Source organism: Glycine soja, chromosome 17, assembly GCF_004193775.1.
Source record: "Glycine soja cultivar W05 chromosome 17, ASM419377v2, whole genome shotgun sequence".
Classification (NCBI taxonomy): Eukaryota; Viridiplantae; Streptophyta; class Magnoliopsida; order Fabales; family Fabaceae; genus Glycine; species Glycine soja.
In genome coordinates this window covers 27,647,581-27,719,669 of record NC_041018.1, presented here as the reverse complement: position 1 = coordinate 27,719,669, position 72,089 = coordinate 27,647,581, and the positions used below count along the sequence as shown (strand labels likewise).

General features: G+C 35.6%; 3 protein-coding genes across 3 annotated transcripts; 1 reads left to right on the top strand and 2 right to left on the bottom strand.

The window, feature by feature from the left end:
* Positions 1-14,510: 14,510 nt before the first annotated feature.
* On the bottom strand, positions 14,511-15,569 carry LOC114391613 (protein MAIN-LIKE 1-like). The gene is made up of 3 exons (XM_028352598.1): positions 15,399-15,569; positions 14,667-15,236; positions 14,511-14,570 (listed from the first exon to the last, which is right to left on the bottom strand). The coding sequence occupies exons 1-3, from the start codon at positions 15,567-15,569 to the stop codon at positions 14,511-14,513; spliced, it is 801 nt and encodes a 266-aa protein (XP_028208399.1).
* A 3,198-nt stretch (positions 15,570-18,767) lies between these two features.
* Positions 18,768-22,049, top strand: LOC114392402 (early nodulin-93-like). Its single transcript, XM_028353527.1, has 4 exons — positions 18,768-18,994; positions 19,748-19,809; positions 20,946-21,021; positions 21,583-22,049. The coding sequence occupies exons 1-4, from the start codon at positions 18,883-18,885 to the stop codon at positions 21,681-21,683; spliced, it is 351 nt and encodes a 116-aa protein (XP_028209328.1). The 5' UTR covers positions 18,768-18,882; the 3' UTR covers positions 21,684-22,049.
* Positions 22,050-41,994: 19,945 nt separating this feature from the next.
* LOC114393965 (amino acid permease 6-like) lies at positions 41,995-49,080 on the bottom strand. Its single transcript, XM_028355487.1, has 7 exons — positions 48,777-49,080; positions 48,061-48,294; positions 46,594-46,687; positions 46,270-46,484; positions 45,745-45,875; positions 43,258-43,485; positions 41,995-42,582 (listed from the first exon to the last, which is right to left on the bottom strand). The coding sequence occupies exons 1-7, from the start codon at positions 48,859-48,861 to the stop codon at positions 42,157-42,159; spliced, it is 1,413 nt and encodes a 470-aa protein (XP_028211288.1). The 5' UTR covers positions 48,862-49,080; the 3' UTR covers positions 41,995-42,156.
* Between the last annotated feature and the right edge of the window lie 23,009 nt (positions 49,081-72,089).

Sequence of the window (72,089 nt, the reverse complement as noted above, 5' to 3'; positions counted from 1 at the left end):
TGTATGTTCAAGCTGCCAGCACCAGCGATTTCAACCTAGAAATCAAGAGTAGTGTTTATGTTGCTTAAGGCTTGGATAGTTACAATTTGTGTTTGCTTATGCTCAATTATATTGAATAACAAAATTCAAGAGAGCTTAAGACTTATTTTGATTCACAAATCCAGCCACAACTCAGCACCACAACTCAACTTCATCATAGGCATCATGTAGGAAACTTAGAAAAAAAAAAAAAAAAAGAGTTCAACAACAAGACTACTTCTAGGAATTGATTTAGAACATGTTATGAACTAAATAACATGCATGAATTAGACTCAAAATTCAAAAGATAAGCTAAGAATGACAAGAATACATGAACAAATGTATCTAGAATTCAATCAACAAAATAAAAATTCAACACAAGCTTATAAGATAATGTGACAATTACTATGACTAAACATGACTCTAAGACAACATGGATTAAGTGATTTACACTTAGATTTTTGTGTTTTTTTTTCTAATCAATATTTTGGAAGAAAATTTAGATCTAAGGTTTAGCACAAGAATATTATGAATGAAAAATGATAGAACCTAAAATCAACACAAAAACATGATTCAAGAGTAGATCTACAAAATTTGAACCATAGAAATGCAAGAACAAGTGTAGATCTAAGATTTAATCGGTTTATTTTTTTTTAATCTACTCTAAAGAGCACCAAACCACAAGACAATGGAGGATATACATGGAGAATAAGATGAAGAACAAGGAATTGAAGAGAATTCACCGAACAAAAAGATAGAGGAAGCAAAAAAACATCACCTAGATGAAGATGCTCTTGATACCACATGATGCAAGCTCCATTGGAGCTTGTAGGCCTAGGATCTTCTTCATCAATGGATTCCTTTGCTTCTTGGAAGATAAATGGCAGCGGAATGGAGAAGGAAGAGAGAGAGGAGACGCCACTTCAAGGAGAAGATGAGTCTAGAAGAAGTTCACCACCATAGGAGGCCACGGATAAGAGCTTGGAGGAAGAAGGAGATGAATGAAGGGAGAGGGAGAGAAGAACACGAAATTTTGTGCTCAAAAGGAGCTCTGAAATCTGAAGTTAATATTCAAATGATCAAAGTTGAAAAAAATGCACACACATGACCTCTATTTATAGCCTAAGTGTCACACAAAATTGGAGGGAAATTCAAATTTCACTTGAATTTGAAATTGAATTTGTGGAGCCAAACTTTGGAGCCAAAATTTCACTAATTATGATTAGTGAATTTTAGTTATGGTTCAGCCCACTAATCCAAGATTAATTCCAAGATTCTCCACTAAGTGTGCTTAGGTATCATGAGGCATGAAAAGCATGAAGGACATGCACAAAGTGTGACTATATGATGTGGCAATGGGGTGTAGTAAGCAAATGCTCACCTCCCCCTCTAAAATTTAATTGGATTGGGCTTCTACCAATTCAATTAAATTTATTTCCAACCACACACATCAAATATCCACTTAGTGTATGTGAAATTACAAAACTACCCCTAATACAAAAACTAGTCTAGGTGCCCTAAAATACAAGGGCTGAAAAATCCTATATTTCTAGGGTACCCTACCTACATTATGGAGCCCTAAATACAAGGCCCAAAAATAATGAAACCTTAATCTAATATTTACAAAGATAAGTGGGCTCGTACTTAGCCCATGGGCCCGAAATCTACCCTAAGGCTCATAAGAACCCTAGGGCCTTCTCTTGCATCTCTGGCCCAATCTACTTGGAGTTTTCTATCCAATGCCCTTGCGGGGTAGGATTGCATCATTTCCATTGCTTGAGAAATCTCAGGCAGTAAGTAGACATAACCATAACGTGAATATTCATCAATAATGGTGATAAAGTATCTTTTCTTTTCAAAAGAACTAACTTCAAAAGGTCCACAAATATCAATATGCACAATTTCAAGAAGCTGAGTGTTTCTTGTAGCTCCTTTGTTTGTATGTTTTGCTTGTTTCCCTTTAATAAAACCCACACAAATATTTAGATCCATAAAATCTAGATAAGGAAGAATTTCATTCTTTATTAATCTTTCCATCCTTTCTCTAGAAATGTGACCTAAACGTTTATGCCACAAGAAAGCAGATTGTTCATTCACTAAACTAGGTTTAGTGCCAACATTATGATGCAGAGTTAAAACAGTTCCAGCATACAAATTGTCTAATTTCAATTTATATAAACCATCACAAGAATACTAGTACCAATGAGATGATTATGCTTAAATAAATTGAAATATCCATTACCAAAATTAAAAGAGTATCCAGTAACATCAAGTTTAAATAATGAAAATAAATTCCTAGATGAACTAGGTACATAAGGAGTTTCCAGTAAATCTAAACGATGTCCAGTGTCGAGTTTTAAACAATAAGTCTCAACTGTTTCCACTGGAGTTTTCACTCCATTCCCCATGAAAATGAACTTATCGTTTGGGCTTATGGTTTGGATTATAAGGAATTTCTGCATAATGTTAGAAATATGAGTCATACATCCAGAATTAATCCACCATGTATTATGGGGAACTTCAGTTAAGTTTGATTCAAAACATACATGAGCATTATGCTCACCATTCTTTTCGAACCAAGACTTATACTTTAGGCAATCCTTCTGGAAATGTCCAGATTTCCTATAAAATTGGCAATTATTGTCCTTTGATACCTTCTTCTGGATTTGCAAAGAGTATTGATCTTTAATGACCTTTTGCCTTTATCATGTTTCTTCATAAATTTCATTCCAGCTCCTTGATTCCCTTGGTGGCTTACATAATGGATTGGGTGACTTCCTTGATTCTTAAGGCTCGCTTCTTCCTAAACTAACATATTGTGCAATTCATGCACGTTCCATTTATCTTTCATGGTATTATAGTTCATTTGAAACAGGCCATACTCGGATGGTAATGACTTTAGAATAAACTGAATAAGAAAGTTCTCATTCATAGCCATTCCTAAGGTCTTAAGTCTTGCTGCAATGTTTGTCATCTCAATGACATGTTCATACATAGTACGTGAACCACCAAAGTTCATGGTGGTCAATGTAGTCATTAATGTCCCAGAAACAGACTTATCAGCTGTTTGAGAGTGCTCTCCCACTAACCCCATAAACCTTTTAGCACTTTCAATTTTAGGGAGAGTTGTCTTAATACTGTTTGCAATAGTCATTCTCATCAACATTAGGTTGAGTCTGTTAGATCTTTCCCAAGCTTTATAATGAACTTTCTCTTCATTGCTACTAGTATCAATAATAGTAACAAACTTTTCTTCCAACATAACAAGATCATGATCTAAAACACCGAGGTGAAATTGGATTTGCTCATTTCAGTCAGAGAAGTTAAGCCCATTAAAATTGGCACATATGATACATAAGAATTCAGTGAATTGAGAACATGTATTACATAATAAAATTCACATAAGTGTTTCGAGACATAAAATACATGTCATACACTTGATTCATTCAGATAACGGTCAATGTATATTAATGTTCTCCTTTGGGTGATACACCAACACATAACATACAAACATAATGATGCTAATAAAAATTCTTAACATTATTTGGCAATTAAATATGCACCAATTAGTAGTATCTATTTCCTTTGGGCTTATAAATAAAACTAATGATACACACAAATTGCCTACAATTATATTCATTAATTATAAGAACAACTAATCAACCTTTGGGCGATCCATAAATGCCTTATAACAATGAATTTCAATTACCCATAAACCAATAACCATATAATTTAGCATCCATTATTCTATGAGTAATTGAAATAATCATTAATTTGAAATTAAATAACCTTACCAATTTGGCCACTTTGGTGACTAACAAATTCATCATACATTTAATTCCAACCAAATATAATTGAAATAATCATTAATATAGAATTAAATAACATTACAAATTTGGCCACTTTGGTGACTAACAAATTCAACATACATTTAATTCCAACCAAGTATAATTGAAATAATCATTAATTTGGAATTAAATAACCTTACAAATTTGGCCACTTTGGTGACTAACAAATTCAACACACATTTAATTCCAACCAAATATATATGGCCTGCGCATACTTATTGCTATTAACAATTCATAGCCATTCTATTAATTTCATTCCAGACCATAAAATAATATTTGCATTTATTTGTGTTTTGCATTCAAACACATTCAAAGGAATATGTAGCATATACATATTTACTGCTATCAATAATTTCAAAACATTAACATTAATTTAATTCTAAGACAAACTTTCAATCCTTCAATAACATTCAACAATAATATTCGGAAAAAAAAAAACAAGTGGGATTCGAAATAGCAAACATAAGATTGCAAATAGCAATTTCCAAAATTTCCTACTTCCCTGCAACAAACCTGCAAAGCTTTTCAAAATTGGAATTAGGGACATGCTACGTGCACCCAGCAATATTGCTGGTGCACCCAACAAATAGTGAATGGCCGAAATTGCCCTTATGCAATCCCGTCTTCCAGAAGAACCTTCTTCCGGAATACGTTCCAGAAGAACCTTCTTCCGGAAGTTCTTTTTTATATGATTTTTTTGTAAATGAAATATTTTTCTAATAATTTCTTTTCTAATAAATCAATTACATTATAAAATAAATAATATTATTATACATAAATTATTAGTATACATAATTATGACTAATATTTGTAATTCCTTTTTTACGTGCATGTAAATTTAAATTATAAATTGTGTAACAATTGAGTATAATTTGAATCATACAAATTACTTAATTCGTATAATTTTTAAAAAAATATAAAATATTTACTATGATAACATTTTTTTTTTAATCAAGGGACTTATATTAATTCAAAAAACCAATATTACAAGGCGGTCAAATGATCCTGCCATCAACAAGGACAAAAGGACAAAAAGAGGAAAAAACTCAAAACATCATGAAATGAGCTATGTGAGATTTCAGTTTATTGTTATACCACCCTCTATAAACTATATTATCTATAATATAATCAACTATGTTCGTATTATCTACAGTTTCTTCAAAAATCTTAGCATTGCGGTATTTCCAGATTCCATAGACAGTTTCAGTCACCGCCAACTTCAGAATAGAGGCCTTATGTCCCTTTCCTTTACTGTGCCTAATAATCCATTTTTGCTTTTCATTCCATTCCTGAGGATGATGCTTTACCTGAATCCACTCAAGGACTTGTTTCCACACATCACCAAGGACACTACATCCAAAGAAAAGGTGATCATGGAATTCTAGTCCCTCACAAAAGCAACAAATCTTATCACCTAGCATTCCAAATCTTAGCAAACGATCTTTTGTGGGTAGCCTACCGTGGCAGACTTGCCATAGAGTCATCAAAGCGCGAGGTCTAGCAGGGTTACCACAAAAAAGTCTATTCCACACAACCTCATTCGAGCCTTCACATCGCATCTTCAGATACAGTGTCTTCATACTGAATTTTCCCCTATCCTTCTGCCCCAAATCACTCTGCATATTATTAATATGAACTCTTTGATTGAGAATGGATCTCATAATCCAAGACCGAGTTGTCTTCTGTGGAATCTCCATTATACTTTGATTTTTTAAATAGTAGGTATGTACCCACTTTACCCACAAATTATCTGCCTTCTCACTAAGACTCCGAAGTAGTTTCATCATAGTGACATGATTCCATGTTTGGAGGTGAATAACATTCAAACCCCCGTATTTCCTAGGCCTACAAACATTAGTCCAGGCTACAGGACTTTTAGGACTTTTGTCAACACCACCTGTTCAAAGGAAAGTCCTACAAGCAGTATTAATTTTATGGATAACAAACTTAGGCAACGGAAAACATTGCATCCAGTAAATTGCTATGGAAAAGGTAACACTCTTAATGAGTTGTAGCCAACCTGCATAACTCAACAACTTATTACTCCAGTGATTAATCTTTCCAGTTATTCTATCAATTAGACTGAGATAATGAGAAATAGACAACTTCTTACTAGTCAAGGGTACACCTAAGTATTTGAAAGGGAGGAGCCCCTCTTTAAAACCTGTCAGCTTCATAATATCAGTATTCGTAGGATCATCAACCCCCCCAAAGTAAATATTGCATTTACTCGGGTTTACCACTAAACCAGTTGTTTCAGAGAAGGTATTCAAGGTCTGCATCAACATCTCTACTGATCTGCAATCTCCTATAGCAAAAAGCAAGACATCGTCAGCAAAGGCCAAATTAGTAATATTTAGCTTTTCGCATTTGGAATGATGATTGAAATCAGGATTCCTTTGCATCTTGTGGAGGAGTCTATTGAGATATTCCATGATAATAACGAACAACATCGTGGATAAGGGGTCCCCTTGCCGTATGCCCCTATTAGCTTTCATACATTTGGTGTAATTACCATTGATATTAAACCTGTAGGTGACGGAAGTGACAGTAAGCATAATCCACTTAACAAACTGTTTAGGAATACCTGTTTCCAGCAGAATAGTTTCCAGAGCAAACCAGTCCACCATGTGATACGCTTTCTGAAGGTCTAATTGAATCATGCATCGGGGGGTTCCATTCTTCCTAGCATACCCTCTTATAAGCTCATAGGCCAACAGAATGTGATTATGGATCTGCTGTCTAGGAACAAAGGCCGCTTGACATGGACTTACAATACTATTCAAAACTTTTCCAAGCCTAGCTGTAAGTATTTTTGAGATAATCTTATATAAGATAGTGCATCTTGCAATCGGTCTATAGTCTTTCACAGAGACAGCCTTCTCATGCTTGGGAATAAGAGTTACAATAGTGCAGTTAAATGCCTTAAGCAATCTATCATTATTGAAAAAGTCATATATTGCATTATTGATATCATCTTTGATAATATCCCAACTGGATTTAAAGAATTTTGCCCCGTATCCATCGATACCGGGAGACTTCAAATCGCCTATACCATTTAGCGCTTTTAGGATTTCCTGATCATTGACTGGGGCAACAAGAAACTTTCGTTGCTCCATTGAAAGTTGCCCACCTCTTCGCATAGCATCTGCATCTATATGCTTCAGATTGGTAGATTTTTCCCCATCAGCTCACCATAAAACTCCAGGACCAGATTCTCAATATCTTCCTGAGTTGCACAAATTGTACCATCAATCTTCCTTAGCATGTTCATCCCTTTAGCATTAGCCCTCGATTTAACGGTTGCGTAGAAAAATGAATTGTTGCCATCACCTAATTTTAGCCAATCAATCTTGGCCTTCTGCCTAAGAACATTTTCCTCAAGTTCCTGAAAGTAAATAAGTATATCAGTGCACTTTTTTACCTTAGCAATATTGGTACTGTTCATCAGGTCGATGGAGAGATCAAGTTGAGCCTGCTGCAGGTTCCCCCTGGCTTGGAGAATATTCTGTTTGAGATGCATCAGTGGTTTACTTAAATTTCTCAGAACTGGCTGTAGACACATTAATTTTTCCCAGACCACGAACATAGGTCTGCCTGTGATTGGCTCTCTCCAGCTGGCCGAGACTGCATCATTGTAACCATCCAGATCGACACTACCATTAATGAATTTGAAGTGGGATTTTTTCAGAATTACCCTATCGCGGTGTTGCAGCCATAGAAGAGTGTGGTCCGAGACATTTGGGGGCATGATGTGAAGGTTCACATCCAGATTGTTCTGAAACCACGAAACATTTGCCAGAACTCTATCAATTCTCGAGTAAATGGTGCCTTCTACATGCTTATTTGACCAAGTAAAATAGTCTCCTTGACTATCCATTTCAGCCAGACCAATCTGCTCAAGCATATCAGAAAAATCAGTATATTCAGCTTCCGTCACCATTTTACCTCCTATGCGATCTTGAGCTTTTGCAACATTATTATAGTCACCTATCAGACACCAATTGTGATAACATTTAATTTGTATTACAAAACTTAATATATAATAAAAAAATAATTTTAATTTTATAACAACGTGAAGTAAAAATAGATTTCATTTTATAATAATAACTAGAAATAAAATAATATTTAATGCATATTTAATGACGATTTTGTCCCTATGTTGTTTTCTTTAAATTTATTGTGCTGCTTTTCCGTTTTACACCTTTTTGGTTTCACCTTCATCCCAATGTTCTTCGTATTCTTTTTCCGTAAAAAGCTTTTGAAGTTTTGGTGGTCCCGTTTGTGTGTTTGAAGTAGCTGTTCAGTGAAGGTTAAATATTGGGGGTACGCATTTCGTCGTTGTTGTTCCTATTTCGTTGGAGGTACGCATTTATCGGTTTTTTTTGCGTTTTCGTGTGTAGATTTGTTAGAGAAGGTGAACAGTAAAATAGTAAAAACTTTTTCCGGAAGAACTGTGAACTACTGGAAGAAGTTGTTTCGGAAGAACAACTGTGAAACTCCGGAACAACTTCTTCCGGAATAAGTTGTTCCGGAAGCAAAACTATGAACTTCCGAAAGAACTTCTTCCGGAAGTTGATCTATGAACTTCCGGAAGAAGTTGTTCCAGAAGAAACTTCCGAAACAACTTCTTCCGGAATTTCAACATTGTTCTTCCGGAAGAAGTTCTTCCGGAATGTTAGTTTTTTTAATTTTTTTGGAATTTTGTTTTAAAATTAATGAAAAAAATTATATATACATATATATATATATATATATGAATATTATAATTTATAATATCTGTATTTGAAATTGTGGATAATTGGTTTAATTAGGTATAATGATTTTGGTATAATATTAAATGATTTAGGTAAAATAATTGTATTTTGTTGTAGTAGAAAAATGTTTTATTAGTTGTTAATTATAGTGTTAAGTTTAGTTTAAGTAAATAATGTAGTTATAAATTTTGAATGTATTTGTATTAGTTGTTAATATGTTTGTTAGTTAATATGTAGTCAATTTTTGGATGTGGTTATATGATAATTTGAATGTACTTGTGTATGATGCATAATTTAATATGTCGTTAAGATGAACTAAGATCAATGGACGTATGACTATACGATGTCACAAGAAGTTCATATGGATTACGATTATGATAATGAAGAAGAATGTGGTGTGAATGAACCACATGTTGATTGTTCAAATGCTTTTAATACGTCTCAGGTAATCATGTTGATTAGTTTGAGTCATTTGGTTGAATTGATGTTTTGTATAAAAATTAATATGTTGGGGTTGCGTTGTAGGTATTTGGTACTCGAGATGATGTTTTGCAGTGGGCTCGAACAGTTGCCCATGAAAATGGATTTGTTGCAGTGATTATGAGGTCTGACACAGATACCGGTAGCAGAGGAAGAAGTTCATTTGCCTTAATTGGGTGTGAAAGGAGTGGTATGTACAAGTGTAGGAATAAAGAATTCGTTAGAAGAGACACTGGGAATAGGAAATGTGGTTGTCCCTTCAGGCTTCGTGGGAAACCAGTGCATGGAGGGGATGGTTGGATGGTGAAGTTGATCTGTGGGATTCACAATCATGAATTGGCCAAGTCCTTAGTTGGACATCCATACGTTGGGCGATTGACTAAGGATGAAAAGAAAATTATTGCTGATATGACAAAGTCGATGGTGAAATCGAAAAACATCTTGCTAACGTTGAAGGAACACAATGCCAACAGTTGCACCACGATAAATCAAATTTACAATGCAAGAAGTGCATATCGTTCTTCAATAAGAGGAGCTAATATCGAAATGCAACATCTGATGAAGCTTCTCGAACGTGATCAATACATTCATTGACATAGATTGAAGGATGAAGTTGTGGTACGTGATCTGTTTTGGTGTCACCCAGATGCAGTAAAGTTATGTAATGCATGTCATCTGCTGTGTTTTATAGACAGTACCTACAAAACAAACAGGTACAGACTCCCACTACTTGACTTTGTTGGGGTGACACCAACAGCGATGACATTCTTTGTTGGGTTTGCATATTTGGAAGCTGAGCGTGTTAATAATATTGTATGGGCTTTGAAACGATTTCGAGGTCTATTTTTAATAAATGATCGCCTCCCTGTTGTTATTGTCACTGACAGAGACCTAGCACTGATGAATGCAGTGAAAACTGTGTTCCCAGAGTGTACAAATTTGTTGTGCAGGTTTCATATCGATAAGAATGTGAAAGCGAAGTGCAAATCTTTAATCGGTCAAAAAAATGCTTGGGACTATCTAATGGATAACTGGGGTACTTTGGTTGATTGTCCATCCAAACACCAGTTCGCTGAGTCACTTCAGAAGTTTCAAATTGCTTGTTCGCCTTGGCCGATGTTCGTTGACTATGTTAACGACACATGGATTATCTCCCACAAGGAAAAATTTATTACAGCATGGACGTATAAGGTCATGCACCTAGGCAACACAACAACAAACAGGTATTAAGAACTGATTTTATTTGTTAGTAAGGACTATTAATAAATGGTATTTAATTGTTGTATATTTTTCATGTTTGTTGTGTATTTTAAATGTAGGGTTGAATCAGCTCATTGGGCTCTAAAAAGAGTATTACAAAATAGCCTTGGAGACCTGTGTAGTGTTTGGAATGCCATGAACAACATGATCACGCTGCAACACGTTGAAATTAAAGCATCCTTTGAAACCAATATGCATGTGGTTGGACATGTCTTTAAAAAAACCTTATACAAGAGGCTTCTTAGGATGGTTTCAAGGGACGCTTTAAATGAGATTGCTTCTGAGGTTGAGCGTTTATGTTATCTCGGCAACAATCCCTCTTCTTGTGGTTGTGTGATGAGAAGCACGCACGGTCTTCCTTGTGCATGTGAACTTTCTAGGTATACTGCTGGCAGCATCCCATTGGAGTCAGTCCATATTTTCTGGAGGAGACTTTGCTTTTCAGACCAAGGGTTATGTGAGGCCGAAGTCAGCATCAAGGAAGAGATTGAGACCATATCTAAAAGGTTTGAGGAACTTGATGTGTCTGGCAAAGTAACTCTAAAGAGTAAACTTCGAGAAATTGCATACCTTGATCATAACTTTATGTGCCCTCCTCCGTCAAAGGTCAATAATAAAGGTGCACCGAAGAAACCGATGAAAAGAAGTCAAAGATCCACAAAGCGTGATCCGTCTTATTGGGAGTATGTTGATGTTTTTCATTATGTTCAAAGCAGCAACTCTTCAGTCAAACGTAGTGCATCATGTTCTGAACCGCCTCAGCCAACAAGGATCATCCCGATGTTGGATCAATTTGCGCAATTCATTCAAGGTTTCATTCGTGACGTTGTGGATGTGAAAGCGGACGGTAACTGTGGATATCGGTCCATTGTCGCTTTATTAGGTATGGGGGAAGATTCGTGGCCGTTAGTGCGTAACGAATTGATTAAAGAACTTGGTAGATGGTCGCATGAGTACATGAACCTCTTCGGTGGCATAGAGAGATTTGAACAATTAAAGCTGTCCCTACTTGTTGATGGGTTTTCCAAGGTATGTTTTTAGGTTATTTTTTTTAATAACAAACTTTAAATAACTTACACATGTATGTTTGCTTGATTCAGGTTAGTGTGGACAAGTGGATGGATATAACGGAGATGGGATATGTGATTGCATCACGGTATAACGTAATCCTTGTATTGTTGTCCCAACAACAAAGCATGATATTTTTTCCTCTTAGAAGTCAACCACCACCCGATTCTTCTGGGCACCGCATGATATGTGCCGATCACGTGTTTGGAAATCATTTTGTTCAGGTACATTGAAGATAGTTAGTATAAAAATTATGCAATGACTTCCCTGGTTCATTTGAGTTAATAATGTTTGTTCATGTACAACAAGTTTATTTGAAAGACCATTGTCCCTTACCGCCTCCAGCGTTGTTGTGGTCAAGCAATTGTTATTCTCAGGCAAAGCAGTGGACAACTCCATATATTAGTAGAATGCAGTAATACACAAGTTTGATGTCATTCAAAAGACACTATGTCGACCTAAATGAAGACTAAACATGCATTGTTTATGTAATTGTATTCATTATGCGATATAATTTGTTGTAAGCCATTAATAACCAATTAATATTATTAAATACTCGTTTCGTTAAGCAAAAAAATAGTTGGTCCAACAAAAATCAATTACGCGTGTACGATACATTGTTGTCATAATTGACAACACATAATGACATGCATGCGTATTAAAGTTTGAGCATGACACCACATTGACTGACTTGACTACACATTCTGAAGGAAACATAAACACGAAACATGTTCATGCGTGTCTATTTTTTTGTAAAAAAAGTGAAGCAATCTGTCGGTGAAAACCATGTATATATATGAGACACGGCTAATAAATCACGCATTATCTTGCTTTCATATAGTCTCTCAATTGATACACAAAGTATGGCATTTTTAGGAGAAACTAGCAGTCAGATGATTGTCAACTCAAGGTTGGGTTTCATTTTTCCAAATGGATCGATTATTCACAATGATACTGGGGTTTACTTCCAAACTTCGACTCCGGTGCCCATTCGAGTACCACACAGCTGTGATTTTGCAAGCCTAAAAATCAGAATACACAATACCCTTCAGCTATCCGACAAACAATTTTTGGATGAAATTCACTACCGGCAGCCATTCACCCATACAGGTAACCAAATTCGCTTTCAGTGTATGAAATTGATAAATGATGACGATGTCAACACAATGTTAATGTGTAATGATCAATTTTCATGTGTTGGTCTGATTGAGTTATTATGCACCGTTGGAAGAACACCAGGTGGAGTAATAAACTTACTTCAACGCACTATGCCCCGTACTCATGACGCGATCTTGTATTACAACGGGAAATGGAACATGCCACCCCAGAACAAATTTGTTGGATGCGCGTTCACAGGAAAAAAATCCAAAAGAAATTTCAAATTCCTTCAACATGTACCATCGATGAACTGAAGGATTTAATAAAGCAAGTTGCACCTAAAGGGATTCCCCCTCTTGGAAGTCACGAATCACAAACGGTAAGACGATTGTTTTTCCGCCAACCAGGTCGCTTTGAGTATTCAGATAAGCTTATAAAATATGAAATTAATGAGCTGAAGACCAATGAAGAAGTGCTAAAGGTGTTAGTACAGTCTAACTACTGGAAAAAATATGGGCCAATAGAAATTTTAGCTGTCTTTACTAAATATGTTCTGGAATTCGAAGACGAGGTGACGGCGACATCGCTAAACGACTGAATGCAATGTTTATTTTTTGCTTTTCGCTCATGTAACCTTTATCTATTTACAGCGTGTTTAAATCCCATAATAAAGTTGAATGTGTTGTTTGAATGGTCCAAATATAATTTATTTTAATTGTTTGACCTTCAGACCTTAGGCATACTTAGAAGGGTCTGATTCCTATTTTTTTCGATTTTGTGCCTCTTTTTTGAGGTGTTATTCGATGGAACCAGGGTAGGACATTAATTTTTTTGGGTTCTTTGACGTCCAAACATGAGAAATAGTGCCCCTCCAATGTCTTACACGACTCGCACATAATCCAAAAAAAACCCCAAACATGGGTACTTAAACATGTAAAAAGGGTTCGATTCCTTTTTTTTCGATTTTGTGCCTCTTTTTTGAGGTGTTATTCGATGGAACCAGGGTATGACATTAATTTTTTTGGATTCTTTGACGTCCAAACATGAGAAATAGCGCCCCTCCAATGTCTTACGCGACTCGCACATAATCCAAAAAAAACCCCAAACACGGGTACTTAAACATGTAGGAAGGGTCCGATTCCTATTTTTTTCGATTTTGTACCTCTTTTTGGAGGTGTTATTCGATGGAACCAGGGTACAAAATTAATATTTTTGGGTTCTTTGACATCCAAACATGAGAAATAGCATCCCTCCAATGTCTTACGCGACTCGCACATAATCCAAAAAAACCCCAAACACGGGTACTTAAACATGTAAAAAGGGTCTGATTCCTATTTTTTTTCGATTTTGTGCCTCTTTTTTGAGATGTTATTCGATGGAACCAGGGTCCAACATTAATTTTTTTGGGTTCTTTGACATCCAAACATGAGAAATAGCGCCCCTCCAATGTCTTACGCGACTCGCACATAATCCAAAAAAACCTCAAACATGGGTACTTAAACATGTAAAAAGGGTTTGATTCCTATTTTTTTCGATTTTGTGCCTCTTTTTTGAGGTGTTATTCGATGGAACCAGGGTACGACATTAATTGTTTTGGGTTTTTTAACGTCCAAACAATTACTTATCTTATTTTTAAAAATTTATAATTTTAATGTCATTCTTACAAACGAAAGTCATGATTTTAGCTTCACTTTTTTTATAAAAAAAATTCATAAGAGTCCAAAACTTCGCTTAAGGACCAGGATCGGAATCAGAATCGTTACGTCAGTTAATATCATAAAATAATATACAATGCAAAACAAGTCAACTATATTAAACTAAAAAGTGTAACAAATACAAAAAATTATGTCAACTACAAAACATAAAAACAATAATCAATGCTCTGTGCGCCGTCTCTATCGAGCCCTAACACTTCCATCTGCACTGGCACCCCCTCTGGCGATCGTGAGGCAATCTTGCATAATATCATGTAACTCTGTGCCTACAGTGACCATCCTAAGGTTGAGCACACGCTCCAACCTTTCTGCGATCGCCTCATAGCCTTCGTAATCATCATGTGACAGTCATAAAAAACATTTATTATAAAATTTAAAATAAATAACAATTCATCAAACATTAAATGCGCAAATAATCTTACCACTGCAAGTGGAGGGGGGTCAAATGCCACTGGAACTTGTGGGATGGCCGGCTGCATGTACTCCTCATGGTCTGGGGTAGGTGCATGTCTGGGCTGGTCACCTGCCTGGGTCGATATCATGAATGGGTGAGATATCCGGAAAAACCACTCCATGTAATCCGCACAAAGCTCACCGACAGCTAGTACGTGGTCCGCAAAATGCACCCACCTGTCATTTATATCATCATATGATAATGAAGCGCTAACAGGCGGTGGAGGGATGCTTTGAATGTAACCAAACTGCCGTAGCACCCTCTCCGGTTGAGCTGTGACCACCATAGGACCCCATCTCAGTTGACCCTGGAATGATGAAATCAGCTCAAACCCCTTAACCCCTCGATGCTCAGTGTAAGGCAACCAGCACACATCTGTGACCGTCAAAGCATCACAACGTGCCCGGTACGGTACTCTTGTAATTCCCTTCATATGCGCCTTCGTCGTCAGCCACCGGGAAGCACGTAGGGACTTCTCCTCGTACGCATCATTTATGACACACTGATGCACACTCGGAAAGTGCTCATAGATCCAGCACTACAAAAAAAATGAGGTTAACATAACATAAAAATATGTTTAAATCATAATCCAATGTAACATATTTAAAAACACAAAATTTACTTGTAATAAAGTCAGGTACCCCGCAATCTGTCATGTCGTGGTCCTAGAAGCTTCATCTAACTGGTCATACATATGAACCAGCGCGGCAACTCCCCAGGCATAACCACCACTCTGACCCAGGTCGCGAAAAGCCTTTAGATGCACCACATGAACATATGTTGCACTCTTGTTGGCAAAAAGAGTGCAACCGACCAGGTGCAGCAAATAAGCACGAGCTGCTACAATCCATCGTCGTGCCTTGCATCTCATCTCATAGATGTCTCGAACCCATCCTAGTCGTACATATGCCCCGTGTGATCGTGTTGTCTCGGCTCTAGCCTCCTCAGCAGACACCTCAAGCAACTCTGTCAACAAAAATATCGCCTCGTCCATAGAAAGAGCATGAAAGCTGTGGAAGGCGCCACTGATAGGTAGATGGAGGAGTGACGACACATCATCCAGTGTGATCGTCAACTCTCCTACTAGAAGGTGGAAGGTGCTGGTCTCCCTGTGCCATCTCTCCACAAATGCGGATATAAGTCCAGGATCGCCAGTTACAACTGAACACCCGATCAATGGACTTAATCCTGTGGCACCAACCAGTCCTTCAATCTCAGGCACTGGCCTCCCAATTAATGTCACCTTCCTCCCGTGCGACACCAACTTCAACTCAGGACGTTCCTGAATTGAAGTACAAAGCATTCCAAATATTCAATTATATAAAAAAAATTAATGACAAACAAATCAACAATGAGAAATAATTAACAAATTAAAATACCTATCCAGTCCAAATGGCATGTGCAACATGGTCCGCAAATGAAGTCAGCACTGATGGGTCACGTGGTCCACCTGGGAATCCCTCAGCATCATCAGCATGTGACCCCTCAGCACCATCATTAGCCTGTACGTCCGCAGTCATCTCAGGTGCATCCTCAGCCATATCAGGGACATCCTCAGTCATCTGATGAACCCGTTGCCTACGGGCCGAAGCAGTAGGCCTACGCCTCTCAGAAACATCAACTGCATCATGCTCATCATGTCTATCTCTGCCTATAACCCTACCTATAGCAGACCTAAACCTCGTGTTCTAACCATGATAAGCAAATCATGTAGAACACGTATTTTTTTGGGTCAAATAAACTATTCATATAATTATTTCAAAACAGACACAACTTTCTTTATAAAAATAAAACAAGTTTATTTATAAAAAAACAAGACTAATTTAAAAAAATTATTTCAAAACACACACAACATAATTTATAAAAAAATAAACAACTTCATTTATAAAAAAAAAAACACAACTAATGTAAAAATAATTAATTAGTAAACATCCACAACTTAATTTATATAAAAAAAACAACTTCATTTATAAACAAAAAAACACAACTAATTTATAAATAAATAATTAGTAAACATACACAACTAAAATTATATATAAAAATAAAACAAAAATAATTAAAAAAAATTTCAAAACATACACAACTTAATTTATAAAAATAACCAACTTCATTTATAAAAAAAAATATTTAAAAAAAAAAGAAATTCCAAAACACACACAACTTAATTTATAAAAATAAACAACTTCATCTATAAAAAAAGACTATTTAAAAAAAAATTCCAAAACACACACAACTTAATTTATAAAAATAAATAACTTCATTTATAAACAAAAAAACACAACTAATTTATAAATAAATAATTATTAAACATACACAACTAAAATTATATATAAAAATAAAACAAAACCAATTTAAAAAAATTTCAAAACATACACAACTTAATTTATAAAAATAACCAACTTCATTTATAAAAAACACTAATTTTAAAAAACAAATTCCAAAACACACACAACTTAATTTATAAAAATAAACAACTTCATTTATAAACAAAAACAAAAATAATTTAAAAATAAATAATTAGTAAAGATACACAACTTAAATTATAAAAAAAACAACTTCATTTGTCATAAAAAAAAACAAACCTAATTTTTTTAAAAAAAAAATTCAAAAACATACACTACTTAATTTATAAAAATAAAACAACAACTTCATTTATTAAAAAAAAACAAAACAATATTTTTAAAAAAAAAATTCAAACTTCCGAAAGAAGTGGTTCTTCCGGAAGTTTCCGGAACAAGTGGTTCGTCCGGAAAGTTTCCGGAACAAGTGGCTCTTCCGGAAAGTTCTTCCAGAATAACCAAAGGGTCATCCGGAAGAAGCCTTCTTCCAGAAACTTTCCGAAAACTTACCGGAAGAAGGCTTCTTTCGGATGACCCTTTGATTCTTTCAGAAGAACCCTTCTTCTGGAAAGTTTCCGGAACAATGTCTTCTGGAACTTCCGGAAGAAGGATTCTTCCAGAAATTTTCCGGAAGAGGGTACTTCCGAAAGAAGCCACCGTTCCAGGTCCGCGTTTTCACCATTTTTTCCGGCGTAATGCTACAACAATATTGGACATTAAAGCGGAGGGGAGTTAGGGGAGACCAACCTCGAAGGCAAAACGCAGCAACGACGGCTGATCGGAGCAGAAGAAGAAGGCGTGGCTTGCGAGGAAGAAGAAGCAGCAGAAGAAGAAAAGAAAGAGGGAAGGCAAAGGCAACGTGGGTCTTCCGAGATTGTTGTGCGCTTTTTTTAAATTTAACTTAAGGGGAAAAATGGCCAATTCACTAAATTGCTGGGTGCACCAGCAATATTGCTGGGTGCACCTAGCATGTCCCTTGGAATTAATAGCGTACCAGCCCAACACTTTCTCCATAACATGAAACATATAGTTACGGTGATGACTTCCTCACATTATATGACTTTCTCATATTATATCATAAAAAAATACCAATACTAGCCACCATTATCACGAAATCAAATCAGATTGCATAAAATATAAATTTGAAATCTTTCTCCAAATTTAATATATACAATTAAAAGTATCCACTACTTACAAATATCATAAGTTTTTCTTTATTGAACGCAATCAAAATAATATAATTTTAAGCATTCATATCCTTTTCAATATAAGATTTCATACTTACAGTGAAAAAAATCTCTAAATTTCATAAATAGGATTGATGCATAATTAAAAGAAATTAAATTATTCATAAATTTCATAATTAGGGTTCATGCATAGATTTCACCCTTAAACCTTTCTTTTATGTCTCTCTTTCTATTCGTGATGGCTATGGAAGACAGAAAACCCTCTTCTGTCAAGAATGGAACCTTATTTACGATATTAACCTCCTTTAATAATCATCGTGCGGCCGTTAACTCTGAATACTTCTCCTATACCCAATTACAATTTAATTCTTAATTATTTATTTATTAGTCTTTATACATAAAATAATAATTCTAACATAAACTTGACCAGGAACAAAGAATACTGAAAACAAATAAAGAAAGAAAGAATGTTAATTGAATTTTGTTTTATCCATCGTGGGCTGCTCGGCAAAGGCTCCTACTAGTACTACTACAGTACACATATAATAATAAATAAGCCTTCGATTTTCGATTTGATTCAGAGAACCTAAGAGATATAAATAAGCCATAATAAGGATTCGATTCGGAAAAGAAGAAAAGACATTCAACAAACAACGCAATGGGTATTCCGTCGGAACTGAGGGACATGTTGTTGCCCAACAAAAAGGGCGTCCTCGTTGCCTCTCCCGCAGAGGACAGGAAGACTTTGAGGTCCAAGCAATGCACTAGGGGTATTTACTCTTTTTTTTTGTTATTTAATTTAATTTTACTAAATGGGGCATGCATTTTTTTATTATTGGTTAAAGAAGACAATTACTGATGCTTGTTTTCTTCGGTTAAATCGATATTACGCAGAAGGGTTGATTTTGTGTGTGGATGTTTTCTGTCTCTAAAACTAAAAATTTGGGATAAAAGAGGAATGGTGCTGTTAATTTTTTATTAGTTGCTAAAAGGAAAACAAGGTTTTGCTTGGGAAAATAGGTAGTGAGTGGTGCTTTTTTTATTTCTGGCAAGGTTTTTTTAAATATCGGTGGCATTACGGTTTGTTGATATTGCGGCAAATCAGGGACAAATGCAGCCGATGCAATCTCAATTCCAGTCACGAACAGTTAAAAAACCTTGAAGTTGCGGCCCAAATCATGGTCACGGACTGATATTTAAAACCTTGATTTCTGTTGATTAACAATTCATCTTTGGCAGAGATAAGATTGGTTAGGTGGTTAAGAAAGAAGGAAAGGAGGAAAAGGTGGTGGGTTCGATTTCCCTGCTAACAAAAACCTAACAAACTAACCACTAACATTTGTCGATAAAAAAAGCAATGCATGCTTGGCTGGTCATACTTCATACGTCAAATTAATGCATTCATTCCTCTGTGTGTGTATGCTACAAATTCTGTAACATGATTATGATGATATCTTGTTGTCAAAGGGTGCCAGAGATCGAGAAATTTGAATTACCTTTTGGCATTTTTCTTTAATATGCAGAAGGTGTGCGAGCTGGATTCAAGGCTGCTTCCATTGCTGGTGTTGCCAGTGCTGTGCCTACAGTATGTAACTTTTTTCCATTTTCAGATATACTGCTACATTTTTTTCATTTTTAATTATAAAGAAATTTCTGTTAAGCAATGTTTTGGGTGCACCACTTTTCTTAAATACATTTTTGGTTCATGCAATTTAGGGTTTTCTATTTTCATTTCTGTCTCTGCAAATATTTTTTTTTTTTTCGTTTTAGTCCTTGCAAAATGTGTTTGTTTTGTTTTTTCTTCCTAAAGTGTTTTAGATAGTGCTTTGAACAGGAAAAAAGTGTTTTGAACACTAAAAAAATACTATCTAAAGTACTTTAAGATGAAAAACAAAACAATCACATTTTGCAAGGACTAAAATGAAAAAAATAAATTAGCAGGGGCGAAAATGTAAAAAATACTAAATTGCAGGGACAACAAATGTATTTAAGCCTTCTTATAATAATGTCCTGTATTCCACCTTCTTGTTTATGTCTGCTTGTATTGATGAAGATGAGAGAAAATGCTATGTTGTCAAAAGACTTACTCCACCACCATTTTATATTGGACACAATTTTACCCCGCCAGTTGGCATTAAGTAACAAATTACCACATAAATTTAAGGTTTACCATGACTTTGAGTTTAAGGTTTTTCTTCATTTTCCTATCCTTCATTCCATATAGAGCTTTCCTTCCTTGGTTTCTTTGCACTTGAGTTATGAAATCAGCAACTCAAAGATGCTCTTTGTCCACAAAACTTTGTAACTAATGGCTGTAGATGAAGTATTGAACAATTTGGATTCAAGGGCATATAGCACTCTGCCTTTGTCTATCATGTATCCTTCTGGATACTACTATAATGTAAGAATTAAGAATGTTATTCACCTTCACCAGAATATGTACTGTCTCAAAATTAATGTTGATTGCTTGAACTTCCATACAAATATGATTTGAGTACAAGACCTTTTGAAACCTTTTCTTTTTTAGTTACCAAATTTTGAAAAATAATTAAAAGTATGATTAATAAATCTGGTAAACTGTGGCCCTTCTTGGGTATTTGTTGACGATGATAAATAATGATGATATGCAACACTAAATATTGGATTTCACTATCATATCATTCTATGCCACTTGCTGCTTATCAACTAAAGACTTTAATGTTGGATTTTTCAAATTTGCAGTTGGCTGCAGTTCGTATGATTCCATGGGCAAAGGCAAACCTCAATTATACTGCTCAGGCACTTATCATATCTGCTGGTATGATCTCAACTTACTAGAACCAAAGAATTAATTCTAGATAATGCTATTAGATTTTGTTGGTACAAAAATAAAAATTTAATTGAGTTTTGCATGGTTATTTGAAAGGAGAAAACTTAGATACAGTTCCATATGTGCTTTTGGTGCCATTCTCAAATTAGAATTGGAGCTTTATCTCTGTAATCTATGTTGACCTTTAACATAAACTTTTATTACATAGATTACCGAGGTGATACTTCAATTTTGATTGGAAAATAACAAAAGTATCTAAGAAACTTACGTTTTGTCCTATTTGAAATTGGCTTCAAAGCTAGAAGAAATTGATTTTATTTTGATGGCATCCTATTAACAAATCCATACATTTGTGGTGTATGCGCACAATAAAAAAGGCTTGCCTCATTTTCAAAATTCAATGAAACAGGAACTGAACTCATCTATTTGGTGTTGATTCACTTGTAAATGAAATTCCTGACTTTTTTTTTTTTTAGTTTGACTGTATTTGCTAAGTGTTTGAATTTGAATACATATCATATTTAACATTGGATGATGGTTGGTGAACAGCATCCATCGCCTCATACTTCATCACTGCTGATAAAACTATCTTGGAGTGTGCAAGGAAAAATGCCAAGCTTGAAGATGCTTTGAGACACAATCAACAATAGTTGTCTTAGAAACTGAAAGAAGTACCCATCATTGTTCTTGGTGCATGATGGTGCTACTCGTTGTAATACAATCAATAAGCCTATTGCAAAGTGTTAATTTCTTGGTCTGTATTTCAAGGTGCATATTCTTAAACAATATGTTTGTTTTGTATGAGTCTGACAGAGTCGTTTGGAATTGCCACTCCCTATGGCTTCAGAAGTTGAAAATCTAAGGGCCCGTTTGGAGTGGTTGAGTTTTTGATTTTTGGGTTTTAGAGTTTAATTGTTGACTTGAATTGTTTTTCTAGCTTGGGTGACCATCTCTAATTGTCATCATAAAAAGAAGACTTGGAACCTACAAAATTGCATGAGCAGTTTCACAATCAAGCCTGATTCTAATTGCATTTGTTATTTCACTCCTCATTACTATGCCCCAACATTGTCTGTTTAAAAAACCTACCTACAGCTTTCAAAGTGGAGTCAATGATTAAACAACTAATATTCAAGATCTCAAAACTTACCTACAATTTACACTAACAGACATAGAACTCCTTTGTTCATCTGCAATTCATATAACTACTGATCCACCACATGCATTCTAATTTTCTTTTGCCAATGAATGGTACTTTTGCAGAGAAAATAACTCGTGTCTTCTTCATTTGATATGCAAATAGCAACAAATATTCCATCCTACTCATCGTGCCTTCAAAATAGCCTTCTTTAATGTTGGGAGGGAAATATTTACTTTGTGTGCACTCAAGGGTCTCAAGAAAGATTTGACACTGTTTGTGTGGTCAGACATTTGAATTTTGCTTTGCTGAAATGGCCGTCTAGCAGAATATTCTGCACAGCTTGTTTGTAAGTTATTTTTTTTGTCCCTTACAAGATGGGGTAGGGGCTGCTACAAATTCAAGATGCTTTGTGCTAAGGTACAAAGTGAATAAGCTTCATATATATATAACATAACATTATTTGGTAAGACCTAACACGCCAACAAATTATTCTCAATTAGTTGATGAACTTCCAAGATCCCATTTCACTAAATTTCCTTAGTTATTAGATACCTCTAAATATATGACAAAGCATGGATTTGAATATATAGATAAGCTCATCCTTATCTTTGGGATCCACCTTAGAATCAATAGAATATTCAAAATAGTGTTAAGGAGCAACGAAAAGAAACTAAGAACAATATTAAAAGGAATAAAGTGCTAACCATCTCACTCAATGAATGAATGCTTTGACAACCTCAATGGATGCAGACAAAATAATCAGAAATTCTAGTACTAATGTATCTTTAGCAGCTTATGGTTACTTGAATGGTGAATAAGTGTTTTTTCTGAGCTTATGGCTCAACTTGATATCCAGTGAGTGTCTTGAGGAAATTAATTAATCCAAGCCTCTTTACACATTCTAAGGTTTGATTTGTTGGCTCAAATGAGTGGCTTGCTTGTGTTATCTGCAGGAGAGGGCTTTCCAAGTACTACAAAGGAAAGTCCAGAACCTTCACATCTCTATCGCATGTAAGGTGTATAGAAGATTTTTCAAAGAGATTTCTCATAACCTATTACACACACCAAAGTCAAACATCACAAAGAAGAATGAAAAGAGCTGTTTCGCCCATTTACTATAAAAAAAAAGGAGTTAATTCCGTGAAAATTCAAGTGAAATAGTGTCATATTACATGAGAGATTTCAATAAAGGTGATCAGTCAATTTTTTCATTAAAAATTATTCATAAATAAAGATTTTTTTATGGCACAATGATAGGCAAACCTAGTATATACTTCTCATACAACTTGACTTGATAAAAAAAAATTGCCATACAGCATGGCTCAATATTAACCTACTTGGGCTTCTAATTCTAGTTATCTTTTGTAACCATAAGTATATTTAAATCACCCAACGGAGAGCACCCAAATTGATTTTGGAAACTGCTTTGGGCACCCAACATTTTTGCTGGCACACCCTGTAGTTTTCCAAAATGTCAAAACTATTCTTATAGGCATTTTGGGTTATAAATAGCATATTCTTCTTTTCATTTCTACAACACTTTTTTGTTTTCAGAAAACCACACTCCGTAACTAAAACTTGCTTCCGTTAGTGCGCGTTTGTTTTCGCCAGTGGTGCACGTGCTTTGTTAAGGATATATGGTGAAGTTTGGTGGTTGTTTATTATGTTTTAAATAATATTACTAAATCAATATTTATAAAATTGCTAAAACTATCGCTAACATATACAAAAATAATTTCTATAACCTGTTAAAAAAATTAAAATTATTAAAAAAAAACTCATACGGATCATCAATCCGTATGAGTTTGTTTTTTTTTAAATTAAATTTAAAAAAAAAAAAAAAAAAAAACTCATAGGGATGTATGAGTATTTTTTTTAAAAATAATTTTGAATTTTTTAGTTATTTTTTAAAATAATTAAAAATTAAAAAAAAAACTTACAGATTGATGATCCGTATGATTCATAGGAAAATAAATTTAAAAAAACTCATACAGATTGATGTTTCGTATGAGTCATATGGATTGTCAATCCATATCACTCATACGAATTATTTTTATTTAAATTAATTTTTATTTTTTAATTATTTTCTAAATAATTATATATTAAAAAAACTCATATGAATTAAAGATCCGTATGAGTCAATCCATATGATTCATATAGATCAACAATCCATATTAGTTTTTTTAAAATAATTTTTAATTTTTTTCAAATAACTAAAAATAAAAAAAATAAAATAAAATAAACTCATACGGATTGGTGATCTGTATGAGTCATATGGATTGCCTATCCATATGACTCATACGGATCAATAATCCATATGACTCATACGGATCAACAATCCGTATGAGTTTTTTTTTTAAAAAAAATAATTTTAAATTTTTTAATTATTTTTTAAATAATTAAAAATTAAAAAAATGATACGAATTGTTGATCTGTATGAGTCATATGAATCCATATGATTCATACGGATCAACAATTCTTATGAGTTTTTTTTTAAATAATTTTTTATTTTTTAATTGTTTTTTTTAAAATAATTAAAAAAAAACTCATACGGATTGATGATCCATATTTAAAGAAAAGGTGAAGAACATTTTAGCCCTTTCACTTGTGTTGTTGGGTGTTCCAACAAAAACGCTACGTGCCAAAAGCAACACCCATTGATTTTTGTGAGACTTTTACGAAATATGTGTTTGGGTAAGCTCAAGATATTGAAATTTCATGAGCAAGAACAATTGAATAAAAATTTAAAATTGTAAAATTTTATAATTTTCAATAAATTTCAATCAATAATAAATAATGTGTTCATAGAGTATTTTGAAGAGTTTATAATTCACATTTCTCTAATTAAAGACACTAGATAGATTTTTATTTTTGGTGCAAGATACTCTTACGTTCGACAAGTCATTTTGAGGTAGTTATTAACTTTTTTTAATAGTTGGAAAGTTTGTTTGATTGTTAGAGAAACAAACATTTTTAAGTAACTTCTAGTGGTTTTTTAGTAACTTATAGCATTTTTGGAAATTTTACTTGAAGTAGCATTTTTTAAAATGTTAACTTCTAGTTTTTTATATTTTATTCAATTTTATCATTAAAATATTTATTAAATTTCCCTATCACCTTTTTTAAATATGTCATTTATGTCATTTTATATTTTTCAGTTACTTCAACAATTAGTTTTACTGAACACTTATGATTTAATAAGTTAGCTTAAAAGCTTTCAGCTACCCGTTTTTAACTTTTAACTACTAACTAGCTTTTTAGGTTCCAACTAACTTTTTAGCTAATTTTGTCAAAAAAATAACCAAATTAAAATAAATTAAAAATTTCAAATGCACAAATTATGAGTGAGCATTGGCATAAATTTTTCTTTAATTCCAAATTTTCCAAATGCAACAATAATAAACCAGTAAGTTGTACAATTCTAGAAACATAATAAATTTTAATGTAGACTTAAATCTACTTTTTGGTAACCCATCGGATTAGCATAATGGTGTAAAACTTCAATGCGTATATGTGTTGGGGAACAACCTATTTAACGAAAGAAATTATGTTCAATTCTCTCAGTGTGCAAAATTTCCTTGGACTAATGGCAGTTATGTACCTCAAGCGAAATTAGTCTTTGACATAATAGGTTAGAGAACACTCATGATGCCTAACCTAAGACAAAAAAAAAAAATTTGGTCCATATAATTTTGTGAATGTATAATTTTGGTCCTTATAAAAATATAATTAGTGACTTGTTTCTTTTGTCTTTTTCTTTTATGCTCACCATATTTTCTCTTGACAAACAGTAAAACACCAAAAAGGAAAATTGTTTCCCCGACATCCTTACAGAACACGTTCCCAAGCCAAGATCATGGATGAGTGTGAAGAGTGTAATAAAGAGATGAGGAGTGACGTTGATCAATTAAAGCAGCAAATGACGTAGATTCCGGAGATATTACAAGCTTTCCAAATGAAGGCTTCAGAGGGGATCCCTACTCAAGCACAACCCATCACTTTGCACCTTAATAGGCCTGGACAACATGTTGACCCTGCTCACTCACCTGTATGGTCTCCCACCTGATTTTATGCCCCCCGTTGCATACACAATAGAACCCACTCAGCCAATGGTTGAGGTTTTGATACCGACTAACCAACCAGTTTATTTCATGCCTCCAGTGAACCACAAGATGACACGGGTCATAGAAGGAGTCCCAACGACCTGTTCAAATGAGCAACTACAAATGTTGGAGGAGAGGTTGAAAGCTATTGAGGGTAGTAATTATGGCATGGTGGAAGCTGCAGATCTTTGTTCGATTCCCGATGTAATTATTCATCCGAAGTTTAAAGCACCAGAGTTTGATAAATACAAAGGAACTAGTTGCCCAAAAAGTCACCTAAGTATATATTTTAGGAAGATGGAAGCACACGCCAGAGATGGTAAGCTACTTATCCATTGTTTCCAAGATAGTCTAACCGGGGCAGCCCTAAAATGTTACATGCAGCTTGAGCGAGCCCATATTCACTCATGGAAAGATTTAGGTGATGTTTTCATTAGGAAATACAAGTACAACATTGACTTGACTCCTAATGGATTTGAGTTGCAGAGCATGTCAAAGAAGGAATATGAAGCATTCAAGGCCCAAAGATGGCGAGTAGTGGCAGCTCAAGTGGAACCCCCCTTATCGGAGAAAGAAACCACAACATTACATATCGATACCTTGTGTGAGCCATTTTATGACAAATGATTGGGTGTACCTCATCAAACTTTTCTGATATAGTCATCATAGGGGAGAGAGTGGAAAACGACATGAGGAAAGGGAGGATTGATTCCCCTAGAGCAGCCAATTCAAAAACTCTTCCAAGCGGGTCTGGGAAGAAAAAAAAAAGGGAACACCAATGCAATGATGTTTCATTCTCCTAAGGCACCAAATTACAAAACTCATCAAATTACTTCCATCTCACAAATCCCTCACCTAGTTTCACCCAGTACACCATTAGCAAGCCCATCTTTTTACCAATCAATCATAGAACCAAAATTCTACCTGAACCAGACCATAAAACACCTAAGATCGAGTAACAATTCAATTTGACCCTATTCCAATGTATTACACTGATTTACTACCCCTCTTACTTCAAAACTCATTGGTCGTTCCGATCTTGATGCAACCTTAAGAACTGTCATATCTTAGAGGATACAATGCCAAGGCCAAATGTGACTATCGTGTAGGTGCTATTGGCCACTCCAAGAAAAATTGTAGAGCTTTGAAGTTCAAAGTGCAAAGTTTAATTAAAGCAGGGTGGTTGAAATTCAAGGAGGATAACCCTAACATAGGGAATAATCCTTTGACAGGACATAGGGAATAATGTGACTCCATGTAGAGCTTGTAGGCCTTGGATCTTCTTCATCAATGGAGTCATTTGCTTCTTGAAGAGCAATGGCAATGGAATGGAGAAGAAGGAAAGGTGATTGGAGATGCCACTTCAAGGAAAAGATGAGTCAAGAACAAGCTCACCACTATAGGAAGTCATGGATAAGAGCTTGAAGGTAGGAGAATATGAGTGGAGGGAGAGAGGGAAACAAAATTTTGAGAGAGAAGAGGGAGAATGAGGTATAAACTTTGAAGTCTAATTGCTCAAATCATCAAAGTTGCAAAGTGCACACGCAATGCCTCTATTTATAGCTTAAGTGTCACACAAAATTGGAGGAAAATTTGAATTTCTATGCAAATTTCACTTGAGTTTGAATTTGAATTTGTGGAGCCAAATTTGGAGCCAAAATTTCACTAATTATGATTAGTGAAGTTCAACTACGGTTCAAACCACTAATCCAATATCAAATCCAACATTCTCTACTAAGTGTGCTTAGGTGTCATGAGGCATGTAAAGCATGAAGGACATGTACAAAGTGTGACTATATGATGTGACAATGGGGTGTAGCAAGCAAATGCTCATCTCCCCCTTAGGCTGGTCCAAAATTTAATTGGATTGGGCTTCTCCCAATTCAATTAAATTTCTCTCCCAACACATACATCGAATAGTGTACTTAATGCATGTGAAATTACAAAACTATCCCTAATACAAAACCTAGTCTAGGTGCCTTAAAAAACAAGGATTGAAAAATCCTACATTACTGATAACTGCTAACCACAAAACCTAAGAAGACCACATTATAGACACAAAAGATGTATTTATCTATATTAGCAAAGAGAGTGTGTTTCCTAAGAATCAAAAGTGTTGGATCAAGTGGCCTCGGAATAATTAAGAAGGGGGGGGGGGTTGAATTAATTATGAACGTGTCTTGACTAATTAAAAATTTATCATTCTTAATATTACTAGATTCAATTATGCTTTACTACTAAGTTATGAGAAAGTAAAGAACAAAAACAATAACTTAGACAAAATTAAAGCGAAAATAAAAAGTGCACAACGGAAATTAAAGAGTGTAGGGAAGAGAAAAACAAACACAAATTTTTATACTAGTTCGGCAACTACCCGTGCCTACATCCAATCCCCAAGCAACCATCGGTTTTTGAGATTTCCAATAACCTTGTAAAATCCTCTACAAGCAAAGATCCACAAGGGATGTACCCTCCCTTGTTCTCTTTGAACAATCAAGTGGATGTACCCTCCACTTGAACTAATCCACAAGAAATGTACCCTCTCTTGTTCTCAGTATTACAACCCAAGTAGATGTACCCTCTACTTGTACCACAAAGGATGTATCCTCTAATGTGTTAAAACAAAGAATTCTTAGGCAGTTAGTCCCTTGAATCTTTGTAAGTGGAAACAAAAGATATCCCAGGAGGTTAGTCCTTTGAAATCTTTTGTTTAAAGGGAAGAGGAAGAATCAAAAGAATTCTCAGGCGGTTAATCCTTTGAATCTTTTGGCAAAAGGGAGAAGGAAGAATCAAAAGAATTCTCAGGCGATTAGTCCTTTGAATTCTTCTAGCAAGAGAGAGAGCGAATGAAGAAAAAGAATAGCACAAGTTTTTTACCAATTAACTTTTCCTGAATAAAGAAAGTATTGAACAAAAAATCTTAGAAGAATGCTTTGAATGAATGAATGAAATCTGAAAGTTGTCTTTGAAAATTTGTGTCATGGTCACATATTTATAGTCACTTGTTGACTCAAGTTAAAAGTTTATGACTCTTGGCAATTTCTTCAAAACTAGTCACTTTTAAAAGTTGTGACTCTTTTGAAAACTAGTCACTTTAAAAGTTGTGACTCTTTTGAAACCTAGTCACTTTAAAAGTTGTGACTTTTTCGAAAACTAGTCACTTTAAAAGTAGTGACTTTTGAAAAAATCTTCATAAACAAGTCACTTTAAGAATTGTGACTTTTGATAATTTATTTTTCAAAATAAGTCATTGGTAATCGATTACCATTGTAGTATAATCGATAACACATCAACAGATGTGACTCTTCATGTTTAAATTTGAAAATCAAAACGTTTAGAAATACTGGTAATCGATTATAAGTATTGTGTAATCGATTACACAAGTTTGAAATGATTTGAAAATGTTTTGTCACAAGTTGTGATTCTTGAAATTTGAAATATAACGTTTTAAAACATTGGTATCGATTACATGCTTATGGTAATCGATTACAGTTTTGTAAATCAGTTTGAAAAGAATGTTGGCTACTAGTAATCGATTACTGCTTTCTGGTAATCGATTACCAGAGAGTAAAACTCTTGGTAAAATATTTTTCTTTGAAAAATTCTTTTGGACAAATTGTGATATTCAATCTTTTCTTTTGAAAAAATCTTTTTATACTTATCTTGATGTTTTTCTTGAAGTTCTTGCATATCTTGAGTCTTCTCTTGAATATTCACTTGAATCTTGATTAATTGGATTGGGCTTCTCCTAATTCAATTAAATTTATTTCTCAACACACATCAAATATTCACTTAATGCATGTGAAATTACAAAACTACCCCTAATACAAAAACTAGTCTAGGTGCCCTAAAATTCAAGGGCTGAAAAATCCAACATTTCTAGGGTACCCTACCTACATTATGGATCCCTAATTACAAGACCCAAAAATAATGAAATCTTAATCTAATATGTACAAGGATAAGTGGGTTCATACTTAGCCCATGGGCCCAAAATCTACCCTAAGGCTCATGAGAACCTTAGGGCCTTCTCTTGCATCTCTAGCCCAATCTTATTGGAGTCTTTTATCCAATGCCCTTGGGGGGGGGGGGGGTAGGATTGCATCATTCCTTCTCCCTTGAAAAGGATTTGACCTCAAATCCACAGGTTCTTGAAACTCAGGGATTCCTTCCTCAACACCTGTAAAAAAAATAAAAACATATGTATTAGTGATGTTGGGTATGTTAGAGTAGGGTAAGGACTGAAAACCCCTTTCCTAACCATCTTCCTATGAGAGGACATAGTTCCTCACCAACTCAATGAGTGGTGCTACAAGTATAGAAAAATATGGGACAAACCTTTTGCAAAAGTTTGTTAAGTCATTGAAGCCCCAAATTTCCCTTATACATGGTGGAGTAGGCCACTCAGGAATAACCTTTATTCTCTTAAAGTCCATGGGAAGTCCTTGATCACTATTTAAAAAGTTAAGGAAAGTAATGGAATAAAACATACCTTTTTCTTTATTTTCATGTTGATTATTCCTACAAAAAATTATGACAAACCTAAGGTGTCCCATATGAGCACCTAAGTTTGTATTGAAACAAAAAAATAAGAACAAACCTACCTAATGAGTCCCTATGTACACAAATCATGAAGATGTTGGGTGCATGAGTGATTTTACAAAAAGAGGGTTGCACCACTTAACGCATTCATCATACCACCTATCATAAGGATTTGCTGCCTCATAATACTTATTTTGGGAACCAACAAAGCACAAGGATTTAAGCTCTTACGAACCAAACCCTCATCCAACAACTCCTTTACTTGAAGAATAACCTCAAGCTCAAGAGGTATGGCGGTGCTAAGGGATGTTTCCCTTGATAAGAGAAGGCAGAAAGATTGTTTAAGAAGGAGTGCTCTTTTGATATCACATTTTGTTGCAAAATGATTTTCCTTCTTAACAATCTTCATGGAGGAATCCTTTTCCTCTTTTTCCTTCCCCTTGGCCTTTGAAGACAAGGCCTTACTATCCTTCTTTTTCTTTTGGTTTTCTAGTTTTTCTGTCTCATCCCTCTTATCTTTCATAGTTAGTTGATCCTTGGCCACCTTTGAAGATGTTTGAGGATGCAACACAAATTTAGTGCCAAGATGGGTGAGGGTAATCTCATTAGTTAGGCCATTGTAAATGATCTTCCTATCAAATTGTCATGGCCTTCATAAAAGAATATGCCCTGCCTCTATGGGAACTATATCACAATTAACTTCATCCTTATATGTCCCAATATAGAAAGGTATCTTCACTTGTTGGTTAACTATCATTTCCCCTTGTTCATTGAGCCATTGAAGTTTATAAGGTTTTGGGTGACGAATGATAGTGAGGTTCAACTTGGAAACTAATCTTGTGCTACAACAATTGCAACAAGATCCACTATCCACAATGAGAGAACAAGTTTTATCTAAAATTTTGCATCTTGTATGAAAGATGTTCTCTCTTTGGGATTGAGATAGATCACAAGATTGACCTCTAAGAAGCCTTCTAACCATTAAGAGGTTACCTTCTTCATGGGGGTGGACTTCCTCACTAGACTTTTCACCCCTTACATCATCTTCACTTCCATTAGAGGAAGGGGAAGAAGTAGTCTCCTCTTGACTACTATAAATGTCTTGACCCCTCATAATCATGGTTTTCTTTGTGGGCATTGAGAGGCAATGTGACCTCTCCCAAGACATTTGAAGCATTTAATGTTGCTAGTCCTTTCTTGGGAACTTAGGGGTGGATTTCTCTATGGTCTTACCTTTATCTTCCTTGGGTTTTTAAGGTGCAGCCCCCAAAATTCCTTGGGCTTGGTCCTTCCTTGGATAAGAGTGAAAGCCATAAGATTTTGAAGAAGGCTTTCTTTTAAGTTGTTGCTCCACTCTTATACAAAGTTGGACTAGCTCATCTAGGTCCCTATATGGAAGGAGTTCAACCTTATCCCTCACTTCCATATTAAGCCCACTAAGGAACCTAGATATGCTTGTTCTTTCCTCCTCCTAAGTCCAGCTCTTAAAAGGAGTAGTTCTATTTGTTGTCTATATTCTTCAACACTCATACTCCCTTATCTAAGCCTTTGGAGCTTGTCCATAAGCTCTCTTTCATAGTAGGAGGGAATGTGCCTCTTCCTAAGGGCACTCTTAAGATCATTCCAATACTCTACTGGAGGATCCCCATGAATCCTTCGTTCCTTAACAAGGGAAGCCCACCTACCCTTGAAAGCTAAGGGTAGCCAATGGAACTTTTCTCTCTTCTCTAAGATGATGGCAAGCAAAGAGTTGATCAACCTTCATTTCCCAATCTACGTAGGCTTCAACATTATCTTTTCCATGGAAATATGGGAGGCTAATGTTAACCTCTTAAGGCCTTATATCCTTTTCTCTTCTTTGGGAGTGATGTTTAGTATGTGAACTATGGCGCCCTCTATAATAGTTGCTAAGTTCTTCACTTAAACTCTTGCAAGAGTCATGATTACTATAGGAGACATGTTTTTCTCTTTACATTTCTTTCATTATTTTTCTTCTTTCTTCCTCTCTTATTTTCTCTCTTTCATCTTAACTTATTTCTTCCATTTTTTTTACCTTTTTCTTTTCTCTCTTGTTTTTCTTTCCACAACTTATGGGATCTCAACTCATCTAATATCTTATATGTTGGACCTTGTGGCCTCAATAATCTTAAGAGGGATAGGCTTAGAATGCAGAAGAAGCAACAACAATCAATTTAACAATGTTCTTTAAACATGCAAGACACAATTGATTACAACAAAATAAATAAGATAAGGGAAGAGAGAATGCAAACACAATTTTATACTGGTTCGGCCACTTCCCGTGCCTACGTCCAGTACTCAAGCAACCCACTTGAGATTTCCACTATCTTTGTAAAATCCTTTACAAAGTCTGAACCACACAGGGACAACCCATCCCTTGTGTTCAGATGCTTTACAACAAGAGACTCAGTCTCTTAGCCAATCTCATTGAATAAGAAGAATGGAAGAAAAATTCTCTCTTCAAGAGAAGAATATTACAATGAAGATCCATGGATGAACTCTTAATGGATTTGCAAGTGTTTGCCCAAGAGTTCTTGAGAGAGCATTTGACAATGAAGTTCTCTTGAAATCTCTCTCATTTTCTTTTGAGAGGATAAGACATTCTGGACCAGCAAAACTCTCTCATAAAATTCATGCCCAAGTCACCTATTTATAGACCTTTGATGGCCATTCACAAATCCAATGAAAAGATGTGACTGTTGGCATATTTTCTGAAAACTCTCCACTGGTAATCGATTACAATGATTATGTAATCGATTACACAATTATAATTTGAAGGGTCATGACTTTTGAATTTGAATTTCAGGAGTTTCTTTGCTGGTAATCGATTATAGACAAATGGTAATCGATTACATGTTGAAAATTCAAATTCAAAACATTTTTCAACAACTATTTCTCAACCCTGTCTTCTGGTAATCGATTACACTTCCTGGTAATCGATTACCAGAGCCTTGCATGTTTCGAAAGCACTTTGTTTTAAGGCAAGGCTTGGTCTTTAGTGAATCTTGAAACAAGGATTTGTTTGTTGAAACACTCTTGAATTATTCTTGAAGCAAATGCTTATCATTTGAAGCAGCCTTGTTTGATTCTTCTTTGGCATCATCAAAATCATGTATACATACATTCACATTCTCCCCCTTTTTGATGATGATAAACATGTGATTTCTTCTCAACACCATCAAAGCTTGCATGATTTACATTCTCCCCCTTTCTCAAGAAAATTCTTAATTCTTCTTGACATCATCAAAATCTTCATGATTTACATTCTCCCCCTTTTTGATGATGACAACCACCTGTAGGTTAGGAGCAACAACAAAGAAAAAAATATTTATTTGCATATAGTTTACTCCCCCTTGGTTTTGCAATGATTGCTTATATGAGACAGTTGAAGATTTCATATTTTTCATATGTAAACAAATTGTCTCATAAACAATAATAGATAGTTTTTCTTACTATTTTATCTTTTATCTTTCTCTCCCCCTTTGTCAACATCAAAAACAAATCATGAATAGAGAGGAGAAAGGTGTTACCACTTGTTGCAATGTATGAGAATCAAGTGATACCAAAAGGCATTAAAACAATCATTCAATATTAATCAAGCAAAAACAACTACAATAACACATCAATCAAACACAATCAAATACAATCAATCATCAAATATTTCAAATCAAATTAATTAAATTAACAATCAACTAACTATACACAATAATTTCTATTAAAAAAAATTCAAAATTCAAATTTCAAATTTTAAATTTTAAATTTTAAATTTCAAATTTCCAACTTCAACTTTTAGTAACTTCCCCTTCCAACTTCCAACCTCCATTTTCAACTTTCAACTTCCAATAACTTTCATTTCCAACTTCCAACTTCCAGTAACTTCCACTTCCAACTTCCAACATCCAAATTTTAATTTCAAATTTTAATTTTCAATTTTCAAATTTAACTTTTCAAATTTCAATTTTCAAATTCAAATTTCAAAATTTCATTTTCTAAATTTGAAATAGTTTTCTTAAAATATGAAACTAATTTGAAAAGTTTAATAGATTCTTTAAAAACAATCAAAAACTCAATCAGGAACAAACATCAAATACAATCAAACACACAATCAAAAATACAATCAATCAATCATCAAACACAAATTCAATCACAATCATCAAGAACAGTCTAAACTCAAGTAGAAAACAAGCATCAAAAGTAATCAATCAAAGACAAGTGACCTGTTGGTATCATTTGATATTACTTGTTGGGGTTGTTGATCAAGTGGCCTTTGTTTGTTGTCTCCATAAATCGCATATTCACTTTTCTTGGGGAGAAATGTGGTCTTCATTTGTTGTCTCCACAAATCACATATTCATTTATCTTGGGGAGAAATATGAATAAACTTTGATGCATGCCATGTGTTTGGAAAAATTGCTATCAATGTATCGACTTTGCTCTTCTCCATTTTCATAGTCTTTCATCATGATACCTAGACTTATGATTTTCTTCTCTGAATCACTTGAATAATTTATGACATTATCTTCCCAAGTGATATATCCTTTCCTTTCTTTCTTCTCTTTGAAATTCATCTTGTCGGATCTTTCCATTCTTCTTTTAAACACAGGACAATTGAATCTCATGTGCCCAAGTTGATCGCACTTAGCATTTTGGGGCTAAAGAGGAATATTCTTCTTTCTTCTTTCATCATCATCTTCTTTCTTCTCTAGTTTTTTTTATATAGTTGCATTTCTCTCTACCATTGTAGGAATAAAGGAATCAAATTCAATGGCTTCCCATATCTTTAGATCTATGGCTTCTATAAAGATCTGCATTCGGGTTTTCCAATAATAATAACCCTCACCATTGAACATAAGAGCCTATTGATAGAATTTCCTCAGAAAATGGAAATTTGGAAGAGGCCATATCTATTCTTGAAGTTTTTAAACTTTATACAAGAATCTCGCTCTGATACCACTTGTTGGACCTTGTGGCCTCAATAATCTTAAGAGGGATAGGCTTAGAATGCAGAAGAAGCAACAACAATCAATTTAACAATGTTCTTTAAACATGCAAGACACAATTGATTGCAACAAAATAAATAAGATAAGGGAAGAGAGAATGCAAACACAATTTTATACTGGTTCGGCCACTTCCCGTGCCTACGTCCAGTACTCAAGCAACCCACTTGAGATTTCCACTATCTTTGTAAAATCCTTTACAAAGTCTGAACCACACAGGGACAACCCATCCCTTGTGTTCAGATGCTTTACAACAAGAGACTCACAGTCTCTTAGCCAATCTCATTGAATAAGAAGAATGGAAGAAAAAATTCTCTCTTCAAGAGAAGAATATTACAATGAAGATCCATGGATGAACTCTTAATGGATTTGCAAGTGTTTGCCCAAGAGTTCTTGAGAGAGCATTTGACAATGAAGTTCTCTTGAAATCTCTCTCATTTTCTTTTGAGAGGATAAGACATTCTGGACCAGCAAAACTCTCTCATAAAATTCGTGCCCAAGTCACCTATTTATAGAACTTTGATGGTCATTCACAAATCCAATGAAAAGATGTGACTATTGGCATATTTTCTGAAAACTCTCCACTGGTAATCGATTACAATGATTATGTAATCGATTACACAATTATAATTTGAAGGCTCATGACTTTTGAATTTGAATTTCAGGAGTTTCGTTGCTGGTAATCGATTACAGACAAATGGTAATCGATTACATGTTGAAAATTCAAATTCAAAACATTTTTCAACAACTATTTCTCAACCCTGTCTTCTGGTAATCGATTACACTTCCTGGTAATCGATTACCAGAGCCTTGCATGTTTCGAAAGCAATTTGTTTTAAGGCAAGGCTTGGTCTTTAGTGAATCTTGAAACAAGGCTTTGTTTGTTGAAACACTCTTGAATTATTCTTGAAGCAAATGCTTATCATTTGAAGCAGCCTTGTTTGATTCTTCTTTGGCATCATCAAAATCATGTATACATGCATTCACATTATACAAGGGGTCCTTAGGAGTAGAACCCTCACCATTAACACTAGATGAAGAGTGAAGACTCATATTGGTTCCTAAGTTATGGTTCTTTCTTGTTGGAGGTTTGAAAACAAAAGGTAAAAGAAACTATGGTTGAAACTAGCCAAAATAAACACTAAAAGAGGTGTGAAAGATAAGGTAAAAACTAATTGGTAAAAGGCAAGCTATCTAGGCAGTTTGACAATGAAGGGTAAAGGAAATAAGCTATGAAAGTAAGCAAGAAATTAAAGTGAAAGAAATATAAACTAGGTGGATCCTAAGAGTGTTTGGTTGACCTCATTTAAGGTTCCCAACAAAACACTCACTATCCTAAGGAAAAATTGCCTAAAATTATTACACACAAATGGAAGTAGGGTGACCTATTGGAGGCTCCCAACTTACTTCCAATGAAAGGCCTTTTGTTACAAAATTTGAAAGCAATGAAGGTAAGTAAATTCTCAATTAAAAAAAATTACAAAAAGGTACTCAATTTCTGTGGTTGTTCTCTCTTTGGTGATTCACTCAATTTTGAGTGCTTCTTAGTCCAATAGCTCTTAAGGTGGTTGGCCCCTTGCTTCTTGACTCAAATTCTTCAAGGGATGGCACCAATCCTCTTTTCCAATTCCCTATATGGCAACTCACAAACAAGTAAACAAAGAGACAAGCAATAACCAAAGACCAAAAAAAATGAAATGAAAGCTAAACCAATAGAGTTTTAACAAGACAAATTTTCAAGGATTATTCAACAATTAAAGCAATGAAAAAAAACACAAAAGCAAGCTAGGACTCAAAGAGAAACCTAGAATGGCTCTAGAGTAAAGTAGAAAAACTAAAAAAAAAAACTCAAGAAATCTCTAGTTTTGGCACTTGTTTTCACAATAATTTCAATTGAAATTTCAGAACTAGGATTGGTATAAAATAGGCACCAATTATAGAACAAATTTTGAGCCAAAACAACAAGCACACTTCCCTTTCACTTTTTTTTTTCCTGGACACTGATTTTTTAGCAAACTTGTGTGATTTTTCTTATTTTTTCCTTTAATCCAAATCGCTTGGTTATTTTTTTATAATTTTTTTCTAGATGTCTAGAAAATTCAGTAAAAGTTTCAGCTCAAAACACGTAGTGACCAATTCCCAGTAATTTATACAAGTTCGTATATTCAAGCTGCCAGCACCAGCGATTTCAACCTAGAAATCAAGAGTAGTGTTTATGTTGCTTAAGGCTTGAATAGTTACAATTTGTGTTTGCTTATACTCGATTATCTTGAATAACACAATTCAAGAGAGCTTAAGACTTATTTTGATTCACAAATCTAGCCACAACTCAACTTCATCATAGGCATCATGTAGGAAACTTAGAAAACAAAAAAAAAGTTCAACAACAAGACTATTTCTAGGAATTGATTTAGAACATGTTATGAACTAAATAACATGCATGAATTAGACTCAAAATTCAAAAGATATTCTAAGAATGACAAGAATATATGAACAAATGTATCTAAAATTCAATCAACAAAATAAAAAATCAACACAAACTTAGAACATAATGTGACAATTACTATGACTAAACATGACTCTAAGACAACATGGATTAAGTGATTTACGCTTAGATTTTTGTATTTTTTTCTAATCAATATTTTGGAAGAAAATTTAGATCTAAGGTTCAGCACAAGAATATTATGAATGAAAAAGGATAGAACCTAAAATCAACACAAAAATATGATTCAAGAGTAGATCTACAAAATTTGAACCATAGAAATGCAAGAACAAGTGTAGATCTAAGATTTAATCGATTTTTTTTAATATACTCAAAACAGCACCAAAGCACAAGACAATGGAGGATATACATGGAGAATAAGATGAAGAACAAGGAATTAAAGAGAATTCATCGAACAAAAAGATAGAGGAAACAAAAGAACATCACCTAGATGAAGATGCTCTTGATACCACATGATGTAAGCTCCATTGGAGCTTGTAGGCCTAGGATCTTCTTCATCAATGAATTCTTTTACTTCTTGGAAGATGAATGGCAGCGGAATGGAGAAGGAAGAGAGAGAGGAGATGCCACTTCAAGGAGAAGATGAGTCTAGAAGAAGCTCACCACCATAGGAGGCCATGGATAAGAGCTTGGAGGAAGAAAGAGATGAATGAAGAGAGAGGAAGAGAAGAGCACGAAATTTTGTGCTCTAAAAGAGCTCTGAAATTTGAAGTTTAATTTTCAAATGATTTAAGTTCAAAAAAATATACACACAAAATTGGAGGGAAATTTGAATTTCTATTCAAATTTCACTTGAATTTGAATTTGTGAAACCAAAATTTCACTAATTATGATTAGTGAATTTTAGCTATGGTTCAGCCCACTAATCCAAGATCAAGTCCAAGATTCTCCACTAAGTGTGCTTAGGTGTCATGAGGCATGTAAAGCATGAAGGACATGAACAAAGTGTGACTATATGATGTGGCAATGGGGTGTAGCAAGCAAATGCTCATCTCCCCCTCTAAAATTTAATTGGATTGGGCTTCTCCCAATTCAATTAAATTTATTTCTCAACACACACATCAAATATTCACTTAATGCATGTGAAATTACAAAACTACGCCTAATACAAAAATTAGTCTAGGTGCCCTAAAATACAAGGGCTGAAAAATCTTACATTTCTAGGGTACCCTACCTACATTATGGAGCCCTAAATACAAGACCCAAAAATAATGAAATTCTAATCTAATATGTACAAAGATAAGTGGGCACTTAGCCCATGAGCCCAAAATCTACCCTAAGGCTCATAAGAACCTTAGGGCCTTCTCTTGCATCTCTAGCCCAATCTTCTTGGAGTCTTCTATCAAATGCCCTTGGGGGGTAGGATTGCATCAGCAAGTATATGTTTAAACAAGGCTCGAGTGAGTGAGAGAGAGAGAAAGAGAGAGGGGGGGGCGCATGGGCTTGTTGCTCGTGTGAAGGACGTGTAGAGGGTACGATGGTGTAGAAGTAAGCTTCATGATGATGAATCAAGTTGATTCAAGTTGTTTTGATGATAACAAAAGATGATGACAAAAAGCCCAAGAGAGTGATTTCAAGATTGAGTCAAAAATTCAAAGAATCAAGAGAAGTTTGATTTCAAGATTCATGAAAATATGAATCCAAGTTTCAAGAGAAGAAATCAAGAAGACTACACAAGGGAAGTATTGAAATGATTTTTCAAAAAACAAACATAGCACAATTTTGTTTTTCAAAAGAGTTTTCTCAAAATTTTCTAAGTTACCAGAGTTTTTACTCTCTGGTAATCGATTACCAGTTTCCTGTAATCGATTACGAGTGTCAAAGTTTGATTTCAAAAGCTTTTAACTGAATTTGCAACGTTCCAATTGATTTCAAAATGGTGTAATCGATTACAAGATATTGGTGATCGATTACCAGTGCATCTGAACGTTGGAATTCAAATTCAATTGTGAAGAGTCACATCCTTTCATAAAAAGCCTTGTGTAATCGATTACAAGGATTTGGTAATCGATTACCAGTGACAAGTTTTGAACAAAAATCAAAAGATGTAACTCTTCCAATGATTTTCAGGTTTTTCTAAAGGTTATAACTCTTCCAATGGTTTTCTTGACCAGACTTGAAGAGTCTATAAAAGCAATACCTTGATTTGCATTTGAAGAGAACTTACAATACTTACAACCTTTACAAACAACTTTTCCACATATTCTTTTACAACCTTTGAATCTCTTCTTCTTCTTCTTCTTCTTCTTCTTCTTCTTTTTCTTCTTCCTTTGCAAAAAGCTTTCTAAAGTTTTCTGGTTTTCCAAACCTTGAAAACAAAAGTGTGATATTCATCTTTTTCATTTCCTTCTCCCTTTGCCAAAAAGAATTCGCCAAGGACTAACCGCCTGAATTCTCTTGTGTCTCCCTTCTCCCTTGTCAAAGAATTCAAAACGACACATTCTGAGAATTCTTTTAATTCTTCTCTTTCCCTAAAACAAAAGATTTCAAAGGACTAACCGCCTGAGAACTTTGTCTTAACACATTGGAGGGTACATCCTTTGTGGTACAAGTAGAGGATACATCTACTTGGGTTGTTGTGACTGAGAACAAGAGATGGTACATCTCTTGTGGATTAGTTCTAGTGGAGGGTACATCCACTAGGTTGTTCAAAGAGAACAAGGGAGGATACATCCCTTGTGGATCTTTGCTTGTAAAGGATTTTACAAGGTTGAAAAGAAATCTCAAGGACCGCAGGTCGCTTGGGGATTGGATGTAGACACATGTTGTTGCCGAACCAGTATAAAACTCTTGTGTTTGTTTTCTTCTTCCCTATACTCTTTAATTTCCGTTGTGCACTTTAATTTGCGCTTTTACTTTTGATTAAGTTTTTGTTTCTTTTCTTTACTTTCTTAACATTTTAGTAAAAGCCTAAGAAGGGTAGATTTTTAATTAGTAAAGGTTCGTTAATAATTAATTCAATCCCCCTTCTTAATTATTCCGAGACCACTTGATCCAACAGATGGAACCTAGTATTTATAGGAGTAGAGCGTAGTTACGAGTCCTTGTTTGTAGGGGTTGTTATAACCTTTGCAGATAATTCCCGACTTATAGATAATAGTCAAGAGTTTATAAATAATGTTAGAAATAAGTTGTAGCTTATAAATAAAAGTTAGAAGATAATCGTACCTTGTAGGTAATGTGTGACATTGTAGATAATTAACTACCTGTCAATAGATAAATATATTCAAATATTAATAGGTTAGAGATCACCTGTTAGTTGGAGAGCTCGATTGCTAAGGCTGACGTAGAGGGTTGAACGTGTCTCCAAGTGTCATATAATATGTCACGTGTATTTTGTGAATCCGGGACTATATATATATATATATATAATATGATCTTTGCAATGAAAAAAAGAAAATAAAAAAATAAGTCACTTCAAAATAAGGATAATATAGAAAATGAAAAGTTATAATTTATTCCATTTGATTCTCTTTTCAAATGATGGAATGGAATATTTGTTCCATCTTTTTTATAAATTATCCAAACAATTGAATGAATTTTTAATACATTTCATTCCAATCTATTATATTTTAATTCATTTTATTCCATCCTCTTCCATCAATCTAAACATAACCTAACAAAAAAGAAAAAAAAACAGCTACCAAGAAGAAAACCATGTAACATAGCAAACTAAACATTTTATTATATTACTTTAGTATAACAAGTTGTCTCGATTTCGAGAATTGAAAATATAACAACTATTTCAAAACATAGTAATACAAATTTTGTCGCCCTCAATAGAAACTCTTGGCTCAAGTTGGAATACTAAGTATGAAAGTTCTATTGTTCTGCTTGGAAGGGCTTGTATTTCTTGATACTAACCGAAAGGCCTTGGATGGAACCCACAAGTGAGATAATAGAAATGATCAAGCAAACCCAACTCAATATCTTGAGCCAAGTCCAGGTGAAGGAAAATCTTTGCATATTTGACTTCTTAATGTACATCTCTATAGGGAAGTAAACCGTCAATGGCCAGAAAGAGAGTGCACCGATAAGGGCCAAAAAGTCATTGAAGAATGGGAGTAACATAGCTACAACGGCAGTGATAATCACATATGCAGTCCTCCACACTACCCTAAAGAAGTTCACATTGTAGCTTCCACATAGAGGAATGTTCAAAGTATGCTCGCCATTTATAAATTGGCTTTCTGTCCAATTTTCTTTGCTCCACTTTTCCACAAACCCAAATATAGGTTGGACAAAGACCTATACCATAGAGTGCATGGTGTCATGAACAAATATTACCAATACCATAGAATGCAATAGAAATTGCTTTAATTAAAGTTAGGTTTAAATAAATTTTTGGGGTTTTCAAAATACTAGCCTCGGTTTCCATGTAACACAATATTTTTTAAGGAAAAAACATAATTGAATAAATAAAAAATTAAAAAATTATCTGACTAACACATGACGATGACCGAACAGATTTTATATAAATATTGATAAGGGGTGTTTAGTGGTGTTTTTATTTTCTGTTTTTACTTTTTGATTTCAAAATTATTACATTATTTTCAATTTATTTCTTGTTTTCAAATATTTGTATAAGAAAGTCTGAAAACAATTTTTTCCCCCTCTATTTCTTGTACATTTTTTTTGAAAATGGAAAACAGATTAAAAATAAGTTGACAATTTTGTAATTTAAAAACAAAGACAAAAAATGAAAAATAAATAAATCAAAACACAAGTAAACTCCTAATGTTTTTTTTTATTATTGTAGTTTCTATTTAAATTTTATTTATTTCTCTAGTCTTAAAAAAATTCATGTGCTTTAATTTCTTTATTGTTTTTGTCAAATGTAAGGAATAAAACGGAATAAAATTAATTTCAAAAGTAATATTTTCAAAGAATAACAAGATATTTATGGCTTTAATAGTTATTTACCTGGTATGCCCCAACTAAGTGCACTGCTATGCAGACATTGGCAAAGTCTATTAGCCAAAAGGGCTCATAGAAGCCGAATCCTGTGAGGAAATTAGATGGTGCATCATTTCCAAATGCAGCATAGCCTAAGCACCCACATAGTACATAAAACAATGTTGTAGTCATAATGCCAATCAAACTTGCTCTCTTCATGACTTTGTTCTCAGGTGGGCTTGATTTCAGTGTGTCCTGCAACAGTATGGATCACATTTCTAATTTAGTGGGCTTGTAAACTGTAAACAATCATATTTTTTATGGACAAATGCTAAGTTATTAATTATTAGTTGTAATAAATATTCACATGTGTCATATATATAATAATGAAAATTGTAAAGATTTTTATTTGAAGCACTGTGATAGGTAAGTAAGGCAATTGCTTCTTGCATTCTCTGAATTACTTCCTACATTTTCATACTGCTTATGAAATGGTCATTTAGAAACAACATAGGAAGTGTAGAAAAAAAATATCTAGTAAGTTTTAAATTTAAACATTATTACTAATAATCATAATAATGGCATCGAAGGAATTTTGCTGCCTAGAGTTTCATCCAGCTTTATCCCAGGTTCATAGTGGCTTTAGAAAAGTAATTTTGATCCCTAAAGAAAAAATTGTCAAATCATAACTTTTTTTTACCATAAATTTTGATTTTTGTGTTGAATTTGTGCAATAAGCCTTAATGAGTAGTATTGTTTTACTTTTCTTTTGGTCGGTATGAATGCTACTTATCGATCCTAAAATAAATGTCATCTTATTGTTTTATAATAAGAACTAATAGATAAAAAATATTAATTATACAAAACTAATTTTATTGTTAATATTATATTAAAAAACTAGAATGATACTTATTAGGAATATTAGTAAAACAAAAATATTACATTAAAAAATTAACCTTAACATTTATTTTGGGATTTTTTTTAAAATGTCACTTATTTTAAGATAGAGAAGTACTTTTATGTTGATTAAGTTTGGTTTGTGTGTAGTTGGTTTTTGTGTATTTAGCGTGGATAGTGAGTCGTGAACCATTTGATTTCCATGCAATGGTAGAGTGAGTCGATCACATGGAATCTGAAGTCAGCAATGTGTACAAGGAAATCAATTTATTCTGAGCCGTTAGATAGTGATCCAAAGATAATGAATAATCACATGCATGAGAACATAGGCAACAGTTAGCAGAACATGGTTTGGTTTCTATCTCTTCAAAGAGTTTTCAATTTTCATATCAATGACTATAAGTTCGTGACTAAGATGAAAGGGAAGGGAACCGACCCTTGCCATTCAAGTGGTGCCCTTGGAGATAACTATATGCGGATTTAACGGTTCATGTATATTTGCAGGAGTCTTAATTATTTGCTAGTCAGATACAGACAAATAATTTTACCAATTAATCACGACTCTTTATTTTACATTTATTTTTTTCTTTAAATTTATATTAAAATGTACGTTACAGTCATTTTAACTATAAACCAAACATGTACATATTGAAATATAAAAATCTATTTTCATCTCACACACTGATTTGCCAAAATATCCCCACACCTGCTATGTTATTCTTAAATTAAAATATTTGGTGGTCATAAAAATGACATTTTAATTACATTTTCTTAAACTAATCCCAAACAGTGACCACACTCCGTCATGGTTATGCATGCAATTCTAGATGACACTATATTTATATAATAAATAATGCATCGCACATAAGTCAACGACATAAGGAGAAAAAAAAAACATGAAAGTGGTCAAAAATAGCAGTTAGTAAATTGGTATTACATATGACTATAGATCATTGACTAGTTGACTACATATTCTATGCACTACCAAATTCAAGTCAGGCACATATTTCAACTTTAATCATGCATCGACCCGTTTCACCGCATTTTTTGTTATCCCTTTCAATATCAATGAATTTTAATCCTCCTTTCATTTTTATATATAAGATTCGTACCTAATTCATAAAAATTTTTTTAAAAAATAATTTAATTGATAATAATAAATTTATTTTATATAAAAATTTTAATTTTTTTAAAATTATTTTTATAATTAATATTTTTCTCTTTTAATTATTTATCAATACTATCTTCTTTAAATTAGAAATATTTGTAATCTAAAAGTAATTAATAAAAAATATTATAGATTAAATCTGATAAAAATAACAATCGTTATGAATAAAGTATTATTATTTATCATTGAAATATACTGGCTTCTTCCAAATTCCAACTACCCACACCAAGCCAACGATGGAGACAGAACCACAGGCACATAGATTCAATAAATATGAATAAATTACGCGAATTTAATTATATTCAGACATACTTATGTGCAAGTTAATGAATAAAAATATGGTTTTACTATAACTATTTTTAAAAATGATTTACATCGTAGTTGTACGCAATCCATACGGAACATTTAACCAAAGAATAAATAGACAAATAGTAAATTCTAGTACTTGCCTGGATCTCAATTAGGACATTAGAAAAAGCATAAGCAAAGGCAATGTCACCGATAGCTTGAAACATTTTCCAAACCTTTTCCGTTCCCGAAACTTCCACCCCTGTTAAGGTTGTTCGCACGTGTCCCCCACCTAAAGATGATGTTTTTATCACATTAGTATTACATAATAAAAAAAAAATACCCTAAAAGGTATTTGTTACATTTTAAAAAAAAAATGAATCTGAAGTTCAATAATTTAGTGATTGTTTTTCATTTTTTATTTTTATAAAATATAGAAGCTAATTTGTATATTTAAAAAGTACAACTGATTTTATAAGAAACTATTTAAAATATATTATAATTTTAATCAAAATTTTTTAACTTCTAAATAATTTAAAATACTACAATGAATACCTAAAAAAATTATAAAAGTGATTATTTTCTTTAAAAATGTGAAAAAAAAGCTATAACAACAAATGGGACCCTTAAGGTGTATTAAACTAGCTAGTGTAAATTAAATATTTGAGTAATAATCACATGCTTACCTATGATTTTGGCTATGGAAAGGCCAAGCCCAATGGAAGAATAAGCAAAAGACATAACAGCTGCTACGATAGAGAGCCAAGAGAGCTTATGGAAGTTTGGTATTTGGCTTAGAAGAATTTGGATGCAGGCAAAAGCAATCATAAAAGCGTTGTCCTTAACTTTGCACTCGTCTTGATGGCCATGTTTGTGTAAACAGTTCGACTTCTTCACCGCCCTAATCAATTTTCAAAATATATATGAAAAAAATTATAATTAAGGGAACATATTACTTCAATTAATGTACACACAAACACACTAAGTCAAAAGTTGATGTGGAAACTTACCCCATACTAAGTGATGCAGTTATAGTGTAGCCGATTGTTACACCAACAAGATTTATATACTGAGCCAATCCACACAGCTGAAATTTTCTTCCTCCTATAGACAGAAGAAGGGTAACAAATTAAAATATATAAAGGTGCATCAAACAATTATTAATGAGAAAAATTCATGTATACGTACTTTACTTCTTAACAAAGAATTATACTCACTTTCTTCTTTTTTTTATATTGACAAATAATTAAAATCGACAAAAATCTTAATAATAAGAATAGTTTTGAAAAAATTACTATTAATTATATTAATAACTTTTTTAAATCTTAATAAAATAGATAATTAAATCTTATAAATGCAAACAGAAAAAATAATAAATGCACCTTTCAATACAAAACCTTGTCACGGGAAAAATAGTATCCCTAGTCATGTGACATATCTCTGTTAAGAAACAATGAATTTTTGTTTGCATTGACAATAAACAAAAGCAGAGTACTTGAAAAGCCCGAACTCCCTATCCCAAAGTGTCAAGTCTCAGCCACTTAATTACCGACATAAATTATTGTACTGTATTTTTTAAAAAGTACAAATTATTGTCTCTTTGAACAATACATACAAAGAATCAAATTTTCACATTCAGACATCTAGTTAAAACTATTTCTATACGTGTCTGCCACTAAAATATATTCCAGTGTAAGAGGCGTGTAACTCTCGTAAAACTCACATTATTTTTCTCCTCCTCTCTTCAAAGTTCAAATAAACACAACATTTTTAGCTTTTTTTTTAAAAAATATAATCAATAATTTGAACTCATTTAGTCCAGGTAGAAATAAATTAACAAGAAACAACAGAATTAAAATAAATGTATCATATTTAGGCAAGTACTACAAAAAGTAATGATAAAACAGGATAAGCGCGCAAAAGGCCAATGGAAAATTAAGCAAATTGATCAAAATGGATTGAAAATCATATAATTAAAAATAAGATTTACATAATCTATGATTTTCAATAAATTTTAATGAATAATAGTAGACAATATGTTCTCAATAAATTTTAATCTATAATGATAAATAATATATTTAAAAGAGTATTGTATATCAGAAAGAAAATATATTGCTAGCATTTTTTGTATGAATTAAATATGTTTAAAGTACTTAATGATCGAATTTTATTTTATGTCTTTAATAAAAAAATTATTATTTTAATTCTATAATTTATTATAATTTTTATTTTAAATCTTTTATAGTTAATTAATTAAGTAATAACATGATATCATCTTAACAATGAATAATGTTTGAAAAATTAATTTGTTAGATAATACATTATTACTTAAATTATGACAGACAGGATCAAAATAAATTTTTTAATATATCAAAACTCAAAATAACAGAAAAATTGGTTAGAAATTTAAAATAAAATTCAATCATTTATCATGAATTTTAAACATATTAAAGCCTTTTGGTATTATTCTTGCTTACCTAGGTTGGCTTTGACAACCTCAGAATATGTGTAGTTTCGCTTGCCATGTACAGGGTCAGGTGAACGGTAACAGTCAGCGAGAAGAGTGGAGGTGAAGTATGTTATCAAAGAGAAGACAAAGAGCACTGCAGGACCAGCTACCCAACCCATCTGTGCAATTGCCCATGCAAGAGATAGCACTCCAGAACCAATCACAGCCGTTATGATATGAGCACTTGCAGTAATCCAAGTCCCTTCAAATTAATCAATACAAAAATCATATTATATATCATATTTATTTTATTAATAAAAATTAAACATATTATCAAAAAAATTATAATACTTATACACTCAGTTCAATCAACTGGACTAGATCCCAAATATATATATATATATATATATATATATATATATATATATATATATATATATATATATATCATCACAAACCCTAGTCTAAAATTACAAAAGACCTTTCTGGATATATTTATCTGTAAACACATCTAGGAAAGAAGTATAAGAACACGCATTCATGTTAACTAAGATGATTTTTCTTAGAAATAAACTAATTTTAGCTTTTAAATTATTTTATTTCTTTCTTAAAAGTATTTATCGAGAAGTATATCTTAACAAATCCAGAGTAAGTAACTATTTAAAGAAAAACTAATAGACAATGGAAGAAGTTTGGGTAACGATGATATTTTACAGTATCAATTTATATGTGAAATGCTAATACCAGTTCTTTTAGCTCGTCCATCATCATCGAAGTTTTTGCTACCATCAGCAAAAGTTTCTGGGGTTTCTATGTGCATGCTTCCCATCTCTGAAACCAACCAATGGCCTCTCTCTGCTTCTATGTGTGAGTGCAAATGTGTTCAGTGGGTGGCCAACACGCCAAAAGAACGGGAAATAATATTTATTGGTGATTTGGCCTATAGTTGGTGTTAGCTTTTGGCTAGTCTATTGAAGTTTGTGGTGAGAGCATTAACGGAGAGATATTTGGATTAGAGAAAGGACCAAGAGGCATGGTATTGTCCCTACGGAGAGATCACAATGGATTAAATAGAGAGGAGGACGAGAAAAGTCAAGGGCTTTTGTACTTATTATGTGGCACATGTAATTCCAATGATGGCTGAGAATTTAATTCACTAATTAAAAAATAGTTTATTTTATCATAAGTTGATAGTACAAGTAATGGATATCTAAGTCTCTTAATTAAAATTTGTGGATCCTTCTATTCGTTTAGACATAGAATCACAATTAAAGGTACATTTTAGTCTCTTGCATCAAAATGATATAATTTTATCATAATAATAAGTATATTTTTAAAAAAATACGAAATTGGATCATGCTTTGAAATACGATTTCATGAAGAAATCATACATCAAATTACGATTTTGTTTTTTAGAAAATTATCACACTAAAATCGTGTATATATATATATATATATATATTAATTTTATTATTATTAAAAGTTGAAATGGCATGTTCCAATAAATCTTAAAAATCATATTTTAACATACAATTTTAGTTTTTAAAGAAAAAAATATTTTAAACAAATGAAAAGTGAAATCATGTTTTGATATATGATTTTTTGATTGTGAAATCCTATATTAAAGTTTGATTTACCTATTTTTGTATTTTTTTTAAAAATACCTATTATGATAAAAAATTTAAAATTTTACCCATTTCCGTAATTAATCCTACATATTATTTTTAAATGGATCGATGCGGTGAAAATGAGATTAGTTGAGTGTAAAAATAGAAACTTCAGATATTTTCTTATTAATAGAAAAAGAAAAAGAACAAGTAGCTCACTTTACAAAAAAGGTAAAGTTGTGTAGACAAGTGAAAGGGAAAATTCAAAGACTTTGAGCTGAGGAGAGAGTTAGATGATAGGTGGGTTGAAATGAGGGGAATTTTTTTTCTAGCTTGTGGACCATCAAAGGTGGCAACTTCTGCTCTGGCTGGGGAACCCAAGTGTCCACTACACTTTGTGGTTTTTTGTTTTTGTCCATCCATTTGGAGATTATATTTTGTGATAGCCAGAGAGTATGGGTCTTCCAAAGTGCGAGAATTCTGGCTGATTAAGACACCATGCTTGCCTTCTCTCCCACTTGATTCTCTTCATTTTATGATCTCATTTTGTTAAATTTTAATGTTCTGACAAAAATTTAAATTGCGCTCACAATTTTACGGTGATCCTTGACATTGTATGGCTTTATGGATATTTTTTCCTCTATAAGAAAGCATGGGTGAATCTTATATTATAAAAGATTAATCTCATTCAAAATTTTATATAATAGGATTAATCTCATTGAATAAAAAAGTTACTGATACACTTGTACATGTAATAATAATAATAATAATAATAATAATAATAATAATAATAATAATAATAATAATAATAATAATAATAATAATAATAACTGGGAAGCAGAATAGAACACTAAACACCAAATAACGTGGCTCTTACCTGATAGTAGGCAAGTGCCATTCACTCAGTGCTACCTCTCATAAGACCAAACCACCAAATGATCACTTAAAAAACAATAGAAAATTTGTCAACCGAACCTGACTCTCTCATAAATCCTGAGAGAGAGAAAATTTTCACAAACACTTATCCAAAAAAAGAGAGTAAGATACATTCAATTTTCTATAAACTAAAACAACTTATATATCTTAACCTTTACAAATGTTAAATAATTTGATTTTCATAAATGTTGATCATATAATTTTATTTTATTTTGCTTATATCAATAAAGTCCTTTTATAAAGACAGGTTATAGTCTGAGTGTAAAACTAAGATCAGATCTTTTAAGCAAATTTTTTTATTCGAGCATTTAGATTAAAATCGTGATTTTAGAAAAAAAATACTCTATTAAAAGTGATCAGTTAATTTTTTTAGAGACTAATTATTAATAAAATTGATATTTCTTTTGTTCTCTTTGATAAGCAAAAAAATTCCAACAGAAAACTTTCATACTAATATAATAATCAACAAAAAATAATATTCCACACTTATTAAAAATTTAATTTATTTCATTAAATTACGTCATTTTTAATTAAAAAATAATAATTTTTTAAAATTATCTTTTATTAGAATTTGATATTAAATCCAATTTCCTATTAAATAAAATGTATTTTAAACATGTCTCATTATATAAAATAAAAGTAATTAAATTTTTATTTATATATAAAAATAAAATTCTTATAAAAAATAACGGGGCAGATACTTAAGATTGTTGAAACAAAGACAATCTAATCCAAAATTCTTAATGTTGTGATTGAACTTACGATTTCATACTAGTATTTTTTTTTAAAAACCTTTATTGTGACACAGCAAAGTCATGTCAAGCAAATTTTGTTTCGAAGTTGTCAAAGTTGACCAACTTTCTCAATTATAATTTGTATAATTGAGGTGCTATATGATGAAGATATAATCAGGTATACGTCTCTGCTATGGTACCATGTTCGATAGCTAAGAACCTAAGCATCTTAATTTTTTTGGTACAGCATCTTAATGATACAATGTCGTCTGTTTTAAAATATGGTACTTTATCTAGAAAACTTTGTTTCTTTGTTACCTGTCATTTAAAAAACAAAATCAATAATAATGTTTTTAATTTTATTTTATCCTTTGATATTTTTATTAAGTGACAAACTAAAAAGATAATTATGTAACAAAAAAACTAAAAAGATAATTTAATCAAATATAATTATAAGTTTGAAAATTCACAATATTTAATAATATCTTGATCAGCAAAAAAAAATCTTGATTTTAAATGTAATGATTAATATTTTGAAATAAAAATCTGGGAAGTAATAAATTATAAACACAAAAAATATTTTTTTTTATTTTTCAAAAAAAAATCTGGGAAGTAATAAATTATTAATATCTTGAAATAAAAATCTGGGAAGTAATAAATTATAAATAAACAAAATACTAATAATCTTTTCAATATATAAATCTTAAATTGAACCTATAGTACGTACTTCATTCAGAGATAGTTTTTCTTTTCGAATCAATACATATTAGTATTTTTTTCTAGAAAAAAATATTTTTGATTAACTTTAGCAAAAAGCTTATTTTTAATTAACATAGAAGATGTAAGCATTTTTTTTCTGAATTTTTTTTTGTAAGAATGATATTTAGTGAAGTCATCTCCGAAAATTTCATAAACTACTTCGTTTGATTTTGTTTTTACTATTTTCTTTTGGTACATAAATTTTATTCTATTCAGAAAATATATTTTATACCATTCTGTTTAAACTATATTGGTATCCTTTAACATAGACATATATTATAAATATTTTTATATATAAACAAAAATTCACTCATAAATTATCTCTTAACTTAGAATTGATAAAAATTTCATTAGGATAAATAGTCATTTTTGTACTTGAATGTGTAATTAGCTGATAAATACGTCTCAAAAAGATAAAAATACAAAATTTAGTCCTCGAAAGTGTAAAAAAGTGCGACAAATATATCTGGCCGTTAACTTCTATCTCTCACCATTAATAAAATAGTTTACGTGACACATAGGGCCAAATTTGTCACTGAAATGATTATCAACGTGTATCGCAACCTACCCTTCGGCGAGAGGGCGAGGCGAGATGGAATTGTGCATCTTCCAAAAAGGGAAAATGCGCAGGAGTCGCGACCGACGTTTATTGGAGAAAAAAGTTAGAAAAATCAAAAAGAGGTTTGCGAATTTTGAAAATAAGGGTTCGAGAGTTATTTACGCGAGGGGAAAGTATTAGCACCCCACACGTCTGTCACAAGGGACGGTAGCCTTTAATTGAGTGTGTATAACATGACTTCAAAATTATTTATTTTCCCTTTTTTTGTTTTTACTTCTTTTTGGGGTTGACAAGGGTGTTGCCCTTGCTCCTACGTATCCTCAGGTGCGATGAGGAATTCAGACCTACATAGTTTTTTAAGTCGAGAAAGTTGTGTGTAGAGTTGATTTTAGGCTATTGAAAGATTCATTTTAAATAACAAGCAAAAAGAGGTCGTTAAGGCATTGGACCTTGAACGATCTCGAGTGACTTTAATGGAGAAAAATTCAGTTATATGTTGATTTTATCTTGGTTTTGTTCATTAACTTCCAATCTCTTTGAAAAGATGATTTACGACACATGATCGGTTGAAATTTACTTTACAAGAAGAAAAGAGATTATTGATGATAGAAGAAGGAGATGAAGATTCACAAAACAACAGAGGACCCCTAAGGGTGCATAGATCGTATCCAAATCCTTAAAACAAATACTAACCGGATGACAAACGAAGAACACCGAACGAAGAACGATGTAGAAGTTGATTACGGTCGCAATTTGGCAGCACCTCAGCCTTGTTTTTCTCTTTTTTCTTTTTCTTCTCTCTGATTTCTCTCTAATTTCTCTTAACATTAAAGGTCCAACCCCTTCCTCAGCCTCCCTCACACCTATTTATAGGAAATGAGGGCACTTGGTGGACTTGCAGCTCACCCAAGCGAGTTGTTGCTTCACCCTGAAGTAACTTGGCTCGCCCAGGTGAGCTGGTTACTTCAGCCCTAAGCCATTTAGGGGCTCAGGCGAGCCTGAGGCTAGCCTAGGCAAGTCAGGGCCCAGAAAAATGCCTGAAATAACCTTTTTGCCCTTCCCCTTTGGTATTTTTCGCATCCTTGATCAAAACATCGAATGATCTTTGGTCTTGCGCGGTAACTGGTGTCGAACAGCTTAATTCGGCTAGCGAGAATCGAAATATCCATGAATGATAGTCTTCGGACGAAATTAGGGTCTGACAGTTGGCCCTCTTTACTTATCTTTTATTGAAAATGAAAAGGTAAGTAAAGATAAGGACACTAATTTCATTCACGCGATCTTGCTACCTGACCGGCAACTGGCGAAAACCCAAGAAGTGAAACCTGTAAAAGAAAAGAATAAATGGATGAAGTATCAAAAGTACTAAACAAAGGACGTTGTAGTCTTGCACAACAAAATAGGAGACATTAAAGTCTTTGGGAATGTAAAGACAAAAGACATTGTAGTCTTGAAATGTAAAGACAAAAAACATTGAAGTCTCGAAATGTAAAGACAAAAGACATTGAAATCTTGAAATGTAAAGACAGAAGACATTGAAGTCTTGAAATGTAAAGATAGAAGACATTGAAGTCTTGAAATGTAAAGATAGAAGACATTGAAATCATGAAATGTAAAGACAGAAGACATTTAAGACTTGAAAATGTAAAGACAAAAGACATTGAAGTCTTGAAATGTAAAGATAGAAGACATTGAAGTCTTGAAAATGTAAAGACAAAAGACATTAAAGTCTTGGAAATGTAAAGACAGAAGATATTGAAGTCTTGAAAATGTAAAGCCAGACGATATTGAAGTCTTGAAAATGTAAAGATAAAAGACATTGAAGTCTTTAAATGTAAAGACAGAAGACCTTAAAGTCTTGAAAATGTAAAGATAGAAGACATTGAAGTCTTGAAAATGTAAAGACAAAAGACATTGAAGTCTTGAAAATGTAAAGACAAAAGACGTTGAAGTCTTGGGAATGTAAAGACAGAAGACATTGAAGTCTTGAAATGTAAAGACAAAAGACATTGAAGTCATGAAAAGACAGAAGATATTGAAGTCTTGAAATGTAAAGACAAAAAACATTGAAGTCTCGAAATGTAAAGACAGAAGATATTGTAGTCTTTGGTAATGTAAAGACAGAAGACATTGAAGTCTTGAAATGTAAAGACAAAAGACATTGAAGTCATGAAAATGTAAAGACAAAAGACATTGAAGTCTTGAAAATGTAAAGACAGAAGACATTGAAGTCTTGAAATGTAAAGACAGAAGATATTGAAGTCTTGAAAATGTAAAGACAAAAGACATTTGAAGTCTTGAAATGTAAAGACAAAAGACATTGAAGTCTTTAAATGTAAAGACAGAAGACATTGTAGTCTTTGGTAATGTAAAGACAGAAGACATTGAAGTCTTGAAAATGTAAAGACAAAAGACATTGAAGTCTTGAAAATGTAAAGACAAAAGACGTTGAAGTCTTGGGAATGTAAAGACATAAGACATTGAAGTCTTGAAATGTAAAGACTGAAGACATTGAAGTCTTGAAATCTTTCACTAAAACGCGAACACGCTTGGTAAATAAACAAACCCCAAACCAAATCAGAACAACACACATTTTTTTCAAAATCAATGTGACTAATGGGGAATGAAAGCATACAGATATAATTTCTCATAACCGAAAATGAGATTTAAGACATTTACATTTGGTTTCTAAAGGAACATTAGAAGAAACACTAGGTTAAACGGAACAAAGGAAAACCGCACAAGGTTTATAGGCAAGTGTTTTCGTCTCAATTCCAAATCATAGATATGTCATAAATTGATTTTGCAAGTCATTTCCCATCAAATCAAGGATAATATGCATAATCATCGTGGATCAATAGGACTTTCTAAGGTTGGATTTTGTAGGAAACTGGTTTTGGTTGCTCTGGTCTTTCCCCTTCTTTTCCCTTTTTTTTTGTGTGGAACAGGAGAGGAGGCCCAAAGGTTTGGTTAGTAACTTAAACGGGTGATCACTTCCTATCCCCTCAGGTCTTAACCAAGTTACTATTGTTCCCCCTCCTTTTCACTTTTTACAACAACTCCGTACATGGTTCATACATTGTTTGTTCCAAAGAACTTGTTTTCCTTTTCTATTTTCCTTATGCTCTTTTCTATTTTGATTGATTTTTTTTTTGTTTCCTCTCTTTTTCCTTCTTTTTTTTTCGTTTTTTTTTCTTTGTGGTTTTTGTTCTTTGTATGTTTTTTTGCTTTTTGTTTTGATGAACATCACAAACCAAAAGATGATAGAAACCCCTCTTGGAAGATACCCCTTCTTTCTTATCCCAGGGTAAGGTTGGAAACTTCTATCCTAGGTCAGGGTTCTGCCAAAAATCAATATTTGGCTCAAAGGCTTGCAAATGGCAGAAAATAATGTATATTGGGACAACTGTTTGGACAAGGGCTTAAAAAGAAAGGAAAGCCCAGATCATCCCCATGAATCGCATATTATGATAATTAGAAATTCATGCAAAATCAATCGCAAAACATACCCATGCGGACACTCGACATAAAATTTGTGGTCACGCGATCACTAAGGTTTAGGGTCCTGTTTCCACATTCAGGTCAAATCAGTGTTTTAATGATTGCTCTTTTAGCAAGTCATACAAAACATCCGAGTCCACTTTGGCATTCGGGAAAGTCTTTCATTGTTTTCACCCTCTAGGTACACATTTCTTTTTCGAAAGCCTTTTGTATTTTGATCCCCAAACCTTCCAAAGAAAATTGGTGATTGATTCTTTTAAAAAGCATGTTAGTTTTTTTTTTTTTTAGGAAAAATTTGAAACACAAGCAAAGTAGTAATCCGAGATTACATTACCAAAAGAACAAAGGGTGCATGAAAAAATAAAATAAAAAAGAAACCACATGTAAGTTTTTCGTTTAGTTTTTTTTTTTCGTTTTAAACAAAACATCACAACGAAACAACATAACAAAATACGGAAAGCGATAAATAAAATAAAAACAAGTGCACAAATTTAGAAGGCCCTGGTCAAGAGGCTCTGGTGTCCTCAGAGGAAGAAATCCATGACATATGCCATGTCACCGTCTTCCTCAGCTTTGTCTTCGTCTCTTGGGGCCTCTGTGGGACCTGCCCCTTCCTGAAAACTAGGCCTGTCCCCAGGCCATGCAACAGTGGCCCTGAACTGCTCTGGAGTAGGCCATGGGTAAGGGTTGGGGTCCTGGCACTACTGGTGCAGGGTATACTGGTAAAAGCTATCGTTCAGCTGCACCTGACCCCTATGGTTGGCCGCCTTCTGGTCAGCCAAATGCTGCATGTAGAGCTCCATCCTCTGCATGTGAGCTGAGGTGGACTCTAGAGATGGTGGCTGCTGTAGAGGTGGCGGGAGGGGGGATGCGTCTGTGGCCGGCTGTTGCTACCGGTCCAACCCCAGCTCCTGTGCCTGCCTTGGCATGCAGTACTTCTCATTGAACGACCTGTTAATGGGAGGCCAGATGAGCTTTATGGGAGTAACCAGCACCCCATAGAACTGGCAGAGACGTGTGATCAAGGCCGAAAATCTCAATGCTCTGTTGGACTTTTCTGGGTCCACTGGATGCCTTGGAGGCGTGATACCTACAAACTGGTAAATGGCATCCGAGATAAGTTGGGCTAGATAAACACTGACATAGGTCAGAATAGCATAGACCAGCTGGCATTTAGGCAGCAGGAGATCAGAATTATGGTTGCTGGGAAGGATGTTGCTAAGGAGAAGCGTCATCCAGATCTGTGTCAAGGTGGTCATGCTAGTACATGTGATCCACACCCGCCTTCCCATCACGCTTCGTGCAAAGTCTTGTCCCAGGGAGCACAACAGTTTGCTTATGGTCTCCTCATCAAATGCTGAGACCTTCTCTCGCTGAACTGACAACGCTACCCCTCTTCTAGAACCAACGGATGCCCCAGGAACTGGTTGATAGCATCTTCATCATAGGGGATCCATTGGCCCCGCACCCAGGAGCGCTTATCCATGACTCCTTCCTTGGTGGGCCAGGCATTTGCATAGAACTCCATGACTATCTCTGGGTCATACTTAGCCATGGGCTCTATCAGTTGAGTCCACTCTTCCTAGAATTCTGTGTATTCCCCCTCTCTTAGTTGGACATATCTCTCTTTGAGGAAAGACTAACCCTTGATTGCTTTGAAGTGGCGCTGATGCTCCTCACTTCAGAAACGGTGTTCGTCAAACTCAATTTCTGCTTGTGGGGTTGTTTTGGATCCCTCCCTTGCGGCATCCTTCCTTGCCCTTTTAGTGAGAAGCTTCTTTGGAGCCATTGCCTGCAACGACGCATCCATAAAAAGTTAGTTTGCATGAAATACGCAACCATTATTTCAGTTATCCTAAGCAAGCAAGAAGTCAATCAACTTGGGGTTTTTTTTTTCTTTTTGCTAATTGCATGTGTTATCATGCAACTAATAAAACAAATCACAACTCAGTGCATATTATTTTGAAAGAAATTAACACTCTACAACAATCTAGGTGCAATGTGTCCATCATGGTGTAGCAATTTTAACCAACAATTAGACTAATTCTACCCAATCAATTTTACGCATTCATGTAACTCATGTAAATTTGCATTTAAGGCAATGTCTATACTTCCAAGCTTAGTTCATGCTTTTGACATTTAGTCTATCAACCTAAGTTGCTTATACATTTAAAATGATGGCTAGACATGTGTAAAACTCATTATTTATTCAAAACTCTAACCAACACATGAAATAGTCATTGTGGCATTTTATTGAACAATTGGTGGGCGTATGTTAAAGCATGTAAAAATGAGGGATAAGGTCAACATGACATGCAAATTTACAACATAATCAAGGATAGTCCTAGATCCATCCATTGCAGCCCTTAACCAAAGCATTCAGACCTATGGATTTACACATAATTTATCTCCCAAATATTGCCAAGAAAACAACAAATAAAGCACCAAATACCTCAAGGAAAAAGTAAAACTAGATAGAGATGGCACTTACTTGAGTGGGATGAATTGAAAGCAAGAATAATTGAGACAAATGCACAAAAAGCTTGAAGTTTGGTGCAAAAATGGTGGTTCCCGTGGGTCTTGGGGAGCTTTTGATGAGTTTTTGAAGAAAATGGGGGAAGATGGGGTGAAATTGGCTTCACCCCTCCTCTTTTTATCTTTTTCGTCTGACCACGCTCGCCCAGGCGATTTGAATTTTTTTTTTGCAAAGCTTTGTTATTCATTATTATTATATATATTTCTCTCTTCAACCCTATAACTACACACAAACTTAGAAAAATTCGGGATATAATTCAAGAAAACGAACAAGTATGAAACATGAAATTAAAGAGCAAAGTTAGAGATACTAGGCTGCCTCCTAGGAGCGTTTCTTTAACGTCTTTAGCCGGACGCTGGGTGATGATCAATCTGATCATGGGCCTAGCACCTGTTAGTACCTGCCCTAATGCCTTGACAAAAAAAGTTTTATCATGTGAATGTGAAAACATACTACAAGATACTTGTATCATTTTTTCACTTGCCCTTAGGCTTACCCAAGTTGGTGCGATGCTGACCATCACCCAAAATGACTCTTCGTTCATTTTCCTATTTACAGGACCCCTTGATGATAAGATGCAGATGCATGCATGTTCATGATTTAATGTTAAACGTAATAATTAAACGGGTGTTGTCGCGTTCAATTTTACGTAACGCTTATGGCACCCCTGCTGAACGTGCCAAATGGCTCTGGAATGAGTGAGCAAGAACGAGAGCTTATGTTCTTAAAGACAATAAAATGAAAGGACACAACACTGGAGGTAGAGATGCAAATCATTAATCCATATTTATTAATGTTGCGATTATGGTTTACAAAAAAATTTAAAACTCAAAGATCCAAATGAGTCCTTAAGGAAACCCAAACATTGAGCCTCCGAATTTACTCAAGCATCATGTGTAATACCACTTGATGATGTTGAAATTCACAGGTGAAGGCAACTCTTCGTCATCCATGTTCATAAGCAACAACTCTCTTCCCGAGAAAGCCTTCTTCACAACAGAGGGCCCTTCATAGTTCAGGGCCAATTTCCTTGTGTGATCCTTTGGAACCTGTGACACTTTCTTTAAAACAAGGTCCCCCTCGCTGAACTTACACAGGCGCACCCTCTTGTCGAAAGCATTTTTCACTCTGCTTTGATATAGTCGCCCATGGCTCATGACGGCCAATCTTTTACCTTTGATAAGATTCAACTGATAAAAGCGTGCTCGAGCCCATTCTGATTCTTCAAACCCCGACTCTACTAGAATTCTCAAAGAAGGAACCTCCACCTCAAACGGGAGCACAACCTCCATCCTGTACACCAAAGAGAATAGGGTAGCCCCAGTAGATGTGCGCACAGAAGTTCGATAACCATGCAATGCAAAGGGGAGCATCTCGTGCCAATCCTTGTATGACACAATCATCTTCTAAACGATTTTCTTGATATTTTATTGGCAGCCTCAACTGCCCCTTTCATCATTGGCCGATAAGGCGTGGAATTCTGGTGTTAGATTTTGAAATCCTCACACATTTCCTAGGCAACCCATATCTGCAGATTATCTCTTTCTTAATGAATTTGATCACCACATTCCTAGTCACGCTAGCATATGAAGCTACTTCCACCCGCTTGGTGAAGTAATCAATGGTGACTAAGATGAAGCGATGCCTATTGGAAGCCTTGGGTTTGATTGCCCCGATCACGTCTATGCCCCACATATAGAATGGCCAAGGTGCTGCCAAGATGTTCAATGGCACAGGTGGAGCATTAATGTTATCAGCAAAGGTCTGGCACTTATGGCATTTCCTCACATGAACATAACAATCGCTTTCCATAGTGAGTCAGTAATATCCTACTCTTAGAATCTTTCAGGCCATGGCATGTCCATTGGCATGCGTACCAAAGGATCCCTCATGCACCTCTATTAGCATTTGTTCGGCTTCTCTTGCATCCACACCGAAGCAGCACCATGTCACGGTTCCTCTTGTACAAGACATTTCCACTCAGGAGGAAACTGGGCGCCAACCTTCGTAATGTCCTATTGTCATTGTCAGAGGCCTCAGGCGGGTATTCCTTGTCTTCGATGTATCGCTTGATATCGAAGTACCAAGGCTTACCATCCTCCTCTTCTCTATCAAACAACAATGTGCAAGCTTACCACGACATCTGAATTCGATGTACGACAAATCTCCGTGCGGGCTTAGTTGGAACATGGATGCTAGAGTGGCAAGGGCGTTAGTCATCTGATTTTCCTCTCTAGGAATGTGATGAAATGATATGTCATCAAAGAGTTCCATCAATTTCCTAATGTAAGCCTGGTAAGGCATCAATTTATGGTCTTTGGTCTCCCATTCACCCTTCAACTGATGGATTACCAATGTCGAGTCCCCGTATACCTTGAGTAAATTGACCCTGAAGTCGATCGCTGCTCGGATCCCAAGGGCACATGCCTCATACTCTGCTATGTTGTTTGTGCTGTCGAAGCCCAACCTAGTCGTGAAAGGTATATATTGTTTGTCCGGGGAAACCAATACTACCCCAATTCCATGGCCCAGTGCATTAGACGCACCGTTAAACCACACGATCCACTTGTCCTTGTCCTCATCCTCTACTTCTTCCTTGTCGCAACCTACCCTTTTGCAGGCGAGCGAGGCGAGGCTCACGGGTGCGTCTTCCAAAGGAGGAAAATGCGCAGAGTCGCCACCAACGTTTATTTATGGAAAACGTCGGAAAAACCGAAGGAAACCGGTCATGAAAAATATTCCAGATTCGGGAGTTGTATTTACGTTTGAGGAAGGTATTAGCACCTCTCACGTTAGTCCCAAAGGACAACAACCTTAAATTAGAATTGTGTGAAATTGTGTACCTAAACTTTTATTTCTTTTTTTATTTTTGAGGTCGACAAAAGCGGGGCTCTTGCTCCTACGTACCCTCCATCGAAGAGGAAATCAGACCTACGTAGTTCTTTTTTAAGGGTGAATCAAGCGATTTCTTTTACTTGGAATGTGATCTTTTTAAGGCGTTGGACCTTAAAAATGATCCATTTTTACTTAGTAAGAAAAAGTGAGGTATTGAACCTTAAAATCCTTTTTAGTGATTTTTTGCGGACGAGCTTGACTTTGCGAGTTGATTTTAGCCTTAGTTTCACTTTAGTTATTAGTCAATTCAATTAAAAAAGAGAAATCCCAAAGAGAAACATTCGATTGATTTTCTTGGTTTATTTTACTAAAAGATATCTTTTTGATTATTATATTATGATTTTTACCTCTTTTTGGTTTCCAACGTGGTTACGGCATGACTGAACGGTCGGATTTCATTTTAACAGAAATTAACGAATATTACAAATCAAATGATCGTGGAAATTTATTTTATTTTTTGATTAGGCGAGAAAATGACTTAAGTAAATGACGGAAGCACGTCAAAAGGGGGTACGAAAAATAAATGAAACGAGAATAAAAGTATACGAAACAAATGGGGACCACTACGGGTACATAGAATGAATTGAAAAGTTCGATTTTGGGAACTTACCGGTTGAAGACCAAAGAACGATGAAGAACGAACAACGAACGACGAAGAACGGTTGAAAATCTTCGCGAAATCACCCACCGAAACGTTACGGAAGCGCCTCGGCTTGGATTTTCTTCACGGAAACAATTTTCCTCACCAATTTCAAGTGATTGCGAAATGCCAAGAAGGCTGAACCCTTTCCTTCTTCACTCCTCCCTCTATTTATAGCAAAATAGGGGAGGAGCTTGCCACCCAGCTCGCCCAGGCGAGCCAAGTTGGTTGCTTCTGGAGGAAGAATCTAGAAGGCCCAAGTGGCCCTGGTTGCTATTTGCACCCATTTTTTACTAAATACACCCCCTTTTCTTTTTTGGGTGATTCTTTTTCCGTAACGTTACGAAACTTTACAAATTTCGTAACGATACTTGTTTTCTTTCCGTAAGGTTACAGAACCTTACGAATCATGTAATTACTCCTTTTTTAGCTTTCGAAAAGTTACAGAAACTCACAGAATGCGTAACAATACTTCCTTTTGATTTCCGGCACTAGTGAAAGGGCAAACTTGGCTGTATTATCTACCAGTATATCAATGTGTGGCAAGGGAAAATTTTCATTAGGACTGGCTCGGTTTAAGTCCCGATAGTCTATGCATATTCGCACTTTGCCGTCCTTTTTTGGGACCGGGACAATGTTGGCTACCCATTCCGGGTATCGAGCTACAACCAAGAAACCCGCATCGAACTGCTTTCTTACTTCTTCTTTAATTTTCAAAGACATTTCGGGTCTCATCCTTTGTAGTTTTTGCTTAACCGGGGAAGACCCAGGATTCAATGGCAACTTATGCTGCACAACGTCGAGGTCCAGACCTGGCATGTCTTGGTACGTCCACGCAAAGATGTCTTGATATTCTTCAAGAAGGGTTATCAAACCTTGGCGGATAGGTGTGGTCATACCGGTTCCTACTTTCACTTCTTTCTTTCCCTCTCCGATCTCTAAGTTTATCAGTTCGGTTTCCTCTCGGTGAGGCTTCATTTCGCGTTCTTCCTGAGCGATCAACCTCTCCAACTCTGGTGAAAGGACATCTTCTTCCTCTTCTTCGTTTATTGTTTGACTTACTTCTCGGTCAAAATCGATTATCAAACCCTCGTTGTTAGGATCCTCAAAGAATCGACCCTCACATCTATACCAATCAAGACAAAAAACAAAAACATGCAAAATGATATGAGAAAAGGTGGAATCGCAAGAACAGATGAAACAAGATCTCTTTGTTATTTAATAAGGTAGGTTTCACAAAACAAAAGAGAAAGGAATCTATAGCCTCTAATTACATTGAATCAGCGGTATAGACTTCCAACTGGCTCATCACGCGTCAGTTTCCCACTTGGGAGTTGGGATGGCATGGTCGCACGAAACTTGGCGGATCTTGTGGAGACTCCTCTCCTATTGCCGTCACCTCTTCCTTGAACATTATCCCAGCACTTGTGAAACACTGGCTAACATGGCCGGGCCATGCCCTATCTGCCCGGAGTCTTGACGGCGCATTCCTTCTTCCCAGTTTCCCGGGTTCATACCCCAACCCATATTTGTACGGGTTCCCCCTAATGTCGACCACATCGGCATTCGCGTGGCAGTCCTTGCCCAAACCTATTCCGGGCTCATAACTGTTCTTGAGCATCACCCGTGCCACCATTATGGCCACATTAGAGAGAAAAGGTAGCAACAGACTCATTTCCACAGAGGCACAACTCACCACCTCGAAGGATTGGAAAGCTGTTTCCAACGATTCTTCCGCTGCTTCTACATATGGTGCGGAGGAGGGGCAACTCACCAACATATCTTCTTCTCCTGACACTATCACCAAGAGTCCACCAACCGCGAATTTCAGTATCTGGTGAAGCGTCGAAGGGACCACTCCTAGCGCGTGAATCCAAGGTCTCCCCAAAAGGCAGCTATAGGCGGGATTTATGTCCATCACTTGGAAAACCACATTGCAAGTGTGGGGGCCTATCTGAATGGGGATGTTCGATTTCCCCTATCACCTCCCGTCGACTACTATCAAAGGCTTGTACTACCATCGAACTTGGCTTTAGACGTGACGCATTAAAAGGAAGTTTCTCCAAGGTGGTCTTTGGCATCACATTTAAACTTGAACCATTATCGATGAGCACCTTAGCGACGACATGGTCCATGCATCTGACAGACACATGTAGAGCTTTGTTGTGCTCTCTCCCCTCGACGGGAATCTCTTCTTCCGCGAACGCGATATAGTTATTGGTAGTTATATGATTAACAATGCCTTCAAAACCCTCGACTGAGATGTCGTGTGCTACGTGGGCTTCGTTGAGGACCTTTACCAATAGTGCATGATGAGGCTCAGAGTTTATGAGCAGTTCGAGCAAAGAGATCCTTGCCAGAGTTTTATTCAGTTGCTCAACTACTTTAAACTCACTTTGTTGGATGAGACGAAGGAACTCATGAGCCTCTTCCAAGGTCACCGCCTTTCCTTGAAGACCTTCTTTCTTTTCAACGCCTTTTACCACCGGGGGATCCACTTCTTTTGAGGGGGTGGCCGTGTCTGCGGGTTCTTGGATCATGGGTGCTTTCCCTTGGGAGGGCAATTCTGCTGAGTGAGGGGGAGCGAACACCCGGCCACTGGGGGTTACGCCACTAAGGCCGCTGATGTTGGTCACCTTGGCTGACAAGGAGTCGACCTCGATTGCAACTCTTTCTCCAAAAGCGGGAGGGGTATACTTCCATGGAGCGGCCTTATTGCTCTGATAGGAAAACGACGTTGGCTTGGGCACTGTCGGGGGGGTACATAGGCTTGGAGCCGGTCACACTCCTAGTGAAACATATTACTAGGGCTTTGGGGGTTGGGGGAACCTTCCTTTCTTCCGACTGCATGCAAATTTGCGGTTCTTCCTTATCTCCCTCGGACACTTCGAGCTGCCCCCAATCCATGAGCCGTTGAAGTAATTCTTCCACCGCGGGGCAGGTTTCCATGTCGTGTGATTCCCCGAGATGAAACAGACATTCGTCACTTTCACCTCCGTCACGAGAGACCATGCATGCCGCTTGCAACGACTGGTAGATGAATCGTCTAGACGTAGCCACATCTTCTAATCTTTTTGACCCTGACAGCCTATCCTTTTTGATGGCATTTACGCTAGCCCCTCAATGACTGGCTAGTGGATTGGTTTTAACGTTGGGGCCCTCTTCTTGAAATGATAGCCAACCGACATTTATTAGGTGTTGCACCTTATACTTGAATGGCAGGCAAGAGTCAATGTTGTGTTCGGGGGCTCCACTATGGTATGCGCATGTGGCATTCAAATTGTACCACTTGGGGTATGGTGGCTGGAAGAACTTCCCGGGTATGGCCACCACCAAGTTATTTTCCAACAATGAGGGCCACAACTCAGAATATGCCATGGGAATAGGAGAGAACTCGTCTTTCGGGGGGCGTCGTGCATTGTTATAGCTCGCGCCAGGAGTTGTATTATTGGCTGGCCGGGGAGTGGCTGGAGCTGTGTGCTGGGCAGGCGTTTTTTCGGTTGTGGGAGGCCCTTCCACTTGAGTTGGGAGTGAACTTCCGGCTCGGATCGAAAAGTTTGGGTGGTTGTGTTGGTATGAGTTTTGGGCATTTTGGGGCGCTTTCATCCATGTTGGGGCAGTGGTGACTGCGTGGGTATCTCCTTCCTTTTTCCGTGTGCCCACCACTGGGGCTCTTCTATTGTTGTTGGGGGCAACGTTGGAGGCATATTCAAACTTGCCTTTTCTCAGTCCAGACTCGATTCTTTCTCCGGCGAAGACGATGTCTGCAAAGTTAGCCGGCATATATCCTATCAGCTTCTCGTAGTAGAACGTAGGCAACGTATCTACCATAATCGTGATCATCTCCCTTTCAGTCATAGGTGGGACAACTTGGGCAGCTAGGTATCTCCACCTTTGAGCATATTCTTTAATGGACTCATGCTCCCGCTTGGTCATGCTCTGAAGTTGGTTCCGATCAGGAGCCATATCTGTGTTGTATTGGTACTGCCTAATGAAGGCAGTTGCCAAGTCTTTCCATGACCGAATCTGAGAAGCTTCCAGATTGGTGTACCATGCCACAACTGCTCTGGCTAAGCTGTCTTGAAAGAAGTGCATTAATAGCTTTTCGTCCGTAGAATATGCCCCCATCCTTTGGAAGTACATCCAAAGATGACTTTTCAGACACGTCGTCCCTTTATATTTATCAAAATCTGGTACTTTAAACTTGAGGGGAATGATGATGTCAGGTACCAGACACAGATCCGCTAAATCCGAGAACGAATAATTGTCTAGGCCTTCTACTGCTCTCAACCTCTCTTCAAGTAGATCAAACTTTCCCTTGTCTTTTGCAAAGGGAACAAGTTCCTTAACGGGTGCGGATGGAGACGGGACGTGGCAGACTATGTTTGGTTGGGGCAACTCATGGGGGGCTGGTTCCTTGAGGGGAAGCAGAGGGCCTAAATGGGCATCTCCTTCATCATCTTCTTGCAGAGGATAGTCAACATGAGGAGGGAGCTGTCCCTCGATGGTAGGGGCTTGGCTCCAATCGTCTGGAGCGGTACGGGGAGTGAAGTCCGGAAGCAAACCATAAGGGTAGGCTTGAGGACTATACCTTCGATTGAAACCTGTCATGTTTCTATCTCGGCCCAAGTTTATTGCGGGCTGTAGCACTGGTTCCGCTTCCCTAGCTGTATTGGAAGCGGGCGCCGTAGCATTATCTTCTATAGTTTTTTGAAGCTTTAGCATGGCCTCCGTGATGGAAGCCATTTGATCTTTTAAGGCCGATAGGTCGGCCTTCATCTGTTCTTGCACTCCCTCTTCGTTATCCATCTTACGTCTGGATCGAGTGTTATAGGGGTGCCTTTGCGCATTTTAACTTATGGTGAGTTCCCTAAAGAAACAAACAGTGGTGAGTATGCCACCAAAACATGAATATGCTAATGAATGATCAGAGCACTTGGATCCACCTCAAGGCCTTTTTAGACAAGTGATGAGTTTCAGAACTTCTCTTTTTATAAAAAGGAACAAAAGCTTTTATCTAGCCAAGATGATACAAAAGTGTTACAACAGAGCCTAACGGTTTGTAATTATATGGGCCATTAAATCTATCATGTGTTGACAGTAATTGATTAGCCGATGAATTTCCTCTGGGGCTGAACACACTTCGGCGATGGCCTTTGCTTTGGCTAGTAGTCTCGGGAGGTCTTGACTTCCATTTAAGGTCAAGGCGAACCTATCCATCCACATGGTCGCTTCTTGATGCAATGCCTCAAACACTCTCCCTCTTGCTTCCTTTTCGGCATACGCTTGTGCGAAATCCTCTACTAGTTTTTGTTCATGGGTCAAAGACTGGTTTAACTCTTCTTTGTGCTGCCCTATTATAGCTAGCATGCTTTGCTCCGTGGTTTCTAAGTGTTGGGCCAAACTCCTCATGGATCTTGAGCAAGCAGCTAACTCCTCCTTTAAGATCATGCCATGTACTCGTGACTGATCTCTTTCCTCTCTCCGGAGCTTGAGCTCATTGTTGCTGCCCCACAAAGCTCCTCGGAATTTATCTCGGCCATGCTCTTCCTTGCGGGCCCTCTTGGTTTCTTGTTCAAGGGCTTTTGCGGTAGTCGCATTTTCCTCTCGTAACTCGGCACACTCTTTCCGGATGTTTGTAGCGGCTGACTTGAAGTTTTCTTTGGCGAGTCTTGCCTTTCCTAGCTCAGATTTTAGAGCTTGGACTTCTTCATCCTCTTCTGGAGCTTCGAAGTTCTCTTCGTTGATAATTTTCAACTTGGAGAGCCAATCTAACCCTCGTGTATGAACTCTTAGCCATTCATGATAACCACCGATGATGCCATTACGGATGCCCCTAAGTTCTTCCTTATCGGGCTTTTCCACGCCTTGTGGACTCTTTGTACAATCTTGAGACTTTGCGCGCCGAAATCTCTCACAAGGAAAGGCGAGAGGCTCTCTTCCGTCGGTGCTCCCCTCATGGGGTACCCTAACTGTCTTATGGCAAGTGCGGGATTATAGTTAATACAACTCCTCGTCCCTATCAACGACACGTTTGGGTAGTCCCCACATGAGAAGAGAACCCCCTCTTTTCCTTCCTTCCATCGAGGAAACCAGTTGATTGTGCTGCCTCCTATCCCAGCCAAGTATTGGTCCCAATCTACTCTTCTCTTTTCAATGCACGAGCGATAACTTTGGAGCGGACACGGGTGCCTTATGTCTTGTTGGAATAGGTGCGAAACCAACCACACACAAAGAGCGGGTAAACAGCAGACAATTCGTGCGCTGTTCTTCTTGCACCTTCGGTCAAATGTATCAAATAAGTCCGCAAGATAGCTACCACCGGGCTCTCCTTGCTATGGTGATATGCAAGGAAAGCATCAATTGCGGCTAGGTCCACCAAACCGTCCACGTTTGGAAAGAGGACCACCCCAAAGATTAGCAAAGCTAGTATATCCACAAACGAGACCCACTCTTCTTGACTCGCCATATCCCTTGCCTTGCTTTCCAAGTATTTCTGCGGTAGGCCCACTACGCCGTTTCGAGTTTGCTTCATATGATCCAACTCTCTCGCCGAATCTCCGATCACAGCTGCAATCTTGCTCAAGGAGGGGAGAAACCCGGAGAAAAGATACAGCTTTCTTCCCCCAAGAGGGCATCCTAATATCTCCTCAAATTCTTCAACAGCCGGTACCATTTGGAAGTCCCCAAATGTGAAGCATCTCAACGACTGATCATAGTATTGGGCGAGGGATACAACGGCTTCCGTAAATACCTCTGCTGTGGTCAAATCTAAAATCTTTCCGTACACTTTGCGGAAGGCTTGCCTTTGGAGGGGTCCCATCAACCGTCCCAACTCCTTAAGGCTGGTGACATCTAGGCCCTTAATCTTGACTTGCTAGAATCTTTTCCCATTTTGATTTGTCCCCATCATTTACCTAAAAAAGGGTGGATCAAGGCTTCGATATGAATGATGCAATGCGCATGCATGAAACGAAAAGAAAAAACAGGTGGTAATTTACATATACGAGACCGAAAAGGATCCATCTTTTTTAATACTACGTTCTAGGCATTATGGCGCCCCAACGTATGTATTAAAAAGTGACGCATTACTCTAGAGAAACAAAATATCACTAGCAAAACTATAATTTATGTGCTATTTGCAGAAGAATGCATGAGAACAAATGGCACGGAGCGTGTTTGCTCCATGCCCCTATTTGGGGACCTATAGGATAATATCTAGGGGTCTCTAATAACTACTCCCAACGATTCATATCTCACATGGTTGTTTTCTAGAGGTATCGTCACTCAAGATAATAATATTGCGGCGGTATGGAATACCAGCGACAACACATTATAAAGAGAGAAAGCTCTAGACGAGGTTTCACTATTATCAAGCAAGTCGGAGACCTAGCATGACCATAGATTCACCTCCACTCCTTAGATTCCTATGAACCCGGGTATAGGGCCCCTTTTTTACTCAAACCCGTGGGTGCTTAGAATGCAGTGTAAAAATGTGGAAGACAACATTTATTATATTTACACAGTTCAACAAAATGCACACACAAAGTTTCACAATTCCACAATTTCCTAAAATAGGCCTAACTCACAAAAACAGTCCCCAGTGGAGTCGCCAACTGTCGCAACCTACCTTTTTGCGGGCGAGCAAGGCGAGGCTCACGGGTGCGTCTTCCAAAAGGAGGAAAATGCGCGGAGTCGCCGCCAACGTTTATTTGTGGAAAACGTTGGAAAAACCGAAGGAAACCGGTCATGAAAAATATTCCAGATTCGGGAGTTGTATTTACGTTTGAGGAAGGTATTAGCACCTCTCACATTTGTCCCAAAGGATAACAGCCTTAAATTAGAATTGTGTGAAATTGTGTACCTAAACTTTTATTTCCTTTTTTATTTTTGAGGTCGACAAAAGCGGGGCTCTTGCTCCTACGTACCTTCCATCGAAGAGGAAATCAGACCTACGTAGTTCTTTTTTAAGGGTGAATCAAGCGATTTCTTTTACTTGGAATGTGGTCTTTTTAAGGCGTTGGACCTTAAAAATGATCCATTTTTACTTAGTAAGAAAAAGTGAGGTATTGAACCTTAAAATCCTTTTTAGTGATTTTTTGTGGACGAGCTTGACTTTGCGAGTTGATTTTAGCCTTAGTTTCACTTTAGTTATTAGTCAATTCAATTAAGAAAGAGAAATACCAAAGAGAAACGTCCGATTGATTTTCTTGGTTTATTTTACTAAAAGATATCTTTTTTATTATTATATTATTATTTTTACCTATTTTTGGTTTCCAACGTGGTTACAGCATGACCGAACGGTCGGATTTAATTTTAGCAGAAATTAACGGATAGTACAAATCAAATGATCGGTGGAAATTTATTTTATTTTTTGATTAGGCGAGAAAATGACTTAAGTAAATGACGGAAGCACATCAAAAGGGGGTACGGAAAGTAAATGAAACGAGAATAAAAGTATACGAAACAAATGGGGACCATTACGGGTATATAGAATGAATTGAAAAGTTCGATTTCGGGAACTTACCGGTTGAAGACCGAAGAACGATGAAGAACGAATGACGAACGGTGAAGAACGGTTGAAAATCTTCGCGAAATCACCCACGGAAACGTTACGGAAGCGCTTCGGCTTGGACTTTCTTCACGGAAACAATTTTCCTCACCAATTTCAAGTGATTACGAAATGCGAAGAAGGCTGAACCCCTTCCTTCTTCACTCCTCCCTCTATTTATAGCAAAATAGGGGAGGAGCTTGCCACCCAGCTCGCCCAGGCGAGCCAATTTCTTCTGGAGGAAGAATCTGGAAGGCCCAAGTGGGCCTAGTTGCTATTTGCACCCTTTTTTTACTAAATACACCCCCTTTGCTTTTTTTGGTGATTCTTTTTCCGTAACATTACGAAACTTTACGAATTTCGTAACGATACTTGTTTTCTTTCCATAAGGTTACGAAACCTTACGGATCATGTAATTACTCCTTTTTTAGCTTTCGAAAAGTTACGGAAACTCGCGGATTGCGTAACAATGCTTCCTTTTGATTTCCGGCATGTCTCGAAACTTCACATATTGTGCAACAAAGGGTGCCAAGTACCTCGAAGCGGTCAACCAAAGGTTGGATGCCATCAAACAATAGTCCCCGGACGAAATTAGGGTATGACACTCCTCAAACAAGGTCATGATATCCTTATCAGGGAATTCTGGATGCATAGGCTGATAATCATTGATGGGCTATTGAGCCAGGTAATTTGCCAAGGCACTCCCCTTTATTGCCTTCTAAGTGACATAGACAATATCGAATTCTGACAACAGAACCTACCACCGAGCTATCCATCCAGTGAGAGTAGGCTTATCAAAGATCTACTTGATCGGATCCATTTTGGACACCAACCAAGTAGTGTAATTCAACATATATTGCCTCAGACGGTGAGCTGCCCAATCCAAGGCACAATACGTCCTTTCTAGCAAATAGTAGTTCATCTCGCATGCCGTGAACTTCTTGCTCAAGTAATATACGACCCACTCTCTTTTTTCGGACTCATCGTGCTATCCCAGCACACATCCCATTGACCCATCTAATATAGTCATGTATATGATAAGAGGTCTTCTAGGCACTGGTGGTACGAGCATAAAGGGATTCATCAGACACCGCTTAATCCTTTCAAATGCCACTTGACAATCATTGTCCCATTGGATGGATTGATTTTTACGCAAAAATTTGAAAAAAGGCTCGTAAATGGAGGTTAGCTGTGATATGAATCTCGCTATGTAGTTCAACCTTCCCAGGAAACCTCGGACCTACTTCTCAGTACATGGCTTCGGAATTTCGAGGATTGCCTTTACTTTGTCTGGATCTACCTCTATTCCTTTCTGACTAACGACAAAGCTGAGCAGTTT

Bases quoted from the DNA above. Each gene is read 5' to 3' on its own strand.
- LOC114391613 (XM_028352598.1), bottom strand. From the start codon at position 15,569: ATGAGATGCAAGGCACGACGATGGATTGTAGCAGCTCGTGCTTATTTG. The intron at 15,237-15,398 runs GTTCATATGTAT...TTTTTTTTGTAG, and splicing joins CCTGGGGAGTTGCCGCGCTG to TGCTGGATCTATGAGCACTT. The intron at 14,571-14,666 runs GTAAGATTATTT...ATGATTACGAAG, and splicing joins ACCCCCCTCCACTTGCAGTG to GCTATGAGGCGATCGCAGAA.
- LOC114392402 (XM_028353527.1), top strand. From the start codon at position 18,883: ATGGGTATTCCGTCGGAACTGAGGGACATGTTGTTGCCCAACAAAAAG. The intron at 19,810-20,945 runs GTATGTAACTTT...TCAAATTTGCAG, and splicing joins TTGCCAGTGCTGTGCCTACA to TTGGCTGCAGTTCGTATGAT. The intron at 21,022-21,582 runs GTATGATCTCAA...GTTGGTGAACAG, and splicing joins GGCACTTATCATATCTGCTG to CATCCATCGCCTCATACTTC.
- LOC114393965 (XM_028355487.1), bottom strand. From the start codon at position 48,861: ATGGGAAGCATGCACATAGAAACCCCAGAAACTTTTGCTGATGGTAGC. The intron at 46,688-48,060 runs GTAAGCAAGAAT...TTCTGTCTATAG, and splicing joins GGTTGTCAAAGCCAACCTAG to GAGGAAGAAAATTTCAGCTG. The intron at 43,486-45,744 runs GCAAGTACTAGA...ATACTGTTGCAG, and splicing joins ATGTCCTAATTGAGATCCAG to GACACACTGAAATCAAGCCC.